We start from the raw sequence: 66,197 nt of genomic DNA, 5'->3' as shown, positions 1-66,197 counted from the left end.
CACGACGACTACCTCCTTACCGTCAGAGGCTGGCCCATCCATTAGCCAGGCGGGGGTCCCTTTCAGTGCGCCGGGTGTCGAGGAGCACGATGACACCCTGCTCCCTCCTACGGTGAACCAAGGGAAAGACTGGCTGATAGCTGACCCCTAGCCACCGTGGATTTCGAAGCCACACTGATGGACATGTATCACTAAGTAGGTGAGTACACACAGGTAGGCTTTACTTCTGTCTTTAAATTGGTACTTGTTACTGAACACGAGTACTTGCTCTTTTGTTGTAGACATTGATCTAGCGCTCCCGCGAGAAGTCAAAAATTGTCGAAGAACTTGGAGACACCATCCAGCAGGCCAAGGCGCTGGAGCACAATCTAACCAAGGAGAGACAGTACTCCTCCCGGCTTCTTATGAAGTATGATAGCCAGGCTGTCGAGTACCAGAACCTTTTGCAGAAAGCTAATGAAGAAAAGGATCGGCTCTGGAAACTCAACAGAAGTATGAAGGTAAGCTATTATCCTCTGTTGTCTCCGAGTACTTGTTTGTCCTTGGCGGTCCTGACTTGTTCTTTGCTTTTGTTCTGGCAGAGCTCACCAAGGAAAATAACGATCTCCAGGGTCGCGCTACGGACTGGCACAACGCGTACTACCGGGTCACCGACGAGTACGACAAGGTGACCAAGAAGTACGAAACCCTGGAGCACAAGTTTGATAAAGAGAAGCAGCTGCGCAAGGACGGGGAGGTCCAGCTTGTAGATCTGATGGAGAAACTACGAGCAAAGTAGGCTGAGCTGGAGGCGAAGAATCTCACTCTCAAGGAGCTAACAGAAGCCGCCCAGCCAAATGTTGACATGGTGGAGCCCTTGGAGGAAGACGTGGAGCCTCGTTCATTGGTACAGAAACTCAGGGATGTACCCGAGAAGTTCACCGGCTACGTGAAGAAGACTGCAGAATCCGTCTCCAAGCAGCTACTGGCAATGATGAAGTCGTTCTACCCACGAGCTAACTTGGCTCTTGTGGCAGAAGACATTGCCGAGGACTGCTCTGATGAGCAGTTCCAACAATATTTGGAGGAGATGGCTCCCATTGCTCAAGAAGTGGCCGGTCCGATAAACCTTGAGTGATCTGCAAAAACAATTGTCTGTAATACAAACAAGTTATGTTAATGCAAATTATTTGAAGTCTTGTCGCAATTCTTGTTTGCTTGTCAACTTGTCTGAATCTTTTTTGTTTAGTGCATCTCGCGGAATACCTTAAAGTTTGCTCGTATGATAGTCATGAGTGTCTGCGCACAAGGCTGCTCCTGAGAGCCTCTTCAAATACACTATGTATAATACCTTTAGGATGTGACTCCTTTTTGCAGAGCTCCAGTGCTCGTGTATCTGGGTAGTCAAACTTTTCAGGCGAGTAGACTCTTCAGGACCTCATGATTTGGAGCCTACCTTGCAACCTCTTTCTATTGTTCGGGTGCTGTGCTTCGAAGACCTGGAATTTGCAAACTTGTTATTACAAGCCGTGGCTAGACAGACTTGTCTAGATATGGACTCGGGTATGTAGATAACTCCCAAGTTTGTTTGACGAATTCTGTTTGCGAAGACCGTCGATGGACAGATTTTCCCGAGGAGCTGATTAGCTCGAGATTTTGTGTACGCATGCTTGCTTCTGCGTAAGTTGCTGCTATCCAACAAGTTATATAACCTAGAGGATATGTGTGTAGTTGTGAATACAAGTTGCGAGTGGGCAGAGACTAGAGTTTTACGATAAAAAATAACTCTGCTTTAATAAATTGTAACTATACAACTGTGCCGATGGTTAGTTTACATGAGTATGTAGACAATGGGTAGAATCGACACAAGTGTTCAATGTTCCATGAGTTATCGACTTCTCCGCCAGGGAGTGTTTGGAGCCTATATGACCCAGATCCGGTGACCTTGGAGACGATGTAAGGATCCTCTCAAGGCGAGTTTAGCTTGTGCAGCCCCTTGGTGTCTTGAATACGCTTGAGGACCATGTCGTCTATGTTGAATGAACGCTCCTTAACATTGCGATCATGATAGCGGCGGATTCCTTCAAGGTACCTTACTGATTGGACGAGTGGTGCACAGCGAGCTTCTTCGAGGCTGTCTAAGTCTAGATGCCTTGTTTGTTTAGCCACGCCTTCCTTGTATTGCTCGATTACTGGGGATTTCCACATGATTTCGGCGAGGAGGATGGCTTCTGATCCGTAGACCCGGAAGTAGGGTGAGTACCCTGTAGACTTGCACAGCTGTGTGCGAAGCCCCCAGATGACATTGGGTAGCTCGTTGAGCCACTTGCCTCCTTTGGTGTTGCCAATGTCGTGTAGTCTCTTCTTGAGAGCTTCCAGTACCATCCCGTTAGCACGCTCAACCCGACCGTTGGCCCGTGGATGAGTGATGGAGACGTATCGGACGTCGATCCTGATGTTCTCACAGTACTCCCAGAACTCGTGATTGTTGAAATTCGAGCCTAGGTCTGTGATGATGTGATTGGGGAAGCCGTAGCGATGGACGATCTCATCGAGCAAGTCAAGTACTCTATCTGCCTTCAGGCAGGTAACTGGCTTCACCTCGATCCACTTGATGAACTTATCTATTGCCACGAGTACTCGGTTGAAGCCCTCGGGTGCCGTAGGTAGAGGGACAATCATGTCTAGCCCCCAACATGCTAAGGGCCAAGAGGACGGTATGGTGATCAGCTTGTAGGCAGGGACGTGCTGTTGCTTGGTGAAGAATTGACATCCTTGGCACTGGCGGACTAGTTCTTCAGCGTCCTTGAGGGCTGTAGTCCAATAGAAGCCTGCTCTGAAAGACTTGCCCATGATCATTCTGGATGATGCATGGTTACCGCAGATACCCTTATGAATCTCCTCCTGCCATCTTCACGTGAGACGCACTTCATGAGTACTCCTGATGATGCGCCTCGTTTGTAGAGCTTGTCCCCGACTAGAATATAGTTCTTGCCGCGCTGCGCGACATGCTCTACTTCTGTCTTGTCGGGAGGCAACTTGTGCTCCTTGATGTAGTCAATGAAGGGGGTTTCTCCAATCTACATCGATCATCATAATCTCCCGGTCTGGTGCATCATTACCGCGATCGGTGGTTTTAGGTGGTGCCGGCTCCTGTATGGATAGCTTGTGTAGTTCATGGACGAAGACCCTAGCTGGGACTTGGGCACGAGTAGACCCAAGCTTGGACAAGACGTTTGCAGCTACGTTGTTGTCATGAGTCACGTGATGGAACTCCAACCCAGAGAACTTGTTCTCCAGCTTGCGCACTTCAAGGCAGTACGCATCCATGTTATCCTTGTGGCGATACCACTCGTCGTTGACTTGGTTGATGACTACCAATGAGTCATCGTAGACAAACAACCGCTTGATTCCCAGCGTAACTGCCAGGCGGAGCCCGTGCAGAACCACTTCATACTCAGCTTCATTGTTGGATACCTCCCAGAAGATTTGCAGAACATACTTGAGTTGTTCACCTTTGGGAGAGATTAAGAGTACTCCAGCGCCGTACTTGAGCGATCCATGGAAGTGTATGACCCAATGCTCTGGGCGGTCTGCCGGTGCGGGTACTCAATTTTCCCACCACTCTGCCATGAAGTCGACTAGTGCTTGCGACTTGAAGGCAGTTCTTGGTTTGAAATCCAAGGACAAGCCTCCGAGTTCTACTACCCACTTGGAGATTCTTCCTATTGCATCTTTGTTGTGGAGTAAGTCTCCCACGGGGAAGTCTGTGACGACGGAGATGTTGTGTTACTGGAAGTAGTGTTGTAGCTTTTGCGAGGTGAGTAGTATTGCGTATAGCAGCTTCTGTACTAGTGGGTACCTGGTTTTGGAGTCTAACAACATTCCACTGACAAAGTAGACAGGTCTCTGTACTTTGTATACATGGCATGGTTCTGGTCTTTTGACCACGATGGTGATGACGTTAGTGGTCACGATGACGTAGAGCAGCAAGTCCTCATTGGAAGTAGGCGCCGTGAGGACTGGTGGCTTTAATAGGAAGTTCTTCAACTATTGAAGAGCTTGTTCCGCCTCCTCAGTCCGCTGTAATTTGTCTTGCCATTTGAGTAGTTTAAAGAAGAGTAGTTCCCGTTCTCCAAGCCTTGAGATAAATCTGTCGAGGGTCGCCATGCACCCAGTCAGCTTCTGGACATCCTTGATGCACGATGGGGCATGCAAATTGGTGATGGCAACGATCTTCTCAGGATTAACCTCGATTCCACGATGACTAATGATGTGAGTAGTTTTCCAAAGGGGACACCGAACACGCACTTTGTTGGGTTTAGTTTCCATCGGTATGCTCGCAGGCTTATGAAGGTTTTTCTTCGAGATCTGTAATGAAGTCGTCAGGATTTCTAGTCTTTAGGACCACGTGATCCACATACGCTTTGACGTTGCTGTGTAGCTGGTTAGTGAAGCACTCCTGGATGGCTCGTTGATATGTGGCGCTTGCATTCTTCAACCCGAAGGACATTGTAGTGTAGCAGAAAGCTCCGTATGGGGTGGTGAAAGCGGTCTTGATCTGATCTTTTTCCTTGAGTGCTATCTGGTGATACCCTGAGTAGCACTGGAGGAAACAGAGTAGAGCACACCCAGCCGTCGAGTCGATGACTTGATCAATCCTAGGAAGCGCGAAGGGATCCTTTGGACAATGCTTGTTGAGGTCTGTGTAGTCAACACACATCCTTCATTCATTGTTATTTCTGTTCCGCACCAAGACGGGGTTAGCCAACTGTAGGATCTAGGATACCGACTAGAGGAGGGGTGAATAGGCGGTTTTAAGCTAAAACACAATACTTAATAAACTTTAATTAGAAACCCACAAGATAGGCAACAACTAGTAAATCTACTACTAGGTATGTCAAGATGAGTTAGGATGGCAAGTAATAAAACAAGATAGATGAAAGCATTCATTGAAATAAGTACTACTACAAAGGTAGAGAGCAAGAAGACAACCGAGAGAGACCGATGTTTTCCCGTAGTGTCGATGACTTGCCGGTCACCCCTAATCCACGTTGAGGTGGATTCAATTATTCAATCGCTTCTCTATCAAGACACCGCTTGATGTTTAAGCCGAATTAAATCAAAGAACCTTGCCAAGCCTCGATTCCACTAGAGTTGCCCTTCACCACTGTTGGGGGGAAATATTAACGACATCCCAATGCCGCTCAAAGCGACAGTCATGAAGGCCCACGCCCACCTGCGGTAATTACGATTACATCCGGCCCAGTGAAGGCAGAGAACACCCCACTCCATCTCGCCCGACCCAGGGCCCCGGGGTCGGACAATCCCGACCCCTCGATGGAGGGACTCCGCCTCGCCCGACCGCGGTCCCAGGGTCGGGGGCGCCCGACCCCTCGCCGCAAGGTTCCGCCTCGTCCGACCTAGGGAACCGGGGTCGGGAGCGCCCGACCCCCACAAACACCTCCACCTCGCCCGACCCTGGACGCGGGGGTCGGACTCACTCGGGTCCACTAGACAGATATTCCCTTCGGGCGCGGACTGGAGGATTAGGATAACGATCTCGTGGGTCCCCCTATCGACCTCGCCATAAATGCGCCGCGGCCCTGTCAAGCCAAAAGGGAGCGACGTCCCCAACGTAACCGGTCACGAATACCGGTGCACGGCCGTGCGGCGCGGGCTGCAGTGGTCGCAGCTCCTTCTGATTCGTCACAAAGTACTCATGAACTGCGCCGAACGACACAGGAGAGCGCACCGCTTGCTCTCGCGCCCCGTGCTTCCAACAGCAGTGTCAGGGACGTGATGTCCGGGTCTTACGGTAATCGGCGGGGCAACAGAATCGGGCCTCCTCCCCGGCGAGCACGGATGCCAAGGCTGAGGCTGATCATCACACTCGACGGCGATGGCGACCTGGGAGATCATCGACAAGATCAGGAGGGAATCGCCCTCCCTCGTCGGGCGCGTTGACAGGGACCGGGGGCCGGAGCGAGAGCGGCGGCCTCGGGGCCCTCCCTTGTATTATTTTCCTTTTTGGCTTATCCTTTCTGCTTCTTCTCCTAAGGTCCGTCTCAACTGTAATCTCGGGCTCCTTCTTGCACTATAAAAGGAGGACCGGGGGTCACGAGACGGGGACGGAGACTCTTTCCCTCAAGCCAACAGCACACTCTCGCACTCCCTTAGAGCACAAGCACACTCAAGAGAGCTGGGATCAGTTCCCTCTCTCGCCCATCTGTAACCCCTACTACAGAACCCCGCATGGGTAACACGAGCTGCCTTGATACTGGACGTAGGGCTTCCGTTGCCTGAACCAGTCTAACCCCGTGTCTCCCACGCCACCATCCGAAGCCTTACGCGTATAAAAGAAATTTACTAGTCTTACCCTCGGACTGGGCCTTCAGCTGGCGCTCCCGATCGAGCCCCTGGGCCACGGAGGCCTGAAGCTCCTGCGCTTGCGCTTGAAGCTGACCGACCTCCGCCCCAAGGTCGGCCGCCGCCTTCTCGGCCTCCTCCTTCCGGACCTTCTCGGCATCCCGGTCCTGCCAAGCCTTTTGCCGCTCGCGCCGGATGCGCTCGATGGTCTTCTGGAGGGCTTCATGCTCCCCCTTCAGCCGTGCGAGCTCCTCGGCGTCGTGGCGGGCCTTTTCGGCAGCGGCCTGGAACTCCTCGCGGTCGAGGCAGGCCTTATCGACGACGGCTTGGAATTTGGCTTCCGACCGCCGCGCGTCCTCCTGCGCCGCCTGCTCGCACCTCAGCAGGTCTTTAATGGCCCCCTGGGCGGCGGCAACCTGCATGGTTAGGTCCCTGGTTCGCTCCCTCTCCAAGTTGAAGCGCTCCCAGAGCCCCCGCTCCAGCCGGGGAAATCGGATTTCCCCTGACTGCACTCCATGAGAGCCTACAAAGCAATACACCATCAGGGGCGAGGCAACGGGAAAGGGACAATCACCGACATGAGGGACAACGTACCTGGCTACCAGGGAGGATGCCGTTGTCCAACTCCCCCAACACCGAGGACAGAGCCGCGCGGGCGTTGGCGAGGCTGCCCTGCACCGCCTGCCACTTGCGCCACTCCGCGGCGTCATCCAGGGTGAAGAGGTGCCTCGGTGGGTCCTCACGGGACGTCCAACGCAGGACAGACCCCCTCCACGCCCTGGGGACGGAGGTGGCCAAAGCCGAAGCGGGAGCCGACCCGGAAGCCTCCGGGTTCGCCGACGGTCCCGGCGCCTGCGCACCTATCGCTGTCGGGGCCGCCGCGGACCCGCTCGACGGCACCACCGCCTCCGACGCGGGCGGCGGAACAAATATCCCTGCGGCCACCTCGCTTTCCGCCGCAACCGAGGCGGGCTCCTCCGCCCCTGCCGGAGCCCCTCGAGCGGGAACCTCCGCCTCCGCCGCCGGTGGCACCTCCGCCGGGACCCCCGGGGCGGAGGTCCCCGCCGCCGTCCCCACTGCCTCCTCCGCCACGGCCGCGGAGGCAGGCACTCCCTCCTCTGTCGCCGCCGCTGTTCCCGTCGCGGCTGCAGGGACACTCGTCCCTGCTCCCGTCACCGCCGTCCCCTCCGCCTCGTCGGCGTCGAGGTCGATCACCTCCTCGGTCTGAGGGCTCTGGGGAACGATGCTCTGCACCGAAGGGTCGACCGGGGAAGCGGAAGGCGGAACGGGGTCCACGCCCTCTCCCGCGCCTGATGGCGCCGCCACTCCGCCGGTCGCCGTCACGGGGACCGCTTCCGCGACGGGATCCGCGACCTCACCAGGGACCCCGCCGCTCGCCGCGGGCGGGACCGCGGTCCGCCCCACAGAGGCGGACGACACCCGCAGCGCCTTCTTGGGCGCCAGCTGCAGGACGAGACCACGGGAGGCGGCGCTGCGAAACAACAATTAAATGTTAGCAGAAACGAACGCAAGGTGGGGAAAGGAGCGAGGTTCACGAAGAAATCCAACTTACGTTCCTCCAGAGCAAGGACGGCGCGCGCGCTTCGCCTCGGAGCCGGACGCCGACCCCGGGGCATCCGGCAGCGGCCGCTTGTCGCCACTCCGCTGCTCTTGAGTCTCAGGCGCAACGGCGGGGGCAGGCTCCGTGGACCTCCGGGGAGCGCTCCGCGCTGACTCTTTGGGGGCGCCCCGTGCCGGCTCCTGGACGACGGCGGGGGCGGGCTCCATGGATCTCCAGGGAGCGCTCCGCGCCGGCTCCTGGGAGGCGCCCCGCGCCGACCCCTGGGGCATGGCCCCGGAGACTTGCGGAACCGAGCTCCGGGTAGACGATCCTTCCGCCCCATCCCTCACGGCCGTTTGCGGGGCGCCTCCCGGATTACGAGCGCACCCGACCGAGGGGATAAGACCAGCTCTTCCTCCTCCTCCTCATCCTCCTCATCTTCCTCCTCGTCATCGTCATCATCATCGTCGTCGTCGTCCGACACGTCCTGCCCTCTCCGCCGTCGTTGGAACTCCTTGGCAGCCTTCTTCCTCTTTTTCGCCGTCTCCTTGTCCTTACGACGCTTCTGCTCTTCGGCAAGGAGACGGTTTTGCGTCCGCCGATCGGCATCCTCGAGCACCGGCGGGTGCGAGTCCACGACCCGGGTCAGCATGCCCTGCAAACACAAAATGGCCCCGTATCAGAGCGACGACCAAGAGACACGAAAAAATAAGGTCGGCACCCCAATCCCTTACCAGGTCGACGAAGCCCTCGTCCGGGCGTATCGGCGGGTGCCCGGGCACCGGGTAGTCGGTGTCCTTGTCCTCCAATGCCTCCCAAATCCGCTGTCGGATCTCGGAGGCGGCGAGCGCACCCGCCGCCAGGATGGTACCTTCGGTCGGCGCGCCCGGAGTCATGGCGGCGAGCGAACGAACCCGGAGCATCAGCGGTGCCACCCGCCGGGCATGGTACGCCCCGATGACCCCACCACAGAAACTCCGCCTCGCCCGACCCTGGATGCGGGGGTCGGACTCACTCGGGTCCACTAGGCAAATATTCCCTTCGGGCGCGGACTGGAGGATTAGGATAACGATCTCGTGGGTCCCCCTATCGACCTCGCCATAACTGCGTCGCGGCCCTATCAAGCCAAAAGGGAGCGGCGTCCCCAACGTAACCGGTCACGAATACCGGTGCACGGCCGTGCGGCGCGGGCTGCAGTGGCCGCAGCTTCTTCTGATTCGTCACAAAGTACTCATGAACTGCGCCGAATGACGCAGGAGGGCGCACCGCTTGCTCTCGTGCCCCGTGCTCCCAACGGCAGTGTCAGGGACGCGACGTCCGGGTCTTACGGTAATCAGCGGGGCAACAGAATCGGGCCTCCTCCCCGGCGGGCATGGATGCCGAGGCTGAGGCTCATCATCACACTCGACGGTGATGGCGACCAGGGAGATCATCGAAAAGATCAGGAGGGAATCGCCCTCCCTCGTCGGGCGCGTTGACAGGGACCGGGGGCCGGAGCGAGAGCGGCGGCCTCGGGGCCCTCCCTTGTATTATTTTCCTTTTTAGCTTATCCTTTCTGCTTCTTCTCCTAAGGTCCGTCTCAACTGTAATCTTGGGCTCCTTCTTGCACTATAAAAGGAGGACCGGGGGTCACGAGACGGGGACAGAGACTCTTTCCCTCAAGCCAACAGCACACTCTCGCACTCCCTTAGAGCACAAGCACACTCAAGAGAGCTGGGATCAGTTCCCTCTCTCGTCCATCTGTAACCCCTACTACAGAACCCCGCATGGGTAACACGAGCTGCCTTGATACTGGACGTAGGGCTTCCGTTGCCTGAACCAGTCTAACCCCGTGTCTCCCACGCCACCATCCGAAGCCTTACGCGTATAAAAGAAATTTACTAGTCTAGAGTCTTGATCTACAAATCTTGACAACGACAACCACTCCGATGAGGTGAGCACAAAACCTCTCACAAGAATAGCTGGAGCAACTTCACAATCTCCTTGAAGTGCTCAACGGCTCCACAAGCTCCAAGCCGTCTAGGAGGCGGCAACCTCCAAGAGTAATAAGATAATTGACGCTTGCTTGAAGACTCCCTAGTGCCCTAAATCTCAAGAAATCAATGCAATGCACTAGAAGCCTCTCAAACTCACTAGAAAGCAATCTCAATTCAATGCAAGTGAGTGAGAGGTGGAGAGAGACTCAAAAGATCATAAATGTAGTCCAAAGAACCAAGAGAGAGCTCCAACAACCGGTGGGGGGTATTTATAACCCCCAACACCAAAACTAGCCGTTACAGTAAAATTTCGCGCAAAACTGGGAAACCGCAGACCGTCCGCAGTACAAGACGCGGACTGTCCGCAGTATAAAGCCCAACGGCTCTATTGGCATTTAATGCGTGTTAGAGAAAAACCATTACGGGGTTGCGGATCGTCCGTGGTACAAGTCGCGGACCGTCTGCGCCTAGCGGACCGTCCACCAAATGAACTGCGGACCGTCTGTAGTTCAAACACCCGGCAGGAATGGTTTCTGGAGGCCCTTAGTGGACTGTCCGCTAAATGAACTGCGGACCATCTGTAGTTCAAACACCCGGCAGGAATAGTTTCTGGAGGCCCTTAGCGGACTGTCCGCTAAATGAATTGCGGACCGTCCACCATTAGCGCATAACCTCTTTCAAAAGAGATCTTTTCAATATGAAAGAAACCATATGCTCATCTTATATCAAAACTTTGATATGCAATGCATTCTTTTGAGCAAAGAGGCACTATAAAACCCTCAAGCAATAGGAGAATTGACCCCTCTTAATAGTATGACCATCTATCCTATTAAATCCGGTCATATTGTTCATCCACTAAGCGCCTGTTTGACCGGCAAAAAGGAAAAATCCTATTTTATACCTTTACCTTGAGCCTTCCATCATCAAATCAAATTTGAATGTCATCATACTAACAATCATGGCCACAACTCATCCACGGGACTAACCTACACTCAATATTACTCATTGAAAAATATTAGTCCTCAAGGGGTTGTCATTTATTACCAAAACTCAAATTATGGGCCTAGATGCTTTCACCAACCACTCTGGATGAATGACTTCTTTTATGAAGCCAGTCGTGACTATTTTGGCCAATTCTTTTTTTTGATGGTTTCTCTTCTGTCTTGGGCGAATTGGCGTAGTCGAGGTCAATGGCTTCGAGATCAACCAGCTTGACCATGGTTGCCCCCGACTTCTTCTCTAGGATTTCGAGTTCTGTCATGGATAATTTCTTGGAGGCGGTGAAGACTTGCATCGTGGAGTTTGGCACCTGAGTAGTCACTGCTAGTTCTACAGCTTCTGTGCCACAGTCATTTGATCTCTTCTAGTCTTCGCGTAAGGAAAGTACTCCCTTGGGTCCTGGCATCTTGATTACTAGGTACATGTAATGCGGGATGGCCATGAACTTGGCTAATGCTGGTCTTCCAAGGATGGCATGATACGAAGTCTCGAAGTCAGCTACATCGAACCGGATGTACTCGGTCCGGTAATGATCCTTGGTCCTGAAAGTAATTGGCAAACCCACCTGACTAAGGGGTACAATAACGTTACCCAGAACGATCCCGTAGAATAGAGAGTTCGTCAAGGTGAGCATATTTGTTATATCGAGACCCATCTTCCTCAAAGTTTTGGCGAAGAGTACGTTGAGGCTGCTGCTGCCGTCGATGAGTATATTTATGAGGTGAGAGCCTGCGACAACTGGGTCCAGGACGAGAGGATAGCATCCTGGGTCGGAGAAACTAGTCCACTAATCTTTTTCTTGAAAAGGTGATTGGCACCTTAGACCACTTAAGGAACATAGGCATTGCTCGCTCAATGGACATGATTTTCCGGAGGGTTAATTTCTAGGACCCCTTGGTAGTAGTACCCAGAGTGGCACCGAATATGATGTTGACGGTGTTGGATTGGTTCTGGAATTTCCCATTGTCGTCCTCGTTTCCGTCTTCTTTGGCCTTGTCCTTGTCTTTTGCTCCAGAATATTTTGGCATATCTTTCATGACTCTACGAAGGCTTATGCAATCCATCGCAGAGTGTTTAGAGTGTGGGTGCTACGGGCACTGCTTCTTCAGGAGCTCTTTGAACGGAGTCCTCTCTTGATTTCCACGACTCTTCTTGGAGGACTAGGACATTGCCGTGACAGTATTGTCTGGCTTCCTGTTGCAGTTTTGACCACCTGAGTAGTTGCCTCGGTTCTACGGGATTGTCCCAGGCAACGTGGCTATAGTACCCCTTGGTCAGGTGGTTTTGTTAGTTACCTTCGGGATCAAGGAACACTACTGGGCATAGTACATCTGATTTGAGGTAGCTGATTTTGAAACTTCGTCTCACGCTATCCTCGGCAGACCTGCACTAGCCAAATTCATGGGCCATCCCGCATTACGTGTACTTAGTACCCAAAATACCGAGAGCCAAGGGAGTACTCTACTGCGCAGAGACTTGAAAAGATCCTACGATTACGACACAGAAGCCGTGGAGTTGACAGCGACTACTCAAGTGTCAGATTCGATGATGCAAGTCTTCGCCACCTCCAAAAAATTGTCCCCGACAGAACTCGAGATTCCAGGGAAGAAGTTGGTAGCAACCAAGGTCAAGCCGGCAAGTGAAGTCGATATTAAAGCTATTGACCTTAAGATTGGCGATAGCTTCAAGATCGCTCTGATTGGCTCAGGGCTTGACCTTAAATAGGAAGACGTGCTCATCAGTTTCCTCCGGGCCAATCGGGATATCTTTGCATGGAAGCCATCTGATATGCCAAGGGTGCCCAGGGAGTTGATCGAGTATGCACTAAATGTAGATCCAAAAGCTACACCAAAGCGACAACAACTACGTCGATTCACCCAAGATAGAAGAGATGCAATAAAAAAAGAGTTGGCCAAACTACTCGCGACTGGCTTCATAAAAGAAGTTTATCATCTAGAGTAGCAGGCTAATCCCATCTTGGTACGGAAAAAGAACAACAACAAGTAGAGGATGTGTATCAACTACACAGACCTCAACAAGCACTGTCCAAAGGACCCTTTTGGGCTCCCTTGGATTGATCAAGTCATCGACTCGATGGCTGGATGCACTCTACCTTATTTTCTTGATTGCTACTCCGAGTATCACCAGATAGCTCTCAAGGAAGAAGACCAGATCAAGACCGCGTTCATTACCCCGCATGGAGCATTCTGTTACACTACAATATCCTTCGGGTTGAAAAACGCAGGCGCCACATATCAATGAGCCATGCAGGAGTGCTTCAAGAAACAGCTACACCGCAACGTAGCGGCTTATGTGGATGGCGTGGTTGTAAAGGCCAGAAATCTTGAGGACTTGATTGCGAATCTTGAAGAAATCATTGCAAGCTTGCGAAGCTTCCGGTGGAAACTAAACCCAACAAAATTTGTGTGTTCGGTGTACCCTCCGAAAAATTCCTTAGGTTCATCATCAGTCATCGAGGAATCGAAGCTAATCCCGAGAAGATCGTCGCCATCACAAATTTGCATGCCCCATCGTGCATCAAAAACATCCAGAAGCTGACTGGATGCATGGGGACCCTCAATAGATTCATCTCAAGGCTTGGAGAAAGGGGACTACCCTTCTTCAAACTATTCAAGCAGTAAGATAATTTCCAGTGGACCAAGGATGCAGATCAAACCCTTCAATAGTTGAAGGACTTCTTATCAAAGCCACCGATCCTCACGGCGCTTACTCCCAATGAAGACTTGCTGCTCTACATCACCGCGACTACTAATGTTGTCAGCATGGCAATCATGGTCAAAAGACCAGAACCAGGCCATGTATACAAAGTATAGAGGTCCTTTTACTTCGTCAGCGAGGTGTTGTCAGATTAAAAAACTAGGTACCCACCAGTTCAAAAGTTGCTATACGCAATATTAACTCACCCCACGGAAGCTTTGACATTACTTCCAGGAATGCAACATCTCCATCGTCATAGACTTCCCCTTGGGAGAAATCCTCCAGAATTGAGATGCAACAGGAAGAATCTCTGAGTGGGCAGTAGAACTCGGAGCCTTGTCCCTGGAATTTAAGTCAAGGACTGCCATCAAGTCACAAGCTCTAGTCGATTTCATAGCAAAGTGGCGGAAAAACGAAGTACAAACACCGGCAGAACGCCCAGAGCATTGGGTCATGTACTTCGATGGGTCACTTAAGTTTGAGGGCGTCGGTGTAAGAGTACTCTTAATCTCTCCCAAATGCGAACAACTCAAATATGTATTGCAAATCTTCTGTGAGGTGTCCAACAATGAAGTTGAAAACGAAGCACTTCTGCACGAGCTATGCATGGTAGTTTTGCTGGGAATCAAATGGTTGTTGGTTTACGACGACTCACTAGTACTCATCAATCAAGTCAACGACGAGTGGGATCGCCACAAGGACAACATGGATGCGTACTGCCTAGAAGTACGCAAACTAGAGAACAAGTTCTCTAGTCTAGAGTTCCATCACGTGGCTTGGGGCAACAACGTAGTCGTAGACATCTTCTCCAAGTTCGGATCTACTGGTGCTCAAGTTCCAGCTGGGGTCTTCGTCCACGAACTACACAAGCCGTCCATAGTAGAGCCAGCACCTTCAAAAACCACCGATCGAGGCCACGATATGCTAGACCTAGAAGTTATGGTGATCAATGTAGACTGGAGAATCCCCTTCATTGACTACATTAAGGAGCACAAGTTCCCTCCCGACAAGACAGAAGCAGAGCAAGTCTCGCAGCGCAGCAAAAACTATATTCTAGTTGGGGACAAGCTCTACAGACGAGGCACATCATCAGGAGTACTCATGAAGTGCATCTCACGACAAGATGACAAAGACATACTGATGGAAATCCACAAGGGCATCTGCGGCAACCATGCATCTTCAAGAATGATTATGGGCAAGGCTTTCAGAGCAGGATTCTCCTGGCCTACAGCTCTTGCCGACGCCGAAGAACTAGTCCGCCGATGCCAAGGGTGCCAATTCTTCGCCAAGGAACATAACGTCCCTCCCTACATGTTAATCACTATACAACCCTTGTGGCCCTTCGCATGCAGGGGGCTAGACATGATTGGCCCTCTGCCTATGGCGCCCGGGGGCTTCAACCGAGTACTCGTGGCAATCGATAAGTTCACCAGGTGGATCGAAGTGAAGTTAGTGGATTCAACAACCACGAGTTCTGGGAGTACTGTGAGAACAGCGGGATCAACTTCCGATACATCTCTATCGCTCATTCGCGCGCCAATGGCTAGGTTGAACGCGCCAATGGGATGTTACTAGAAGCTCTAAAGAAAAAGACTACACGACATTGACAACACCAAAGGGGACGAGTGGCTCACGAAGCTACCCAATGTCCTCTAGGGGCTTCGCACACAGCCATGCAAGCTTACAAGGTACTCACCCTACTTCCTGGTCTACGGATCAGAAGTCGTCCTCCCTGCAACCGTCATGTGGAAATCTCCAGTAGTTGAGTAGTACGAGAAAGGTGTGGCTAAGGAAACAAGGCATCTAGACTTAGACAGCCTCGAAGAAGCTCGTTGTGCAGCACTCGTTCAGTCACCAAGATACCTTGAAGGAATTCGCCGCTATCACGATCGCAACATCAAAGAACGTTCGTTCAACACAGGCGACATGGTCCTCAAACGTATCCATGACACCAAGGGGCTACACAAGATAAATTCGCCATGGGAGGGTCCTTTCATCATCTCCAAGGTCACTAGACCTGGATCGTATAGGCTCCAATCTCCCACTGGTGAAGAAGCTGGCAACTCGTGGAACATCAAGAACTTGTGTCGATTCTATCCATAAGTTTACATACTTATGTAAATTGGGCATCGGCCTCAGTTGTATAGTTACAATTCAATAAAGCAAAGTTATGTTTTATCGCAAAACGACTAGTCTCTGCCTAATTGCGACTTGCAAAAGTAAGATCGATGAATTATTCAGCTCCCATGGGTACTATCACCCAATTTGTGGCTTGTATTCACAAGTATGCACATATATTTTTCGAGTTATTCAACTTGTTTGGACAAAAATCGTCTACATGCGGCTTGTAATAAAAGTCTGCATACATATCTTTTGGATTATTTAACTCGTTGGACAAAGCAGCAACTTGCAAAAGGAAGCCTGCATTCACAAAAAATGAGCTAGTCAGCTCTTGGGACAAGTCTATCCATTGACGATCTTTGCAAAAAAAAACTCGTCAGTAATATGGGAGTTATCTATACTACCCGAGTTCTTATCTAGACAAATCTATCTAGCCGCAGCTTGTAATAACGAGGCTACAGTTCCAGGTCTTCGCAGCACAACACCCGAACAACCCAGAGAGGTTGCAAAGATAGGTGCCAGTCCACGAAGTTCTGAAGAGTCTATTAGTCTGACTACCCAGATACCCGAGTACTTGCACTTTGCAGAAAGGGGCTGCATCCTAAGTGTACTCTACATCGTGTATTTGAAGAGGCTCACAAAAGTAGCCTTGTGCGCAGACACTCACAGCTACCACACGACAACTTATCAGGGTAGTTCGGGAGATGCACTAAACCAAAGAATTCAAACAAGTCGACAATCAATAGAAATTGCGACAAGACTTCAAATAATTTACATTTCATTTCATGACATGTTTATATTACAATGACATATTGTTTTTATATACAATTACTCAAGATTTATCTCATCGACTACCTCCTTAGCAATAGGAGCCAGCTCTTCCAGGTACTGTTGGAATTGCTCCTTAGAGCAATCTTTTGCAGTTCCCTCCGCCACAGGAGCCAATTCAGCTTGTGGGTAAAAGGACTTTACCATGGCCAACAACTGCTTTGAGACGGGCTCGGCCATCTTCTGGATATAACCAGTGATCTTCCCGGGTACATCCTTGAGTATCTCCGCCAAGGGGCGGGGTTCCACGCCTTCCGCGCTAGGGGTTCCACCATATTGGCAATAGGTTGAGCAGCCTCTGTTAGCTCCTTCAGAGCAAGCTTGGTTGCTACCAACTCAACCTCTTGCGCTTGGAGGCTCGTCATAATATCTACCGGTTGGACTTCTCTATCGACGTGCAACTTCTTCTCCTTCTCCAACTTGTGCTCCAGAGTCTCATACATAGAGGACAACTTATTGTGTTGATCTGTCACTCAGTAATACGAGTTCTGCCAGTTTGAGACGCGACCCTAGAGATCCTCTTTCTCTTTGGTGAGCGCTACAAGAACAAAGCAAAGAGCAAGTCAGGATCATCAAATGCAAAATGGTATTCGAAGACCAGTAGGAAGTGACATCTTACTTTCCAATCGGTTCTTCAACCCCTTGTTGCGATTCCGAAGGAGGTCTTTCTCCTCCATAGTTTTTTGCACAAGGTTCCGGTACTTGACAACTTGGCCGTTGTACTTCATGAGTAGCCGGGAAGAGTACTACCGCTCCTTGGCTAGCTCTTGTTCTAGAGCTTGAGCCCGTATGATGGTGTCTCCATAACCTTGGATCATTTCCGACTTCCGACGGGAGCACTCGATCAGTTTCTGCAAAACAGAGTAGGTACTCGTGTAAGTAACGAGTACCGATTTTAAGTTGAAGACTAAGGTAGAATCAAAACTTACCTCTATGAACTCACCTACAAGGCGATGCATCTCCATGAATGTGGCCTCCATCTGAATGGTGGTCAGAGGGTCAGCTAGGAGCTGGATCTTCTCTAGCTCCACCCCGGGAGCAATCCAAGTTTCTTCATGCTCCTCGTGCTCTTTGGCATTCGACGCACCAAGAGGGACCAGCACCTGGCTAGTAGATGGACTAGTTTCCAAAGACATGAGGGGGGCCACATTACGACTAGTTGACGGTCCCACCTCAGCAGGCAGGATGGCGGCCAACACTTGCTGAGCCCCGGCAGCTTCGACTTCATCTTCTGGCTCCGGGGCTACAAATGTAGCCTTGACTCCAATAGTAGTGGCCATCGCTATCTCGGTCTCTGCCTCCAGCTCGGGGGCTACAAGTGTAGCTACCACAGCAGACGTAGTCACCCCGACGGGTTCGGCCACCGACAGCTCAGGGGTTGGCACTACAGCGACATTAAGTGATGCTATAACGTCATGCATAAGGGCTGCGACAAGGGATACAACACCTGGTCCTACTTCTGGTGCCAGCTGCTCCTCTGGCGGTGGAATTGAGGGCGCTGGGACAAGATCTTCGGCTGAGCGACTAACGCCATCACCCGCGAACTTCGGGCTCAGGCCTCCAATATCCACGTCGGTGGATTTCCTTAAATAAGACGAGTGTCAAAACATGCTACACGGTGACATCAAGTTACAATCAGTACTCGGGTACTAACTTGGTGGACCTCTTTATCTTTATGGAGGGGTCCCCCGCCAAGTGCGCATACTTGATAGTGGGCAACAACTTCTTCAGCGCAGCCTGCTGGATTGCAGATTGATCCTCACTAGCCTTGGCTTCCGTTTCCACTGCTTGAGTAGCCTGTGCGCCGAAGGGATTGGCCCTAGAGATGGGAGGCTCTTTTTCATCCTCCAGCTTGATGATCTTCTTTGTCGCCAGCAGCTCCTGCTGCACGACTTTCGTAGTCGTCTTCTCCGCCTCTGTCTCCTCCTCGACTACCGGCAAGTCATCCATGTCAGAATTTAGACACGACGGTAAAGCAAAAAACTTATGAGTCCTCGATCCTCAGCATCTCGTCCTTCTTCGAATGTGATTACCAGAGGTGGGACTTCATCGGCTATTGATGACTTCTTCGCCACCCGCCCAACAGCGACAGTGCGCTTTCTTTTCGGGGGTAGAGCCAATCTGGTTTTCATGACATCTTCAGCTTCACGCTTGGATGTCCCGGAAGAAGACCCCACCTTGTCTGAAAGATGAAGCTTGACAACAAATTTTTCAGCATCCTCTGAATCAGAGCTGTTGAAGGAGGACCAACCCTCTGACTCCTCTTCGTCCTCCTCCTCCTCAATCGCCTTCTGTACAGCCGCAAGGGTCTGTACACATGGAGCGGTGTCTAAGCCATATGATCCAGGTGGAGGAGGGATGGAGCAATACAAGTGAAGTTCTTCCTGCAAACACATGACAAGTCAGTACATTAACATACACAAAAATTAGTACTCGGAGGCTGTAGGCCACGAGTACTTACTTAGTTTGCTGGATTGGCGGTGCAGTGTTATCGCACGAACGTTGGGATGCCCCTGGTGTGCTTGAAGAAGCGCTTCAGCCGTGCCATCATTTCATCCACGGATAAGTCCTCAGACGTCATCTGGAATGGGTCGTTGGGACTTGAGTAGTCGTACCCCCATGTGCAGCGCAGCTGTAGGGGTTGAACTTGCCTTCTCATGAAGCTGAAGGCCACACCGATGCCGGTCAGACCCACCCTCTTGAGCACAACGATCTTCTCTAGGAGCTCTGATAGCTGAAAGCTATCTGCGGTACTCAGCTTGTCCAACCACTGATTATTCCAGACTGGTCGGTGGCCGGTCACCTTGGGAAGCCAGGGTTCGTGATTTCCAATATAGAACCACCATTGCTTCCAACCCGAGTGGAAGTCTATCAATTCATAATCCAAATACAGGTCTTTTACTTGCTCCCGCAGTTGGATTCATGCCCCCCACTCCCCGACTATTTCGGTGTGGTCCATTCTGGCCTGGGGCTTGACTCTAAAAGATTTCCTAAAGAGTTGGAAATGCGGCTGGATTTCTAGGAAAGCCTCGTACAAGTGCACAAAAATGGCGATGTGCAAGATTGAATTGGGGTTGAGGTGCACTAGTTCTAGATTGTAATACCTCAGCAACCCACGGAAGAAGTCGGATGTGGGAAGAGCCAAACCTCGCTCAATGAAGTACGCGAAAATGACCATCTCATGGGTGTAGCTCTCCATGGGCCATGGGTTGCCGCAGGCCTCCCTCTAGGTGATGAAGTCCTGCTCCTGGAAAAGATCAGCATCCACCAGTGTCTGGATGTTCGCCTCCTTCATGATGGTTTTGTTCCAGGCACAGGCTTGATTCGGCGGCGTCGTTTGATCGGTCTTGCCATACTTCGACACCGGCAACTGGATCTCCTTCTTCTTCGCCGCCTTCCGCTTTTTGCTCTCCGCCACCTTGCTAGAGGTTGCTTTTTTCCCTATTCGTGCTGACACGAGAGTCTTCTTACGTATATGCTTGGGGGCTAAGTTGGGGGAGACGGTGGCACTCGAGCTCAAGAATGGCAAGTGGTGGTGCTAGGGCTACAGTGTGCAAAACGAATAGGCAGGATGGCTCGGGTGAAACGGAAGGGATGAATTCCTCCATTATTTATAACCGAGGCACAATTAAAAATAGTGACGAGATTAACATGAATATTTCATTTTTAAAACGCCCGCAATTATCGCTAGACGGTTTCCAATTTTTTTGGAAGAGATAAGGTTACTGTTGGCTAACAATCACGTTGACCAGTGATTGACCCTTATATCCAAACTAGTCGTGTAACAGCTCGGAGGCTGCGTGCCACATGCCCATTGGCTAAAAAGTTTTTTCTTTGAGTTTTATGGCAAAAGAGATGTGAAATTTGAAGATTGACCCTCAACCTGATTGACCGATTTAACCTAAGGCTCAGGGACTACTCTATATGAAAGTGCGATGAAATCGCACTTCCGTATAAAATTCCAGGTTGAGATTCAAGACCAAGTTAACTGAGGCTTGAGTACATTCTAGCCGCGTGGCAGTACTTGAGTGCGTATTAAGACTGAGATCCAATGGAGTTCTTGAAGAGCTTCACAATTAGTTGGAGAAGCCTACAAAACTAATCGGGACTGCTACATTTGACTAAAAAGTACTCGGGGGCTTGTCATCCATATATCTATAGGCCCACCAGAAGGTTTGGACAGTTCTAGATACGGGGCTGTACACCAAGACATGTTAGACATGGAGACTACGGTGCAGGACGGCGTGGTCTGTGTGGAGGACAAGAACTAATCGAGAATTAGGAAACTAGTCGTAGCAATTAGAGTAGGACTCTCTAGTCAAGTCCGACTATTATTCCTGTAAATAACCGATCTGTAACCTTACCCCCAGCAATATAAGGCGAGGCAGGGATCCCCTTCAAAAACAAGTTCAATCAATACAATACAATCCAACCAACACACACGACGTAGGGTATTATGCGACATAAGCGGCCCGAACCTATCTAAATCGTGTGTTCGAGTTCACTTTCGAGTTCCTGATCTCGGTGAGCCCCATGCATAAAACACTACCTTGGGTACCCCTCGATAGGTTGCCGTGTCTAAACACCGACACAACTTGCAATGGTAGTAACTAGTAATGTGAGGGGTTGATTGTCAACGAAAATTCAAGGTTCTTGGTAGGGGTGGGTATTCAAGTAATTCAAGAAAACCGAGTCAAGTAATTTGGGTGATAAGAATTGGTATTGATCTACTCCCGATAAAAGGAGAACCCTATCGGGATACACACAAGGAAGGAAGAAGACGAACTCCTACTAGGATTCCCTTGTAATCCTATTAGGACTCATACCATATAATCCTACTAGGACTCTTACCTTGTAACCGACTAGTAATTCCACCCCCTGGAGTATATAAAGGAGGGCAGGGGTCCCTAGATCGGTAGGTAAAGACCTCATAGAACCACAATAGAGGATGAAATCCTCAATACCAAACAACACCCAAGCGCAGGGTGCAATATACAACACCCCAAACAGGACGTAGGGCATTACGCTACTCTGGCAGCCCGAACATGTATAAATTCGTGTCTTGTGTCCTTGCTTTTATCTTCCAGTTCCAGATTCTACGATTCCCCACCAACCAATCTACTACCTCGGGGTATCCATCAGCACTGACAAACCTGAAATTACGGTTTCAGCTTCGGCTTTTTCCCAAATTACCCGTTGAAATGCTCTCTCTCATTTCTCGCAAATACATAACAACTCAAGCAAATACATAACAACTCAATGATGTGGGGATCAAATAATAACTCACATCAACAGACCATAGATAAAACAAAAAGTTGAATCGGTGGATCAAATGAACAAGCAATCCAATTTACTAGCTTTCTTTTGACGTAGAGGTGGAGATCAATGCAACTGCACTTGCTTCGGGTAATTCAGAAGTTCGAATACAGGGCTCAATACCCGATTTTTCTAATTAAATTCGGGTTTCTCGACTTCGTATCCGATATAGTGATGGAGTATATTGGGTTTGGAAAATTCTGCCCACCCCTAGTACTTGTTGAGTGCGTTAGATACACTCGTTGGTTCAGGAATAAAGATAGGAGCACCCTACTTATGAAATGAGAACCAACAACCAAGCTACACGTTGGGGCGCATCTTGCAGGGGGCAGCTTTAACGTGTGTTCGAGGGAGATGCTAGGAGGAGAGAGAATGTCATCCTACCCATACCAAACATTGGAGGAGAGGTGCTAGCGTAAGAGCTGGTTTGTTAGGGTTACGGTTGTGGTCGAAGCGGGTTAGCCTATGGCTTCTCCGATGGAGCGGTGTTTTTTACTCTAGCTTGTTCAATTGGAAAAATATTCGGCAAAACGGCTTCTCCTGTTTATTTAAAATGTGCAAAAATATGAAATGTCCATACTACCCTTAGCTTTTTTTCTTTATTTTTCCTCTTTTCTTCCTATATTTCTTTTCCTTCTTTTTTCCCTTTCCTTCCTCTTTTATTTTTCTTCCCACTGTTCTTTATCCATTCACTTCGTCTCCACGCCAACGCTGCTGCCGTCCTCCACGCCAGCGCCGTCGTCCGCTCCAGGCAACCTCCCTCGCGCCGCCGGTGCCGTCCAGCCCCACCGCGCCCGTGCCCATGCCCTCCGGCACCCACACCGATCTCCCCGCTGCCGGCGCCCTCAGGCCTCGTTTCCTCCCCACGCCGGTGGCGCCCCACGCGCATCTGCTCCCCCGTTGCTGCCGAGGCCTTCCGCTAGCCGTCACCCCAACCTCCTCTGCCTCTGCCTCCGCCGCCCACTGCCGACTACCTCTGCCCTCACCTCTTGCTGCTGGCCCTCTCACTTCTGCAGGCCCCACCAAGGATAAGAGTGGCAAAAGATCAGGAGGAGTCAATTTTTTTACTCTCCCTACCTCAAATGGCTCTATATTTTAAGGAGCTTCAACAGTGAAGCTATTTTCAAGTGAGGTGTTTGGCACGGCTTCTTAAGAAGCTAATGGAGAAGTTTATGGAGAAGCCGTGGCAAAGGAGGCTAAAATTCTATCACACCTGTGGCTCAAGTTAGCTCCCGGAGCTAACATTTAAACAATATTTCCCTGCAGGACAGCAGCACATGATGTATAAAAGCTGGGTGAGGAATAATTTATTCCATGTGTGGACCCGCAGCAAGGTGCTGCACTTTGCTAAACGTTAGAGCACAATGGAATATGACATGTCATATGATAGCTCCTCTCCTCGTGCTATACGTTAAAGTTGCCCTAAGGGGACTAGCCCCTTCTACTCACATAATCAGATGCATGCAGTGCATGGAGATGGAATCAAGGAGGGAGAAGAGAGGGAAATTAAGGGGAAGATCTCACTACAAAACTTAACATTTTCCCCAACAGTAAGTGGCAAACGGTTATAGTTTTTTTAGTTCACTAGTTACAAGAAAACGTGGGTAATGAGTTTGTGGGGGATTACTTTGTTGGCAATTGCAAAAATTGTACCTAAAGATAGAAAACACTGTGGGCCATTTAGAAAAATATACTAATGGTACTAACACTGTAGGTCACTTGCTAAAAACTGTAGGTAAAGATATAAATTCTTGTAGTATCTCCTGCTTTGTGAGTCTGGCTACACCGTAGCTATCAAGTGCTGCAGATTAAGAAGAACGTACATTGTGAGACAGGGCTGACGTACGACTCGAAATAGCACGGGGGTTGCTATTGCTACCGTTAGACTTCGATGCCCGTCAAGGCTCCGTTTAGGGTTACCCGAAAAAAAAAAGTTGTACAGCTATAATTAGTGTTCGATTTTTTGAACGGTTAAGATTAATTGGATACTATTAGTAGTATCGGTAGTATGAAGGTATCATAGTAAAAGAACACAAATGACATCATTAAGATTTTATTTTTGACACTAACATAAAGTTATACTATATACTACTAAGTAGCAGTATTATGTACCGTAAAAGAGTAAAAAAATAATAAAAAGAAGGTCCGTTTAGGGTTGCCGGGTTCACCTATCGGTAGTATAAGGGTATCATGGTAAAAGAATACAAATGACATCACTAAGATTTTATTTTTGACACTAGCATAAAATTATACTATATACTACTAAGTAGCAGTATTGTGTACCGTAAAAGAGTAAAAAAATAATAAAAAAGAAGGTTCCGTTTAGGTTGCCGGGGTTCATCTCCCGAGCCCCGACCGCTATAGTAGTACGAGTAGAAGAAAAGGTCTTGGTTAGGCCTTGTTTAGTTGTCAAAATTGGGAGTGCCAAAATTACTGTGTCGGCACTGTAGCATACTGTAGCTTTTCGTTTGTATTTGTGAATTATTGTCCAAACATTGACTAATTAGGCTCAAAAGATTCGTCTCGCAAAGTACAACAAAACTGTGCAATTAGTTTTTAATTTCATCTATATTTAATACTCCATGCATGTACCGTAAGTTTGATGTGACGGGAAATCTTCTTTTTGAATAGTGACAAAATTGGAAGTTGGGGGTGAAGTAAACGAAGGCTTAGTCGGTTGTGGAAGGGCAGTCCAATGGACCGGGTGGCAGGGAGCCAGGAACTAGCGGTAGGAAGACCAGGGTGGGGGCAATGGGCAGTGCGCGGGCGCCGCCGGCCATCGATGTTGGAGAATGGAGGCAAAGATGAAGAAGGCAACATCGATTTGGGCCGCTGTTGGTCGTGACCAGCCTCGTCGGTTTGAAGCCATTAGTGTTCTCTCGCTTAGGTAAATGGTATTCAGGATTCAGGAGTGTTGTGTGCAGGTGCACGTGTACCCACGTCCTGAAAAGTGCTCCGCGCTCAAAGCATCAAACAAAACAGTCCGCAAGCTCACTGGTACTGCGAGCTATTGCTAAGCTCCGATCATCTGACAATCAAACATTGCAACGCACGAATACGTACAGAGGAGGTACGAGCACAAAGCCCAATCAATACGGCGCGTGCTCGTTCAAGGCAAAAAAGCAGGACAAAGCCACACACGCAGGCCCAAGCAGCCCCAGCAGGAGGCTGTCCTGGGAGGAACCCCTCGTCGTCATCAAGCTACCGGAGCTACTACGCGCCGACGACGGGATGTCACCGTCGCCGCCGCCGCGGCAGGCGCCAACGCCGACCCCTACCCCGACGCCCCGCACCTTGCTCCGGTCGTCCAGGCACAGCCCGGAGTTGCCGCTCAGGTCGAGGTTCCCGCCGAGACGCCTCAGGAACGCGCCGTCGAACGGCACGGCCCCGCCCAGCGCGTTGTTGCTCAGGTTGAGGTGGTACATCCTCCCCAGCCGGCTCAGCGCCGCCGGGATCGGTCCGGTCAGGTTGTTGTCCTGCAGCGAGAGCGTCGTCAGGCTCGACAGCTGGCCGAACGCCTCCGGTATCGGGCCCGAGTAGCCGGAGCCGGCTAGCCGGAGCTCCTGGAGACGGGGGAGGCCGCCGAGCTCGGAGGGCAGCGGCCCGCCCATCGGGTTGTTGTCCATGATCAGGTACTGGAGGTTCCGCAGCCCGGAGATGCCAGGAGGGAAACGGCCAGCCAGGCCATTGTTACTGAGCGCCAGGAAGGTGAGCGAGGTCAGGTTGGCGACGGTGTCCGGGACGCCGCCGGTGAGGTTGTTGGAGCTGAGGTCCAGCTTCTGCAGCTGCCGCAGCTCGCCGATCCGTCTCGGGATGGCGCCGGACAGCGAGTTGTAGCTCAGGTCCAGGCCGACCAAGCTCTTCAGCTGCCCAATCTGACTCGGCACCGGCCCGGAGAGGGAGTTGTAGCTGAGGTCAAGGCGCACGAGCGAGGTGAGGTCCCCGATGCCCGGCGGGATCCCGCCACGGACCAGGGCGTTCTGGGAGATGGTGAGCACCTGGAGGGACCGGAGGGTGGCCAGAGCCGGCGGCACCGTGCCGGACAGCGCCGGGTTCGCCCGGATGCTGAGCTGCTGCAGGCCGGAGGCCGAGAGGTTGGCGGGCGCCGGCAGGGCGAGCGCCGTGGTGGCGGCCGGGTTGGTGAAGCAGTCGACGAAGAAGAGGGACTGGAGGTGGGGCAGGGAGAACACCTCGGGAGGGAAGGCCGCCGTGTCCTTGCACGTCGGGTTGGGCTCCACGCCGAAGTCCAGCCGGGTGACGTGCATGCGCGCCGCGGCGCCCGCGTTGGCGTCGCCACCGCCCGCGCCGGCCGGCTTGCACTCAAGCCCCGGCCACGGAGCGCCGCACGGGTCGGGGCTCTCGACGCGCCAGTCCCGGTCGGAGGACACGGCCTCCATGACGCGGAACAGCGTCTCCCTCTCGGCTGTGTCCATGGCCGCCGCCGCCGCCGCCGGGGACACGGCCATTGGGAGCAGGGACAGCAGCAGGGCAACGGAGGCTGGCACCATGGTGCGCGCGCGTGCGGCTGTGGGGTTTGGGACTTCGGGGAGTCTCGCCATGAATCATGAAGGCCCTTGCGGTATAAAACGGGTAGCTCGTGACTAGGGAGGGCAACTCGATTGACGGGACGAGAGGGAGGGGCCAGGGCCTCGCGTCGCGTTCGGGTCGCGCGAACACAGCCGACGTTACACAGTCATGTTCATCAACATGAGCAACCGGAAGTCCGCCAGGCACCGGGCCGTCCGGGCGATCTTCCCGCTGGCCATGGGGAAATGGTATGTCTGTGCAGTAGGGGCAGCGGCTCACCGATGCACAGTGCAGATACTAATGCGCGCGTCATGATTTCCACGAGGAAACCGCACACATGACACCATGTCACCATCGGTCCTTGCTACAGTATAACGAGGCTAGTACGTAGTTTGACTGGTCCGGCAGGTGGTTACGTTTCCGCCCGTGGCAGGGATCGTTTTCGGACGGATCGGCTATTATGGCCTACACTGGAGATCAGATCAGCCGCATGCAAGTGCAAAAGAGAGGGGGCCCATTACCTGAAGCACCCCATTATTTCACAACCCAAGCGTGTAACCTGCATCGCCTGCATGGCAGCATTGTCATCTCTGCAAGATGTCATTCACAGCTTTGGAAAAGGTCGTTTTTCCGTAGCGGTAAGTGCGCGCTTGTCTCCAAGATGCTTTTCGCTCAGCAGCCGCTCTTAAACCCATCTCTGCATGAAGCAGGCTACAGAAGAAAAACATAAATAAAGTATCAGAAGTCAGTAACAGGTAAGTAGCGATCATACAAACAAGAACAACCACCATTTCCACCCAAAAATACAAGAGCTCCTGAAGTTCCTCACTGGTATCTAACCACAACTCCAGAAGCACCGGCAATGCACCGTCATGGGCAAAGATAACATGAATACACGTAAAGCAAAGGGAGTATAATGAATGGCGCACGAACCAGTCAGGATTCAGGAGGGAACAAATGCGAGCTCAGAGTCTCACGGCGTGGCAGTGGCACTGGCACGAACTCATAATCGTAGACGAATCATGCATCCCCGCAAGGCCCCCCAAGCGAAGTCCCCAACCCAGGTGTGGGTCGAGACTACACATCCCAGCCGATGTGACCAAAGCTGTCTGACTCAAATATTAGTGGATGCCGATGGCAAGGGAGCAGGCAAGCAGCAGGCTGAGATGACCGATCTAGGCCATGTTTAGTTACTCCCAACTCCCAACTTTGACACTATGCAAAAAGAAGATTCCCCATCACATCAAACTTGCGGTACATGCATGGAGTACTAAATGTAGATGAAATTAAAAACTAATTGCACAGTTTTGTTGTACTTTGCGAGACGAATCTTTTGAGCCTAATTAGTCAATATTTGGACAATAATTCACAAATACAAACGAAACGCTACAGTGTGCTACAGTGCTGTAACAGTAATTTGGCACCTCCCAAATTCCCTAACTAAACAAGGCCCTATACAAGATTCTCCATAAAAGCAAGAAGCACCATGTGATGCTTGGCAGGACGATGGAGCTGCCTGCAACTGCGTCACCTCGCGACGCACCATGTCCCATCATTAAATAGAATGTCTTCAAATAAAGAGAACCACTGTTTACTGTTTGGAGATTGTAGCGCTAGTAATCAACACATCTTAAGAGTACTCTCGGCAGCATTGGCAACACACCGACTGGGTGACAGGCTCTGAGTTCTCGCCTCCTCAGCAAACGATCGCCAGTGGGGCAAGTTTCACATCATAAACGATTCAAAGCTGACTTAAACACTAAGTTAACAGCTAACTTTTAGGGGGTGTTTGGAACACCCCTGTTAAAGTTTAACACCTGTCACATCGGATGTTTGGGTACTAATTAGGAGTATTAAATATAGGCTAATTACAAAACTAATTGCACAGATGGAGTATAATTCGCGAGACGAATCTATTAAGCCTAATTAGTCCATGATTTGATAATGTGGTGCTACAGTAACCATTTGCTAATGATGGATTAATTAGACTTAATAGATTCGTCTCGCGAATTAGAACAGGGTTCTGCAATTAGTTTTATAATTAGCTCATGTTTAGTCCTCCTAATTAGCATCCGAATATCCGATGTGACACTGTTAAAGTTTAGCACCTTATATCCAAACACCCCTTTAAACACCATGTTAGTGGCACAGGTAGAAAAACTCAGTGTACCTGAAGGAAAGACACTTTTGCATTTTCACAGTAGGCATAACTACTAACAAAGAATAGAACCTAGAGAAAGTTGGAATGGCCCAAATGTGAATCTACGGTTACATTTCAGATGGGCAAAATATAGTAGCTACTACTAAAGTATAAGTTACAAAAGCAGCGCACAGCTGAAGTCAAATGGAAAAAATCAAGAGCTCCAATTCACGACCAACTGCTGGATTAGAACAGCCAATATGGCACCAATGGAGATATTCATTACATTGACAATATCGTTATTCAGCTGCATAGAACAATATTCACCATTAGTTTCAAGAGAAAATTTTCCATGAACCATACAGAGCTAAGCATGATACATTGAGAATAAGAAACAGTGAGGTCAGGATAATGGTCTGTGGTTTTTGCAACACAAAATTTCATCCAAAAGAAAAACCCAAATGATGTCACGTGTTCTTGATCATTGTGAACAGAATCCTAGGTAGCTGCTAGGAGATATAATAGGAAAAACAATGTTAACAACTGCAAATTGTGCTCTGCCTATATATGATATATCCTATAATTAGTTTGCACGCCTAAAAACAGAGATCACGAAAGCCATGGGAGCTAATGTCTTCTTTGTCAATTAGGTGCAGGCATGCAGCACTTTTACTAAACATCCGAAAGTTGTACAAATACCAGCAGAGGAAATTATATAATGGCCTTTGCATTATGCCACATCAATATTGGATTATACAAAAGATCTAGGATTATATAATAGGTTGCATTAAGCCACATGCTGAGAATGCCCTTAACTCATTTATGCTGAAATTGACCTAGGATTAAAGAATGAAGAAGAAAATAAGATGGTTGTCCAGAGGGTAGCAGATGCAATTATGGCATGCTTAAATGATTTCCCTCTTTTGATTTTTTTAATAGATCAGCAACAGGTCATCGATGATGCAAACAGCATACAGTTAGCGCTGCGAAAAAAAACAGGAAACATGCAAAATGAAGAAATGGATTAACTGGAAAATTTAAACAAGCTTTGTAGATAAAGAATAAGTATTTTGTCAGGTAAAAGCGCAAACTCACCCATTCAAAACCTTCCTTATCTTGTAATGTCGCCCCAATATAACTCTCACCATAATTTGCAATCTGGGACGCAAGAAGGCATACTGCAACTTGTGATATATTCACCTGCAACATAATGCAGGATGCTATCTTCAGCAATAACACCTCACTCCTTTTCTTTTTAGAGCGTACAAAAATTGGGAAAAGTCAAACTTCATAAATTTTGAGCAACAATTAGTCAAATTCAATGCACATTTTGATGCCAAATCTTGTATTATAGATACTTTTAAAATCCTAATACATCCTATAAAAATGAATTGACGGAGTATCAATTGTTACAGTCCAGTGTAAGAAGTATAAAATTCACAAATAACTGTAGCTTCCGTGTAGAAATTGAAATTTTTGAATGCGATGTGCAAGGTACGGCTCAGGAAAAAAAAACTTGATTATGTGATTTCGTAGTCTTTGACCCAGATTGACTATTGAACTACAGAAATATTGGCATACTAAAGAAAAGAAATATGAGAGCGAGCTCGATCCTTGTTAAACAATTGAGGATGCTTCTGATGATACCGAAATTCAAACAAAAAACATGTACCTGCCCAAGAAGATAACCAACACTTGCAAGAAACACAGATCCTAGAATTCCAGCAAGTGTACCCTCAATACTGATTGCACCTTCTGTACCTCTAGGAACAACCTTAAATGTTGTCACCAGGTATCTATTCTACAAAAGAACCAAGATTGAGCACTCAGTACTGGGCATCTACTGTGACTCCATTTTGACTTACATTCTACAAAAGAATGTAAAGTCTACAGGAGGAAATCTTGAAAACTAAACTTACGTCGTTCTTCCAAAAGCCTTCCCTATTTCACTGGAAACTGTATCACTTAGTTTAGTACAGAAACTGGCAACAAAGCCAAGTCTCCAGAGCTCAGAGAATGTTGCACCACCTACATGATATATTGAAAGTAGAGCACAAACACAACCGGCAGCGCTAGAACCAATAACACTTCCAGGCCCTCTCCTTCCTCCTCTTTTCTCAGCCACTCCTTGAGCTTCCTTCTGTTTTATCTTCAGCTTAGTTACTGCTGTACCCTGCTTATCAAATGAAAAATTAACATTGACAGGTAGCCTAGAAGGATTGAAACAATGGATAAAGCATCAGAAAAGGCAAATTAGCTGGCTTTGTCAGCTAGGCAAGCAATCTAAGTCATGCAAAATGATAGCATGGTGTCAAAAACCATAGACTGCACACATAATCGAATTAAGATGAGGTGCTAAATATGTACAAACTACATCCCTATCCATACAAAACTTGCCAATTTTAATTCAATGTTGAAAACCAGGAGGAAAAGCCTCCACTCATCCAGTCTTTAATGTTGGTAAATCATGGCTTCTATACCTTAAGCATTGCAAAATTAAAATCTACAGTTTAAGTGCCACTGAGGTACATGAACTTGATTTTCAAACTGTATAAACTAAGTTACAGAGGTTTTTCTTCAATAGTTCTAGGGAGCAAAATGTACCCCAGTCCATTTGCATTGCAGCAGGACATAAGGTTTTAGTACAGCACTATTCAAGTCCAACACATTAAGCTGCATCAGTATACAGCTATACGCTTGAAACAGCCACGTCGAGTCCTATCAAGGATAAGAAGTACCAAGCTACAGAGGGTTTTGCCCAAAAGAATCTAGAAAACAGGCACAGATTACACAATTATCTGCGCATGGGGACTAAGTAACAGAGTTTTCCTGTTGCCTTGATTTCTTAATTGGTGACTGTCCTTTATTAACAAAAGCAGGAGCAGCTTACAGATAGGGCCAATAATAGTATTCATTTTCCCTATTATCTTCCAAGCAACGTTAAATTATTATGGCTACTAGAAAGCACTCACCTCTAATACCCACTCACATAGGTAGAGAGGTTAAGGACATAAAGTTGCCATAATTATGGATTCATGTCAATTCAGTTAGAATTTATGGATGTGGAAACTTGAAAGTAGTTGTACTTGGTGGAACATCCCTGCACAAAGATGGTTCAATTCAGTGATTCACTCTTAATATTCATGTCAGATCCTGGGAAGATCAGACAAGCGAAACAGCCTGACAATTCATTACTAATCGTAGCAGCAGTCGATACCGAGTCCATCAATCCAAAAACAGTGAGTCGTAGCTAGGTACAATCTAGCCCCTTCAGACTGCAAACATGATCTGCAGCAACTACTCAGCAGCCACGGAATGACAACATCACCGACATCAGGGGAATGTATCATACCACACAGCAACCAATCCAATTCACAGTAAACTAGTCCATTCCGGCCAATGCAGAACGGGTCGGATCGACTCACCACGACAAAGTAGGCGACGACGAGGAGGAACCCCGGGGGACCAAACGCGCGCCACGTCAGGGTGCCGAGGAGGTATGAGGCAGCGACGCCCGAGGCGGAGAGGCCGGAGAGGAGCACCGGCGATCCGGCGACGAATACGGCGAGGTTGCTGGCCGCGGCGGACCGCCACGTCGGCGGCGACGCCAGGAAGGCGTCCGCGAGCGCGTCCCGAATTCCCGACGCAGCCCCCGCGGCAATGTCCGGGAGCGCTCGCGGCGGGGGCGGGGGACGGTTGCGCGGAACCCTAGGCCCGCGGGGGCACAGAGGGAGGGCTCTGGACGCGGGGCGGGAGGCGAGGAGACCAGGCGAAGAGGAGAGGGGGGCGTGGAGCGGGAGGAGCGAGCACGCCATTGGACTATTGGAGTGGCCGAGAGGCGAGCGTGATGCTGTGGAGTTGTCGAAGTCTGAAGTCGGGAAGCAGCCAAGCAGGACTGCGAGAGGCGTAGAAGTCAGAACTGTGAACTCACATCTGGGGCATGGGCCTTTCCTTTTTCTGTTTGGATGGATCGCCTTTGTGTTGCCACTTTGAGCCCATCTTTGGTAGCCCAATTTAGCCCATGAGAAAGCACACGCGCGCACGTGTTAAGCCGTCCCCTAACCCTACCGCTGCGGCCTGCGGGCAGCAGGCGGCACAACCGTGAGCCGCCGCCTCCAGCCATGGCGGCTCCTTTCTCCTCTCTAGTCTTCGGAGGTGCCGTGATTCATCTTTTCCCCTTAATCCTACGTATTTTTGTTTCTCCAGAAGGGGTACTTATTGCTTCTTGCTGCCAAGTGATGTTGGGAATATTGCGCAAGGGCTTTGAGCAATTCGTGGCTTGTGTTTGCCTGATGCGATGAGATCACAACGTATGTACTCTCCCTTCTGATGGCAGCAGCTGTTCTTCAGCCCTGGATCTGCATCCCTTTTTCCCTCTGCTTTTCTTTTCAGAAATGGTGGGGGTTTTTTCTTGCCCTGTGGTTTTGTGTGTGGTCATATGCAAGAATGCAAAGTACTTTGCGCCGTTCAGTTCTGTTTGGGTTTTTTGCCCCCTTGGGAATAGGGAGTAAAAGGTTTCTGTACATACATAATTTCCCTAATTCATTTGCCAAGTGATGTGGGATTATTGCGCAAGGGCTATGAGCAGTTCATGGGCACTTGTGGCCCAACGCGGTGATATGAACTACATGACATCCCTTCTGATGGCAATTTGGGTCGGAAACCAATTTGGTACATAATCGCTGTCCTATGTTGGGTTTGTAAGTTACTTGATTTATGCTAGAGATCAGATCAGCAGATGCACCAATAGCCGTTTGAATGACAGATTGGAATGTGCAATGCAAGTGAGCTGAATGCCTGAATCCAACAAGCTCCTAAAGCTTTAGGCTATTCTTTTCCTGGCCATAATAATATGACTTCGAGAAATTCAGAAACGTCTAGACAATCTTGATAAACACAGTTAACATTCCTTACTGGAATCAGTCGTGGACAGATGTACCTGTAACATGATCGTCCATTTCATTCATGGTCGGTGGATTCTGATTCAAAATTTCTGAAAGCTTTACCAACTCAAGCCTTCCTGGTTCCTTGGACCTACTGCCTGACGTCGTAGAATATCATGTTAACTGCGATGGCCTTTGCAGTGCGTGCAACCAATGAAATGCGCGCCGTTTTGCATGCAGAATTATCAGTAGTGACAGAAAGCTTTAGAAAGTTTACAATGAGAGCTGTATACGTAATGCACGTTTGGATTAGAAAAATTGCAAGATTGAATTGCTCTAGCACTTACCATTGAGTGAAGAAACGAGATCAGAAAAAACTGTAGGAAGGACTACTTGGATGGAGCGCAGAGAAAACACAGGAACTTTTCTACGAGGTTAGACCTAACCTCATAAAATCTTCTAAGATTCATATGGAGCAAAGCAATTTCATAAAAGCTTCATAGGAATCTGATAAGTCGATTTCCTCTGTTTCAAAGTAGTACTCTTTTAGGAACATTATTATCTGAGGAAGATACTCCTAAATTTCCACTGATAATCTACATTTTCAAAGTGTTACAGAACTAATGGATGATCTCATCCATCCTCACGATGGCGGTTACCACAACCGGTGTCAGCACGGGAGGACACGACGGTTTACATCGCGTCCATCCGAGGCACCTCCACATCTTGTATAAATGGATACTATCAGTTTGAATAAAGTTTGATTGTTCCCTCTCAATTGTCTCTCGTTTACATTCACGCTCAAACACGTTAGCAGCACTGCTCCGAGAGAAAAAAGAAAGAAAAAGTTAAAGATCGACAGGAAGAACGAGAAGGCCTTGGCCTCCGACGATTGAAGATAACAATGCCTACCATTGATGCTATTGTCGCCTCTGTCATGCATCTTCCTCGCTATCTTCACGCTCGCCGCCAGCAGTTCCTCCTCCGCCGCTTGGTGCGCCGTTCCCTAGCCTTCAACCAGGGTACAATGCCCGTTAGAGCGCGTCGTGGTCTCCTCGCCTGGAACGCCATGGCCGCTGCTTCGGCTGGCCCCCTCGTCGCCCGCCGCTGCCGCTGTCGTGGTGCGTGCATGAATGTTGGTGGCTGTCGCCCCTTCAACTACCGCGCAGATGGAGCGAGGCTGAACGTCAGCGCTGGACCAAGTGCGCCACAACTGACCGTCGACCCACCACGTCGCATCCAGGTGCAGAACGTGCACTTCTGCGTCGTCCATGGATGGACCACAATTGTGCCTTTGCACCCGGCGGAGTGCTTCGCGCCCCTGGACTTGGACTCGCCACCGGCTCCAATGCGGGTCGCCATCGCCAACACGTCGCCGGAGGAAGAGCCCATGAGATCGAGATGGAGCCACCTCCATGGGCTCCTTCCCCCGTTGCAGGACGCCGGTGCCGCCGCTTACCTACCCTGACGCCGCCGGGACCTAGCTCCGCGAGCACCATCGCGGCACGCCGCTTGCAATCGGCCGCCTCCTTCCCCAGCCCGAGCGCCACCCGCCTCCACGCCTCCGCTGCAGCTGCTCGCTGGCCGGGACTCATCCCCACCAGCCACCGCCACCTCCCCAACGGCATGGGTGGCCGCGCCGCTTCCTCCTCTAACGAGGGGGGCTGAGAAGCTCCTGGATCTGCAGCGGGCGGCCAGATGGTGGTGGGGTGGCGGCAGTTGCGGCGGCGCTGCCGGTCACCGTGGTTGGGCGCTGGAGCGGTTAGGGTTCCCTAACCGCTCATCCCTTTATACTGCGACGGCGGCGGTGGTTTTGGATCGGACCGGGCCAAGCCGTTTCGGCGGCCCAGCCTTGTCTGCCCCACCAGCCCGCTTGCCAGCCACTCCTCCCGGATGGGCCTCTGCAGGCTGCAAGTTGGTGTGGGCCGATTCCGAAGTTGCTTCGGCCCGTACCAATAGTTATCATTATCTTTTATTTTCAGCAGAATTTTATATTCTAGTCCCTATGTTAGTTAGTAATTCTATTTCAACAGTTCATCAGTGTTATGTGCCTATGTACTTTACTATTTAGACCCCTGATGTTGTAGGTAATTGTACATACGTGTCTGTCCTTTATGCAATTCAGACTATGTTTTATGAATTACCGTCCATGTTTTAGTATTTATGCCTTCACATTTTTCTAAGACATACTCTACTTACTTGCTTTGTTTTAAATTGCAATTTTCTTTCAAATATTGCATTTTAACTTAGCACATCCTTTAATTAAGTTGCACTTAATTATATTGGATCTCAGGCAAAACAAATTACATACTTTTCTTGGGATTGGAGCATAGGGTGATGGAGACCTAGGCACCGGCTACGCTAAGTTCTTTTATAGAATTTAGTTGCCCACAGACAGGCAGCAAGTTTCTTGCCCATCGCTAAGAGATCTACATCTTTCAGATAATTGCCTATACATGCTCTCCCAAATAAACATAGGAGGCTATTTGAGTTTGATTTTGATAATTAGTCAGGTATAGGGTAGTGGAGACCTAGGCATTGGCTGCGGTATGTTTCTTTTTGAACGTATTAGCCCAGAGACCATGCTTTTAGGCAGCAAGCTACTTGCCCACTACTAGGAGATCTACTCTATTAATTTGGAGAGTATCTATAATGTGCTTACTAATTCTCAAAATATTAACTCTAATGTAAGGTCTTCTATCTATATTTCCTCATATCATATGTGATTTCTTATTTTGCATTTGAGCTTACAACATCGCCATTGTGATTCTTAATTTACCTCCATAAATTAATTTATAACTGCAGGGACATGGCAAATAAAGAGTTCGATGAACTCGCCCTTGATGGGCACAACTACCCAACTTGGGCTTCGGATATCGAAATTAACTTTGCTTCTCGTGGGATTGTTGAGGCTATACAAGAGCCTGTAGATGGGGCTCCCCCAATTACAGATAAGAAGAAATTTTTTGCTCTTTTTCTTCTTAAGCTCTACATCCATAAAGATCTCAAACAAGAGTATCTAATGGAAAGATGGCCACTTGCTTTATGGAAGGCTCTTAAAGAGCGTTATGAATAGGAGAAGGAACTCATTTGGCCTTCAGCCAATCATGAGTGGAATCACCTTCATCTGCAAGACTTCAAAACTGTTGCAGACTACAATCATGTCGTTCATAGCATTTGCTCCAAGTTGAAGTTTTGCGAGAAAGAGTCAACGAATGCAGAAAAGATAGAGAAAACTCTATCTACTATGCTTCAGGAGGACAGGATATTGCACCAGCAATACCGCTCAAGCAACTTCTAGCAATATTCTCAGCTTATTCATACATTGTCTCAGGCAGAAAAATATCATGAGCTTCTTTTAAAGAATGCTCATCAGCGCCCTCAAGGTTCTGCTCCTTTGCTTGAGGTGCACTACAATGTTAATAATAATGCTGATAATAAGAAGGAATTCAAGGGGAATAACTTCTCCAGGAATTCGGCTGGTAAACGCAAATTCAACAATAGGTGCAAATTCCATAAGAGAGGAAAAGGAAAGGGAAAGGCACCACCACCTCGAGGCAATAGCCGCAAGCTTTGCAACAGATGTGGTAGCAACAATCATGTTGCTAAAGAGTGTCATTGCCCACCACATCTAGTTCTTCTATATCAAAAATCCCTCAAGAAACCAAAGTCTGACAAGCCAAGATATGAAGCTCACTTCAATCTTTCTGAGGCTACACCGAAGGTTGGAAGTTCTCGGCAAGCTCCTACTGAACCGCATAAAAACCTTACTCTTCCTCAAGAGAACCCCGTTGCAAATGTTGGCATGCTCACTCTTCCAGAAGAAGATCCTATGGATGGCATGCTCATCGAGTACTTCTTGAAGGATACACTTGGAGATTTAGAGTAATCCCAGTGTTCTGATCCACTTGAAGGATTGATCTACTATCAATCATATTATCTCAAGTCAGTTGTTGATGTTCTATATTTGTCATGTGTCAATGTTGTAATAAGTAGAGATGTACAAACTCATTGTATGAGTTGTACAAAACTCCTCAATAATCCCAGTTGTAATAATTGGTAGCTAGTTGAGATTTACGAACTCATGTACTTTGAGTCATACAAACTCTTATGTATTGTAATGTTATACTATGTATGTGATATTCAATAATTGTATGTATATCTATATGTTGAATAAAGAATTCTTAATTAGAATTTTTTGTTTCACTATAGATGTCTCATGATGTCAACTCAACTGAGGAGGAATTATGCCTTGTGGATAGTTGTACCACAAACTCTATACTTAGGGAGCTCAAATATTTTTAGACTCTCAAGAAGAGAGATGGAAAAGTTTTGACCATTGCTGGATGCGATGCAGTAATTGTTGGGTCTGGACGAGCCACTATTACACTCCCCATGTGTACACAAATTATAATTCAGGATGCACTCATGTATCCTGATTCAACTCGTACCCTACTAAGTTTTAGAGATATCCATTACAATGGATGTCGGATTTAGTAGCCCGACAGTCCACGAGGAGGTTACCCAAGTGGTTGATTTGTAGGTGGAGAGGATTGCGAAACCAAGAACTCGAAGGTGATCATGAGAACAAAAAGGACACGAGGACTTTAGACAAGTTCAGGCCTCTGGAGAGTAATACCCTACGTCCTGTATGCTGGTGGCTTGTATTGCTTTGCGCTGGTGCATGGTTTACAGATTGGATTGGATTGTTGAGTTGCCCTCGGGAGGCTCCGTTAGCCACCTTATATAGGCTGACGACCTAGGATTACAAGTTGATTTGAATCTAATCTACTTGGTAGTTACAAGGAAGGTAATCTGAGTCGGACTACAATACATGTCTCGCAATATCTAAACTGATTTGAATCGCCTAGCCTCCTTGATGTGTACTTCAAGTATCTTCATATCCTTGGCCCGCACGCCCTGGTCGGGCAGGCCCACTTGTCAGGACCGGCCAGTATCCTAGTCAGTGGGGACCTATGGGGTACCCATATCCCTCAAGCCCCTAAGCGATGTGTAGGTGAACAGGAACTTGAGGTCATCACAGCGAAGCTTGAAATGTAGTCGGCTGAAGCTGCAATGGTATCATGGTGACGAAGAGGCTGCACAGTGCTCAAAAAAGAAGAAAATCTGAGTGAACGCAGAGTCATACGTGCAAAGCGAAGTCGAGTGCCGAGTTGATGGATGTCGGGCATCTAGAAGCTCGAAGCGAAGGACATGGAGGGCATCGCAAGACGCACTCCATAGGAGCAGCCCCCGAGCATTGAAGCGATTAGTATAATCGATCCTATGGTCAAAGAAGAAAAAATAGATCTCAAAAGGAAATCCTAGTGCCTGAACATAAGGATAGGTGAAGCCACGGAGGCACGCAACCCTGAAATATGCAGTCAGCCCCTGAGGACGAGGACTGGCGGAGCACGGAGGCACGCCGACCTGAAACAAGACTGGCGAAGCCACGGAGTCACGCCGACATGAAACAGGCACCCAGCCCTTGAGGATAAGGACTCGTGGAGCCGCAGAGGCACGCCATTGAAAACATAACGAAAAACCCGCGGACTCCATCCGGTGCGCGCACCGTGACAACGGAAAACCCGCAGGTTCCGTTGCTAGGGTTACGTCCTTCAAAAACCCAAGGGGCATAGATCCGTTTTCACTTCCATCTGTTACACTCGCGTCGCAGCCACCACAGTCCACAGAGCACATCACCGCCGCGCCCACGAACCCTAGGCAGCACCACTGCGATTCCCAATCACCGCCGTATGCGCATCAAGACTCTTGCGAGTATTAGATCCAAATCGCAAGGCCCAGAAATCAAAGAAATGGCGCAAGCGAACATTCCAAATCCATGCTTGGTCTGGATGAAGTCTGTGATAACAGAGGAGCGTATCTAGGCGCTCGTCGACCAGGGCCTCCTTTAGCCCAAGGCGCTGCTGGACTGGAAGCCGGCCGCCGGGCAAGACTTCCCCACGGAGGACAAGACGGAGACAGTCGTCTTCGCATCGTTCTTTGAACACAGATTCCGGATCTTGTGTGGAGACTTCTTCTGGGGTCTTCTTCACTACTACAAGATTGAACTGGTACATCTAAATCCAAACTCAATCTTGGATATTGCGGTTTTCATTCACCTGTGTGAGGCATATTTGGGAATCCCCCATACTTCGATCTCTGGAAGTATCTGTACCAATTGAAAATCATGTCTACCAAGGAGAAACAACAGCGAGTGATTGGGGGTTGTGGTTTTTCTCTACGGCCGAAAAAAGTCCAGGAGTACTTCGACATACAGTTAAAGGAATCCAACAAGGGTTGGCACAAGGAGTGGTTCACAGTCGCCAATCAGCAGCCCGAGCTCTCGTCGCGTACTAGATACAGGCTAGTGACCATTCCCGAGTGGTCGAACCAGCCAACCTCAGAGGAGCAGGTGAAGGTGAAGCAGTTGCTGGAGAAGGTCGCCGACTTGAAGGCGCAGGTGAAGCATCATTTCTATCAGAGACTGACTCAGCCGATCAAGAACCGAGTTCATCCATCATTTGAGTACACAAGGCCACAGGACCTGACCCGGGAAGTCCAGCGAAAGGTGCCCAAGAAGGAAATTGTCAACCAGGTGTCTGAGTTTTTTGGGGGTGTTATCACAAACAAGAGCTGCCCCAAGACTTATTCTTTGAAGAGGTGGCCGACCAACCCAGTATGATCTTCAACGGCATTGATTTGGCATACTTTTTGTGATGTTGTGTTGGTGCTGACTATGCTTGTGGATAGACCAGGATGATAAATTTGAATTCTTTTGCCTGGCACCACTTCCTAGAGGGGTCGAGCAGCCGCATCCCAAGGTTCACCCAACTGACGAGCCCGACCAGCCGCCTGCCGGCCTTGAGTGGGAGTCTGACTCCTCCATCGAGTCGGACGAGAGCATGCCAGAAGAAGTCGGCCAGGCTCAGATGCTGCACCGGTTGGACGTCGAACACAACAGGCCGTGTCGAAGCAGCCCGCCTCCAAGTCGCAAAAGCCAAGCTTTAAGAGGAAGAAGAAGGGGAACGAGAAGGAGAAAGCTACCCCGAGCGCAACCTCCGCGGCCAAGTCGGCTAGCGAGGCAGATGAGGAGTCCGACACGTTGAGCCCACCCGTGAAGAAGAAAAAGTCCGAGCTTCTTGAGACGACCGCGGCCGACGTGGAGCGTGTCAAGGAGGTGTTGAAGGAAAAGATCCACGGGGGTTCTAGTGGACATACGTCGGCACCACCACTGCCATTGCACCCCAAGTTCTGAGTAAAGAAGAAGAGCACCATGTAAGTGCGGTCTGCTTATACTGTATATCTTGTGGTTGTTGTTGCTACCTCTCTTACTTATATTGCTTGTCGCACTGACAATGCAGGACTGCCGTGCTGGATGAGAAGTCCGGTGCGCAACTGACTGGTTGCTCAACCTAGAGCGAGGGGGCAAGCGACGGGACCGTCGATTATTCGCCGCCTCCGGAGGCTGGGGCAGATGAGGATGCTCGTGCCGGCAAAGCTGTACCAACTCCGATGTTGCAATAAGGCGTAGCCGGCTCTGAGGCTATGGAAGCTGCTACGGGTGACTCCGGGATCGAGCAAGTGTCCGGTAGGAAGCCGGAGTCGAGCCTCAGCTGGAGGAGTTGCCCAGGGATGATCTGTTGCCAGGATGTTGTCCAGGGACCGAGGAAATGATGCTGATACCGAGGATTTCTCCGGGCCTGATCTTGCTGGGGACGCGGCGCAGGACAAGAAGGATCTTGCCACGCTGCTGCAGTCATCCTCAGAGATTTCTAAGTTGCTATTTGTAAGTGTGCCGACCAACCTGAAGAACTTATATCTAAAATCCAGTTGCTTTGTAGAGATCTGAATGTTGGAATGTAAGTAGAATTTGGCCAAGCGCTATCGCTTGGAGGCAGAGCAACTCAAGGCCGACCTCAAGAAGGCCAAATAGGACGTCGTGCGGAAAGACCTAGATCATTCCCTGAAGGAAGAATTTCTTACTTCGCACTTGAGAGGTATGTTGTGCCGACCTGTTGACTCGGTCTGTCCTTGAAATTTGGTGCTGATATATACTTTGTCTCAATGAGCAGGCGCCGAGGTCAGGGAGCAAAGGCTCAAGCGGCACCTCAAAGAGTGAAAGGATTCGAATGTGCGCCTTCAGCAAGAGATGATGTGGCGGTTCATCATGAGTATGTTGTATCGCAGAAGCTGACTTATGAAGCCAACGCGCGCAAAGATGCTGGGCGCTGCTTAGATGCTTCAATGCGTAGTCTTCAGCATGACCAACTGGTAATTGCAGGGTAGGAGGTGGAGCTGGAGGATCTTCGTAAGGCGACGGCTATGTGATGGACATGGACCAGCAAGAGACCAATCTGACCGCACCAACGCTGCTGCTCGATCGCCTCAAGGCCTCACCTGGTCGACTGAAGGAGCTATTGAAGGATACCTCGGTGGAGTGCGTCAAGAACGTCTTGACGGTGTTGGTGACACACTTCCCGAGGATCCCCTTGGAGCATGCTAGAACAGGAGTCGCGATAGACTTCAATACGGATGTGCTTATAGAACTGGCTGACCAGTATCATGATGTAGCGGAGAACATTGTCAACGATCTGGACCTGTAAGACAAAACTCTGTGGTGTATCAATCTGTATGATAAAACATGTGGTATAACCGACTTGACGTATGTGAGGAAAAAAGAGCTCCATCCTCCCTTGGTGCATACGACAGGATAATGTGTAGCTGAGGCCTATAGCCGCTAAGTGCCTAGCCTTGCCCAACCAGCGTCCTGCTAAGATTGGATCTCGAGCTTGTAGGAGGGGTGAACGTAACGTTGTCTAGGTTTCGCGAGCTAGAACGCCGACCACACGAGTTATTCGTATTGCCTTGGGAGGGGGAGGAGAAGGATGAGAGACCCAGAGGTCGGCGCCTGGGGGAAACCCCCAAGCTTGAAAGCGAGTGGTCTGTTGAACAGGTCGGACAACCCCCGAGCATCAGGAACAGCTCGGGCAAAGGAACAGTAAGGCAGTAGGTACGTAAAGAATCTCAGAGGTTTTATTTATTCAATAAAAAAGGGAAAATAGAGTACATAGCTTTTGAATCCTAAGGGTAGAAGCATCGTAGGTGCTCGATGTTCCATGGATTGGGGACGCCTGAGCCGTCCTCCCATTGGAGTCGATTGGTGCCTGGCTGGATAATTTCTTTAACGATGAAGGGGCCCTCCCAGGGGGGCGGCCAGCTTGTGCATGTCCATGGTGGACTGGATTCGGCGAAGCACCAAATCGTCGACGTTGAAGGAGCGTTCTCTGACATTCCAATGGTGGTACCACCGTATCTGCTGCTCATGGCGTGCATCTGGATGAGAGCCGCCACTCGATGCTCCTCGAGGCTGTCAATGTCAACCCGACGACTTGTTTCTGCCTTGCCTTCCTCGTAGTACCGGATGCGTGGGGTGCCAAAAGCCACGTCGGATGGCACGACAGCCTCTGAGCCATATACCATGAAGAAAGGGGTGTAGCCGGTAGCCCGGCTCTTCTGGGTTCGTAGGCCCCAAATGACATAGGGTAGCTCACGTAGCCACTTGGTGGCGTACTTGGATGCGTCGTCGAAGATGTGAAACTTGAGGGACTGGAGGACCATCCCATTCGCATGTTCGACCTGTCCGTTGCAATGCAGGTGCGCTACCGAGGAGTAGTACACATCGATGAGATTATCCTGGCAAAAGTTCCAGAACTCGGAGCCTGTGAACTGCTTGCCAAGGTCAGTGATGATCCTATTTCGTACTCCAAAGCGATGTGTGATTTTCTCCATGAACTGAGCGGCTTTAGCCGACTCGATGCTGGTGACAGCCTTGACCTCAATCCACTTGATAAATTTGTCAACTGCCACAAAGATGTGGGTGTAGTCATCTGAAGCGGTCTTGAAGGGTCCGATCATGTCCAACTCACAACATGAGAAGGACCAGGATCGAGGGATGGTGTGCAGGGCTTGGGCCGGTAGATGTTGCTACTTGGAGAAGAACTAACACCCTTTGCACCTTTGGATGAGCTCCTTTGCATCGGTTGCCGCTGTTGGCCAGTAGAAACCAGAGCAAAACACCTTATCGACCAAAGTGCCCGAGGCAGCGTGGTTCCCGTATTTGCCCGAGTGGATCTCGTGAAGAAGGTCGATACCCTCGCTGCGCAGAATGCACTTGATCAGGATGCCTGTGGATGCAACCTTTCTATAGAGCTCCTTCCCGATGATGATGTAGTTTGCACTACGCCAAGCTAATTTTTCGTGTTCTATCTTATCCTCTAGCACCATCTGGTCAGTGATCAAGGCTATGAACAGGACGTGCCAGTCTTCTTTTGCCTCAATCATCATGATGTCAGTAGGAGCTGGGTTGGCCAGAGCCTCAACACTGGCATTGACTTGATCTGGGTCCAGCATCTTAATGGATGGTTTCCGGAGATCTTGAATGAACACGTCAGCCGGGACTTGTGCATGCTTGCTGCCGAGCTTGGGCAGGACATCGGTGGCGATGTTGTGGTCCCTGGGGACATGGTGGAACTCAAGACCATCGAAGTGGGCATCAAGTTTGTGGATTTTCGCGCAGTAAGCATCCATGGACTCCTTGGTGCAGTCCCAGTTCTTGTTAACTTGCTCGATGACGACCTTGAAGTCGCTGTACGCAAGGATGCACTTGATCCTGGGGGGAAACGGTGATGCGGAGGCCGTGGATGAGAGCTTAGTACTCGACGCCGTTGTTGAAGGCCTTGTAGTGGATCTGGAGCAAGTACTTGAGCTACTCACCTTTGCGGGATATGAAGGGGACCCCTGCGCCGGTTCCTTCGAGGTTGAGGGCGCCGTCAAAGTACATAGTCTAGTGTTTTGGCGTCTCCAGGGAGGACGGCTTCTGGATCTCCATCCACTCAACCATGAAGTCAGTCAGGATCTACAACTTGATCGCATGACGCGGGAAGAAATTGAGGTCGAACTCGTCGAGCTCTATGGACCACTTGACAACTCGGCCGTTGACACCCTTGCTGTGAAGAATTTCATCGATGGGGTACGAGGATACCACCTAGATCTTGTGCGCCTGGAAGTAGTGGTGCAGCTTTCTAGAGGAGATCAGAACTGCGTAGAGCAACTTCTGAACCTGTGTGTAGTGAATCTTGGAGTCATTGAGAACCTCACTAATGTAGTACACTGGTGGTTGCACCATGTGTGCATGGCCGGGCTCTTCACGTTCCACAACTAGCACGGTGCTGACAACGTGTGTCGTTGCAGAGATGTAGAGGTATAGTATTTCTTGCTCAGCTGGGGCCGCCATGATGGGGGAAGTGGTGAGGAAATCTTGGAGCTCTTCGAGTGCCTTGCTGGCCTTGTCATCCCACTTGAACTTGTCCGTCTTTTTGAGCAGCTTGAAGAAGGGCATACCCTTTTCGCCAAGTTTGTTGATGAAGCGGCTAAGGGCAACCATCATGTCAGCGAGCTTCATGACATCTTTCTTGTTAGCAGGTTTCACCATGTTTGTGATTGCATTGACCTTGATGGGATTGGCTTTGATGCCACGCTGGCTGACCATGAAGCCCAAGAGCTTTCTAGACGGGACACCGAGGACATATTTGCACGGGTTAAGTTTCTAGTGGTAGGCTCGGAGGCTATTGAAGGTTTCTGCGAGGTCAGCTATGAAGCTATCCTCGTCCTTTGTCTTGACAACCACATCATCAACGTAGGCCTCAATGTTCTTGTGTAGTTGCATCACAAGGCAACCCTGGATTACCTTCTGGTAGGTGGCACTGGTATTTTTCAACCCGAAGGTCATGATGTTCTAGCGGTAGATGCTGAAGGGCGTTATGAACACCGTCTTATCTTGGTCGATAGGATTAAGGGTGATCTAGTGATAGCCCGAGTAGTAGTCGAGGAAGTAGAGCAGGATGCTCCCAGTCGTAGAGTCTACGACTTGGTCAATGCGCGAAATAGGGAAGGGGTCCTTAGGGTAGTGCTTGTTGAGGTCGGTGTAATCGATACATATTCTCTATTCATCGGTTTTCTTTTTTACAAGAACTGGATTTGCTAACTAGTCGGGATGTTTACATTCATGGATGAATCCGGCAGCTAGGAGCTTATTAAGTTCTACCCTAATGGCCTCCTTGCGATCTTGGGACAAGCGACGAAGCTTTTGCTTGACCGCTCTTACTGTTTTGCTCAAGTCCAAGGAGTGCTCAACCAACTCCCGCGGGACACCGAGCATATCGGATGGCTTCCACGCGAACATGTCCGAGTTTTCCTGGAGGAAATTCGTGAGCGCGAGTTCCTATTTGGCGGAGAGGTCGGACCCTATGAGGGTCGTTTTGGTCGGGTCTTCCAGGTGTGGCGTCCCACCCCCCCGGGGCCGGGCCCGCTTACACCTGGCAGCTCTCTAGAATATCAAGAATTCCCTCACAGACCAACACAAGTCTTTTCTGCGCACTTTATCCTCACTCGTGCGCACCCGGGAAGAACTTTCCGGTCGGTCACCCATCCCGAAATTGCTCCGAGCCAAGCACGCTTAACCCTGGAGTTCTTTAAGGATGAGCTTCCGGAAAATAAGTTGCAACTTGTTGGTATGAATATTCTATCAATCCTATTAAGCCTTGGGCCAGGATGTCACATACTCACCCACTTAGAAGACCGACGCCCTAGTCGGTCAACCCCAAGCCAGGAACGTCCCCTCTTGGCCACGTCCGTGTGTCCAGTACCAGCGCATGTGCCATGCTGTGTGACCACTCTGGGCCCACACCAGCCATGCACACCATGCCTGCGCAACTGCGACCGCACGCGCCCGTGAAACCGCGAGAGTCGACTCTGATACCAACTGTGGCGTCCCACCCCCCCGGGCCCGGGCCCGCTTACACCTGGCAGCTCTCTAGAATATCAAGAATTCCCTCACAGACCAACACAAGTCTTTTCTGCGCACTTTGTCCTCACTCGTGCGCACCCGGGAAGAACTTCCCGGTCGGTCACCCATCCCGAAATTGCTCCGGGCCAAGCACGCTTAACCCCGGAGTTATTTAAGGATGAGCTACCGGAAAAGAAGTTGCAACTTGTTGGTATGAATATTCTATCAATCCTATTAAGCCTTGGGCTAGGATGTCACATAAAAAGATTAGCCACAACAAGGCTGAGCAACTAGTACTCAGCAAGACTGACCCGTCGGAAGGACACGACCGAGACTTAGACATGCAAGGCTTTCTAGCTCTGGGGTTTTCTTGCCAAAAGCGCCTAAAGTCAGTCCTTACTTTCAACATTTTAGCTCATGTTCTATGTTCTTTATCCATTCTATATGAGCAACTTATACTAAACAAACATGGTTTCCAAGCAATTCCTTAACAAACATCAAGATTAAAATCATCATCATGTTTCATCTTTACTCAGTGTAGAATAGCGATCAAGTAGTCCCAATCTGTGAGAGGCAGACGAATCGATTCGAATTTATTAACCATGCATGGCAAACCTAATCTCACGACATCCGCGCACCACGAAGGGTCGCTTCATTTGTCAACCGTCCCCATCGATCCCTTAGGCACGTGTCAGGGCCAACTTCCTTTGGCATGCAATGCTCCACAGTCCCGGCCTATTGCTGCACTGTGACCACACTTGCACCCACATGATGCACCATGGGAACGACATTCCAAGGACAGCCGGAAGGTATGCCACGCCCAGTTCAATCAGGTACTATGCTTTCCCATCCCATACTAGGTATGAGATTAGTACTTTTAATCACTTGATCACGAACGCCGACACGTTTCGACCTTAGTTCATTTTCATTTAGACAGACGGGGCAATCCACCAAGCATCGAACACTAGCCTGACCCCGTCCGTCGTCCTTATAGTTGCGACAACTCTGAAACATTCAACTCCTATAACTCGCGAGTGACAGGAAATCACTCGACTTTTACCGAAACCTATTAAGCAATGCAACTACTCGGCCTTAGCAACTAGTATTCAACAACAAGGTACTAAGTTATGCATCTGAGGTTTCATTACAACTCCTCGAAACGTAAATGCGCAATCAAGCAATCAATAAGTGGCATGAAAGTAAAACAGGGAGTTCATGCACCGGGGCTTGCCTTCAGAAAAAGCTTGCGGGTCCTCGGGGTCTTGCGCTGGTTTAGGCTCTCCTTCGAAGGGGTGCAGTTCCTCGGCGGGGTCTTCTTCCGGGGCTGGATGAAGCTCGTACGTCCCGTCGGCGAGATTCAACTCTACACGGAAATGCAATGCAGGGGTTAAACATTTTAGACGGTTATTTCAACACACTCATGTTTTAACACGGACACTTGTAGCAAAGCTACGGAGAAGGTGGGGGAGTTCAACTTCTGTTGGTGGAGAGCAGGATGAGAGGGTCGGATTGGGGAAAACTTAGGGTCTGACCCTCAGGTTTAAGGAAAACCTTACCGAGGTCCTCAGACTCAACACAGAGGAATCCCCAAAAAATATTTCACCGATACCCTCGGGTCAAAGAAAAAGAATTACAACCGAGCCCTCGGGCGAGGCGGAGAAAGGGTCGGCGAGCTTGGCAGGGTCGGGCGAGGCGAACTAAAAAGGTCGGGCGAACCGAAACAAGGGTCGGGCGAACCGAAAAAAGACAGGGGTCGGGCGAGACGGAAAGACAGGGGTCGGGCGAGACGGAAAGACAGGGGTCGGGCGAGATGGAAAGACAGGGGTCGGGCGAAACGAAAAGGACAGGAGTCGGGCGAGACGGAAAGATAGGGGTCGGGCGAGACGGAAAGACAGGGGTCGGGCGAGATGGAAAGACAGGGGTCGGGCGAGACGGAAAGACAGGGGTCGGGCGAGACGAAAAGGACAGGGGTCGGGCGAGACGGAAAGACAGGGGTCGGGCGAGATGGAAAGACAGGGGTCGGGCGAGACGGAAACACAGGGGTCGGGTGAGACGGAAAGACAGGGGTCGGGCGACACGAAAAGGACAGGGGTCGGGCGAGACGGAAAGACAGGGAGGTTAAGTAGCTTACCTCCAGGTCTACCGGCGAAGCCTTGGGGCCGAGCAGGAGCAGGCTGGGGCGGAAAGGTTGTACGCACGAAGGCTTGGGCGGCGGCGAGACTTCGACGGTGGTCCGGCGGCGGCGGTGCTTCTGGTGTACACCAGCAAGCTCTAGCACCGCGCGGAGGAGCGGGCAGCTGGTGTGTTGGAAGAAGCGGCTTGAAGGTGGCGGCGAAGTCGCTGGAGCGTGGGGGTGGCGCAAGGGGGTGAGCTCCACGGAAGCTCAGTGGCGGCGCGGGAAGAAAGCGGTGGCTCAGAGAAGAAGGCAGGGCGCAGAGGAGAAAGCGGCGGCGCAGGTGCGGGCGGTGGCAAGGGGTGGCATTGCCGGTGAGGGGGTTCCCTTTTATAGGGCCGGGGTGGCGCGAAGGGTCGAGGCGGGGCTCTGGTGGGGAAAGGATAAGGCCGGGAGCGGTGAGTGCTCGGGCGAGGCGGCCATTGGCCGACGACGCCATTGAGCAGAGGAGGCGGAGCTCCGGGTGGTCTTCGGCGGCGATTGGCCTTGGGCGGCGCGCGTCTGGGGCTTCCGGTCTGGCGGGCGGGCGAGGCGGAAAGGCTACCGTGGGGGTTGGGCGAGCGGGCGGAGACACGGGACGTTGGGGGCATCTCAGCTTTCTCGGCAAACGGGCGGAACAGGGTTGGCGGAGCAGAGCCGTGGCAGGCGGAAGGCGACCTGAGCGCGGCCGGCGATTGGCTAGCCCTGCGCTCGCTCCGTCCTGTCGCGGGCGCGGGTTGGGCGCCGTGGCTCTCGTCCGGTCGCTGTCGCGCTGGTGATAGGGCGCCGGCGAGCTGCCGGTGGCCAGCGGCCACGCGGCGCACGGCGCGCGAGCAAACATGCTCGGGCGCGCGGGCGTCGAGGCTCCCTTCGGGCTGCAAGCCAGACCAGCTTTGGAGCGATCCTTCTCTGAATCTTTCAACACAACACCCGAAACTCCCTTAAACAAACTTGTTCAACTCTGGTAGTTCTTCAAACTTTGTTTCAGGTGTCGGTTTTGATTGTGAAAGGATTCAAAGATATTTTACGCCAAAGTTAGCCAAAAATCTGGAATTCCAGACTTAGGATTTTCAAGCAACCGGGGTGAGTTGACTGGTTTACCTCACTTTGACCGGGATTTTGAACAAGTTCGGGCCCGATTTGGATCTGGGTCAGTGTAACAAAGTTGGAACACTCTTGAGGTACTACAACTTCTATTAAGGCTCTGACTCGAGTTTAGATAGGAAAATGGGAGATGAAAGCTTGCAAAGATGGAGAAAAACTCGAATTCCAGGACTTAAGAGATTTTCAGGGTCCTTTTAGGAAAACCGGCTTTGGTTGCTGTTTTTGACTCCCTTCCACTCCGAAATGGTCAAAGTGCCTTTAACAAAAGTTGTTGGAATTAAAAAGTTTTACAACTCTTATTTGGGCAGAAACTTAAGTTTGTATAAAGAATTTCCTGCTTTAAAACAAACTCCAAAAGAGAGCTTCTTAGTTTATAAAGGTCATTTCACTTCTTAACTTAGGGATTTGATTTGTCACTGGTTTAGAGTTAAAAGCACTTAATTTAGGTAGAGTTGTTACACCAGGCCGCGGCAGATCTTCTTGACCTTGGGGTCGGGCTGCAGCGCTGTGGGGGTCAGCTCCATCTCTGGGATAGTGAGCTGGTCCTTGTCCACCTTCTAGGCCTCAGCGAGAATGGCGGTGGCCTTGGACGAGTACTCCAGGGCTTCAGCGAGCTGCACTACCTCCATGTCGCACTTGTACGAAGTCTTGACGTCACCATAGACAGAGAGGACACCGTTTGGAGCTGGCATCTTGAGGATGAGGTAGGTGTGATGCGGGATCGCCATAAACCTCACCAGCATGAGCTTGCCAAAGATGACATGGTAGGAAGTCTTGAAGTTGGCCACCTCAAAGGTGAGTTGCTCCGTACGGTAGTAGTTGGGCGTGCCAAAGGTGATGGGCAGAACAACTCGGCCAATAGGATAGGATCATTTGCCAGGTATGATGCCGTAGAAGGATTCTTCATAGGGCTGGAGTCGTTCGAAGTTGAAGTCTATGCGCTTCAAGATTTTCGTGAAGATGATATTGAGCCTGCTGCCGCCATCAATCAGCACCTTGGGGAGTAGGGTTTGGTCTATGGTCGGGTAGACCACCAATGGGTAGGACCCAGGATCTGGAATGTGGACCCAATGATCTTTCCTGGAGAAGGTTATGGGCCTCTCTGACCAGCGCAGATACTGGACTGGCCGTATGGAGATGAAGTGCACCTCTCGTTGGTGTAGCTTGTTCTTGCAGTTGCTGCAAAATGCCTTGGGGCTACCCACGATGATGTTGACCTCACGGTTCAGTCATTGGAACTCCCCGCTCTGGTCGGTGCTTGGGTTTGGCTTGTCGCGGCGCTCCTCCCTGTGCTGATAGTCGCGGTCGTCGCATCAGCGGTGGTCATAGTCGTCGTGGTAGTGGTCGTCATGGCGACGGTCGCCACGGTCCCTGTGGTCACCGCGGTCATCACGGTGGCGGTAGTTGCTCATGTTGTTGTCCCTACGGTAGTCCTTGCGGTGGGGTCGCTTGTACTCCACCGAGGCATTGAACTCTTTCTTAAGGACTGTGCAGTCCCGATGATTATGATGTGTGTCCTTATGGAATGGGCACGGAGCATTGATCGGCCTGGCGGGGTCGCCTGGAATGGGCACGGAGCATTGATCGGCCTGGCGGGGTCGCCTTCAGCAGTGAGGACCTCGGGGGCCCATTTTCGAAGTTAGGAGGACCCCGGTCGCGCTTGGTGTTCATCATGGGTCAGCTGGTCGTGGTCGTGGTCGTCGTTCTGGTGATTCTTGCCACTCTAGAACTTTACTTGCGCCACCCCCTTTATGTCGGCTTGGGTGTTGGCAACCTGCATCATCTGCCCGACCGTCTTGGGGGCAGCCTCGAACAGTTTGCAGAACATATTGCGGTTCATGAGCTTGGAGTGGAAGTACATGATGATGTCGTGGTCCTCGACGTCGGCCAGTCTGTTGTGGTTCTCGAAGAAGCGGTTGGTGTAGTCTCGGAGGGATTCGTTCTTTTGTCTAGCGGACTTGGCAAAGGTTCTCCGTGTTACCAGGTTGGCTGTAGGTAGCCTGGTAATTCTTGCTGAAAGCTCTAGCGAGCTGACCCTAGCTATCGATGTTGTTCGGTGGGAGGTTTTCCAGCCACAGGAGCGGGACGGGACCCATCACCACCGAAAAGTAGGCGACCATTTGGTCGTAGGTGCCATGGGCGACTTTCACCGCGGTGTTGTACGTCTTGAGCCAGATGGTGGGGTCCGAGTGACCATCATACTTTTCATTGATGGCTGGCTACTCAACAGCCCTGAGGTGATGAGTGAAAGCGGCAAAGCTTTCGATCGCCATGTCATCATTGTCCTTGAGGTTGTACACAACGGGTGGAGCCCTGGGGTGTCTACCGTCGTGCCTAGGTGGTGCGTAGGCGTCTTCAGGGGCTCCGTACATGCGGTCATAGTTGGCACGGTGACGCATCTTATCTTCTTGTCGTCAGTGGTTCTCGCATTTCGGTTCGCGGCCGTATCCCAGAGCATCATAATCACGATCATACTCGGCGCGCGGCAGAGCTTGGCCTCATCGCGCTCTTGGTGGTGGTTGTTGAGGTCAACGTGGAGGTCGCAGCGGTCGCACAACTCTTCATGAAGATCTCATTGCCGACCTTGCCTGCCACGATCCTCGCCATCGCCTCTCCTGCCGCGACGTCAGTTGTCATGATTATCATTGTTATCGTTGTTAGCGGGTGGGTTGGTGGGTTGCTCCACCTCTTCTTCACGGTCGGGCTCCAGCCGACCTCCCACGCGGTTGTCGTGGTCGCCACGGTGGTGGGCAGATCTGCTATGCCCGGATCGGCTCCGAGAGTGCCAGGTAGCTGTGGACCGGGAATATGCGGACCGACTATTGGCCCGCTCTTCTATCTAGGTGTTGTTGATGTGGATACGCGCCTGGATCTGCTGTAGTTGCTCCGAGACTAGAAGGTTTTCCAGGTCGGCGAAAATAGCTCCCAGGTTGGCCTGGGGTGTAGTGAAGACGTTGTGGCCGGCCTGCTCGAGGTTGGCTTGTTGGGTCTGGACGAGCCACTATTACACTCCCCATGTGTACACAAATTATAATTGAGGATGCATAGTGTATCCTGATTCAACTCGTATCTACTAAGTTTTAGAGATATCCATCGCAATGGGTGTCAGATTTAGTAGCCCGACAGTCCAGCAGGGGGTTACCCAAGTGATTGATTTGTAGGTGGAGGGGACTATGAAACTAAGAACTCGACGTTGATCGCGAGAACTCGAGGGACACGGGGGCTTTAGACAGGTTCGGGCCTCCGGAGAATAATACCCTACATCCTGTATGCTTGTGGCTTGTATTGCTTTGCGCTGGTGCATGGTTTACAAATTGGATTGGATTGTTGGATTGCCCTCGAGAGGCTCCGTTAGCCACTTTATATAGCCCGATAACCTAGGGTTACAAGTCGGTTTGAATCTAATTTACTTGGTAGTTGCATGGAAGTTAATCTGAGTCAGACTACAATACGTGTCCCGCAATATCCGGGCTGATTTGAATCACCCGGCCTCCTTGACGTGTACTCCAAGTATCTTCATGTCCTTAGCCCGCATGCCCTGGTCGAGTGGGCCCACTTGTCAGGACCGGCCAGTATCCTGGTCGGTGGGGATCCATGGGGTACCCATATCCCTCAATGGGATTCATGTTGAAACCCATGAGGACAATCAAGGAGAATTTCTTCTCTTCACTAAATAAAATGAATATGGCAAATGCACATGCGAAAGAATTCCATCACTCTCGTGTAGGTTGTACTATACATACATTAAGCCTATTGCACATGTTGCATATAAGGTAATTTTTCATAATGTCGATCCATTCCACACCTAGCATGCACGACTTGGGAACCCTGGAATAGGGATGTTGACAAAAATTATCGGCAATTATATTGGTCATAATTTACTCACTGCAAAGTTTCCCAAATCCTCCGATTTTGTGTGCAATGCATGTGCCACTGGGAAATTGATTTTGAGACCATCTCCTCTCAAAATCAAGGCTGAACCACTTAAAATCCTTGAAAGAATTCAAGGAGATATTTGTGGTCCGATTGAGCCAACTTTTGGACCGTTCAAGTATTTCATGGTATTGATTGATGCATATACTTGATGGTCATACGTGTGTCTACTTTTGACACGCAACCATGCATTTGCCAAAATAATGTCTCAACTCATAAGGTTGAAGGCAAATTTCCCTGAACATAGTATTCAATCAATCCGTAGACAATGCTGCTGAATTCACCTCTCATGCTTTCAATGATTATTATATGGCATTGGGAATCCAAGTTCAGCACTCTCTTCCATATGTCCATACCCAGAATGGTTTGGTTGAATAGTTGATCAAAAGGATCAAGCTCATTGCAAGACCTTTGTTAATGAATTGCAAATTGCCTACGTCGTGTTGGGGTCATGCAGTACTGCACACTGCCGACCTTGTCCAACTACAACCAACTGCATATCATGATACTTCCCCAATGCAGTTAGTACGTGGAAATCCTCCAAGTATTTCCCATTTGCGTAAGTTCGGACGTGCTGTCTACATCCCGATCTCACCACCTCAACGTACTGCTATGGGCCCACACAAGAAAGTGGGGATCTTCGTGGGATTTCAATCTTCGTCGATCATTAAGTATTTAGAACCCCTAATGGGAGATCTATTTACTGCCCGGTATGTTGATTCTATCTTTGATGAGGAACATTTTCCGGCATTAGGGGGAGACTTCAAGTACCAGAAAGAATGCTAGGAAATTGATTGGAATGCTCAAAATATTCTAGCCTCTGATTCACGTACTACAGAAACTGAACTACAGGTTCAGAAAATCATACATTTGCGAAAACTTGCAAATGAACTGTCAGATGCATTCACCAATTACAAAGGTGTCACTAAATCTTTCATTCCCACTCAGAATACGCCAGAAAGAGTGGAGGTACCAATAAAAACCACTCAACTCCCACTCAACAATAAGAGAAAGAAGTATGGCTACCAAGCGAAATTCTAATGCTAGCAAGCAAAGAAAGATGGTGAATGCAAGTCAACCTTCAGTTGACGAACACCAAATAGATACTTCCTATCAAGTGGATTGTGATGATCTGCGGCCTAGCTCGGTGGTGCACATCGCTAAGACTGGGACATCAAAAAACCCTAGAGATATCGTTTCAGGAAGTCACCATGAGTCTATAAGGGTAGACGAAATTGCTACCAACTATGTTGAGACTGGGAAGACTTTTGATAGAAAAGCTACAATTGCCGACTCATATTGAGACTGGGGAGACTTTTGATAGAAAATCTACAATTGTCGACTAATACTTCTCCGAGAAAATTATTGAATGCCTTCAACCTGATCTAGATCCTAAATCCATGGTAGAGTGCCAAAAGCACTCAGACTAGAACAAATGGAAGGATGCAATTGCAGCGGTGTTAGTCTCGCTTTACAAAAGAGAAGTATTCTCGGTTGTAATGCCTACCCCTCATGGTATCTTTCCTGTGAGATACAAGTGGGTTTTCGTCCGGAAACGGAATGAAAATAATGAGGTGGTGTGATATAAAGCAAGGCTTGTAGCACAGGGTTTTACGCAAAGACCCGGCGTTGATTTTAACAAGACCTACTCTCCAGTCATGAGTGCAATAACTTTCCAATATTTAATATCATTGGCAGTACAAAATCGTCTATCTATGCAGTTGATCGACGTAGTGACCGCATACCTCTATGGGTCACTGGATTCTAATATATACATGAAGGTTCCAGACGGAATCGATGTACCAAATCCTAAGACAAATCGCAACATGTATTGCCTCAAGTTGCAGAAGTCACTTTATGGCTTAAAACAATCGGGCAGGATGTGGTACAATCGATTGAGTGAATTCCTCCTGCAGAAGGGATACACTAAAAATGAGGATTTCCCATGCGTCTTCATTAAAAACTCCCCCACATATTGCATTATCTCGGTCTATGTTGATGATCTTAATATCATGGCAATGAACTGGATATTGATGAAGCACATCATCATTTAAAGACGGAGTTTGAAATGAAAGATTTAGGTCAAACCAAATTTTGCTTAGGTCTACAACTTCAGCATTTACCTTCAGGAATCCTTGTACACCAAAGTGCATATACCCAAAAGATATTGGAGAAATTCAATATGGATAAGTCATATCTATCTAAAACTTCCATGGTGGTCAGATCTCTAGACATAGAGAAAGACCCATTCAGATCAAGGGAAGATGGAGAAGAGATATTGGGACCTGAATTCCCCTATCTTAGTGTTGTTGGTGCGCTTATGTATCTTGCTAACAGTACCTGGTCGGATATTGCTTTTGCAGTAAAACTGCTAGCAAGATATAGCAATACTCTTACCAAACGCCATTGGACTGGAGTTAAGAATGTCTTTCAATATCTCAATGGCACAAAAGATCTTGGCCTCTTCTTCAAGGGGAATAATGATCAGACTTTGATTGGGTATACCGATGTTGGCTACATATCCGATCCCCACAATGCCACATCGCAAACAGGGTTCGTTTTCTTAGAAGGTGGAACTGCTATTTCATGGAAGTCTTCCAAACAGATTTTGGTAGCTACATCCACCAACCATTCTGAAATAATGTATGGCTTCGCAGAATGGTAAACCACATACTTACGTCTTGAGGTATTGGTTCACTCGAATCACCAACCATTATCTACGAAGATAATGCTGCTTGTATTGTTCAGATGGAAATAGGTTATATTAAGAGCAATATTACCAAACATATTACTCCTAAATTGTTTTATCCTCATGAGCTTCAGCAAAATGGGGACATAAACATCTTGCAGACAAAGTCTTGTGATAATCTTGCTGATTTATTCACAAAGTCTTTACCATACTCTTCATTCCATAAATGTGTTGAGAGAATTGGTATCAAACAACTCAAAGACTTACAAGAATCGGGGGGAGTATCTCTCTGATAAATAACTTGTTATGCCATCATATTACACTCTTTTCTTTGTATGAGTTTTTCCCCTTCGAGTTTCTCATCCAAAGTTTTTAATGAGATAATATCAATTTAAGCTATATGCTTCATCATTTATTCTTCCCCACTGGGGTTTTTAACAGTGATGATTATAAGCATATAATTCTTTGGACTCCACTATAAACTTCACTCACAAGGATCAAAGAAACATTTATATATCATGATTATTCTCCTTATTTTTCCATAGGATTTTGAGAAGTTTTACTTGAAATATCTATCTACATATATTTCTTAAATTTTTTAACAGATATATTGAAGGAATAATTATTCAAATTGGAGGAGGATCAAAATTAGATTCAATCAAGGCGAGTGTTACAAAACTAATGGATGATCTCATCCATCCGTACGATGGCAGTTACCACACCCGGCATCGGCACGGGAGGACGCGACAGTTTTCATCGCGTCCGTCCGAGGCACCCCACATCATTACTATCAGTTTGAATAAAGTTTGATCGTTCGGTCCCTATTGTGTCTCGTTTCCATTCACGCTCAAACACAAAGGATCCTTAAGTCGGTATAGAATGCTCTCTTGTTTCCCAAGTTCTTCTCGAGGAGAGCAGTAGTGAATTCTGACCGACTGATGCCTACTGTACCTTCCACTCCACAGATGCAAACTTCTCGCGTCTTCTCATGTGTGCTGTCATGCTTTGTCAATCAACAAAGCGGTGCTTGGGCCGTCTGGAAGGTTTTGCTGCATGCGAGGTGCCACGTTCTTCACCCGTGCGCGGCACGCGTCGGACGCCTGGCTCCATGAGCCGCGATGATAAAACCACACGTCCACGCGTTGTCGGTCACGCTCACGCACCGTCTCGTTCAGCCAGTCGTGCGACCTGAAGTTGCTTAGCGATGTCCTCTAGCGATCAGAGCCCAGGCGCCATGCCCGCGTCGGGCACCGCCGAGCCGTCGCCGCCGGGCAGGCTGACGGCGGTGTCCTCGCAGGTCCTCGACATGGGCGCGCAGATGGTGCAGGACCTGAAGCCGATGCGGCAGATGAAGCTGCACTCGTGCAGCTTCGCGCTCTATGCCCACGCCCTGCACCGCCAGATGGAGATCCACCACTTCCTCTCCCGGCTCAACCAGGACGTCCTCCAGTGCGCCGTCTACGACTCCGACAAGCCCTCCGCTCGCCTCATCGGTGCGCGCCGCCGCCTCTCCGCACCTGCACGGCTGCACGCCGCACCGTTAGTTACAAAACTGCCGTTGCGAATTGTGATAGCGTTGACTCCCTCTCTCTCCCCGTTCCGTTGTGTGTCCAGGCGTGGAGTACATCGTGTCGGACGCCATCTTCGAGGGCCTGCCGCCGGAGGAGCAGCGGCTGTGGCACTCGCACGCGTACGAGGTGAAGGCCGGGCTGTGGACGGCCGTGGGCGTGCCGGAGGCGCTGCAGAGCTCGGAGATGGCGAGCCTCGCCAAGACGTACGGCAAGTTCTGGTGCACCTGGCAGGTGGACCGCGGCGACGCGCTGCCCCTCGGCGCGCCGGCGCTCATGATGTCGCCGCAGGCCGAGGACCCGGGCCGCGCGCGCGCCGACCTGGTGCGCGGCCGCGACGAGAGGTACGGGGTCGACACCTCCGCGGGAGGGCTCAAGGCGGCCAGGGTGGAGATGGACGAGCCGGAGTGGATCAACCCCAACGCCGACTACTGGCGGCAGCACGGCAAGGGATTCGCTGTGGACGTCGTCCCGGCCGAGATGAAGCGCCACGCGCCCTTCCCGTGAGCCAACAACGATTTCTTCCCTTGTGACGGTGACGCGTGCTTGTAAGATCGATGTTGTAGCATGTACCAAACTGATCGATGCCCTTCCGTGTCGGAGGAATATGTCCAGCTCCTGTTGTGTGCTTTTCAAGCGCCCAAGTCCTGTCCTTTCTGCAGACTGAAACCTGATGAACCCGTCGTCCTGTATTTCCTCGTATCTGAAACGTGATGGGACCGAACCCAGCGCGAGTGTACAATCAGAGGCCGTCAGAGGCTCAGCGCATGGAGCGCGAGTGGGCACTTCTGTGGGAACATATGATCACATTAACCCTTCATTTCTCTTAAGGGCCTGTTTGGCTCACTAGTGTTAAAGTTTAACACCCGTCACATCGGATGTTTAAATGCTAATTAGGAGTATTAAACATAGGCTAATTATAAAACTAATTGCACAGATGGAGTGTAATTCGCGAGACGAATCTATTAAGCCTAATTAGTACATGATTTGATAATGTGGTGCTACAGTAACCATTTGCTAATGATGGATTAATTAGGCTTAATAGATTCGTCTCGCGAATTAGCATAGGGTTCTGCAATTAGTTTTATAATTAGCTCATATTTAGTTCTCCTAATTAGCATCCGAACATTCGATGTGATACTGTTAAAGTTTAACACCTCGTATCCAAACACCCCCTAAGATATCCATCTAACCTCTCTTACTGTATCCATCTAAACCGTTGAATTTTTTTACTGTATCCATCTGACCGTTGATTTTTTTTAATTTTTAGATTCTCTCACCTACTCATAATTCTAACCGTTGAATTTTTAACCTATTTAAGATTTTCTCACCTACTCATAATTCATATTTAAGATTTTCTCACTACTCATAATTCATGTCATCGTTGATCTCAAAATGAATCCAGATAGGTGAAAAATCCGTGTACTCCTCGGAGTGCAAGGCGCCTCTATCCGTAGGGCTCCGGTTTAGTACGGTTTTAGGTGCTCAATTTTGACCGTCCTCAACAGTTGCATTTTGGATTGACCGATATAATTTATTAAATTTTATTTTGAGTTAAATTCCTGTTATGACAACCAACACCATTAATCTGAAGAATAATTCATTAACTTTTGTTTTGAATTAAATTTCGTCCTCACACTTGCTATGCCATGCCAATATTGGTCTGGTGCATGATCAGAAAAAAAGAAAGGATTGTACATGGAGCGTCGTATCATTAGGATAAGTTTGCTAAAAAACGAAATTATTGACCTTAAAACGAAAGAAGAGTGACTATATTAGCCTATCTACATTTGAGAGATGAATAGGTCTTCTCGGAGTTAAGTTCAAAGGGGGCAGGTTTCATGTTATCGGAAATGTGAAATATGAATCATGTTATCAGAAATGTGAAATATTAATGAAGAACGTAGATGGGAAGTTGGGAACTTTTAAACTTCAATACTAGACTCGTACCAACTAATTAACAATATCAAGTCACCTTTTATCTCTCCATACATCTACTATTTTGTTTTTAAGAAATACATCTACTTATATTACCGTGCAAACTCTTTTTGCTTACGTCGTGTACACACGCTGTAAAATCGAAAAAGAAATACCTCCACTTGGGACTACGTTTTCGTCAACAACTCTATATTCTAAGGGCACGTTTGGTTCTATGCCAACATCAGCCTCGCCCATACTTGGCGTGCCCAGCCAACCGGGGCGCTTGTTTGGTTTAACGCCGTTAATTTGGCTCGTCCATACTCCCATGCTCAAAACACGTCAACGCCAGTTCATTTTTGCGCCCGCGTGTGGGCGAGACTGGGGCAGCAAAATCTCTCGCCAATTCATTGGCGGACCGTGCGTTGGCAGGGCGTGGCAGGGTCAGAACCAAATATGCCTTAAGTACCACAACTCGTCTACTTGAGTAGTCTCTACAAAGAATATCGGTAGTGTACCTCTTCTCACAACATTTGCAATTCTCTTGCCGAACTCAAGCAAATTTAATATTTATTTGTTTGAGCTGCGGCTTTTGAGTTTTTCTGAAAAGCTGCTGCTGGCTTTTGGTTCTGAAAAGTCAACACTAGTTTTTAAAAAATGTAATTAGCTTTTTGATCTCAGAAAACTATAAAAGATTATAAACTTTCCTATAAATTTAGCTTTTGTGGTCTGCCTACTTTCCGAAGGCACATGGAGCAACTGAATTTTTAAGCGCTAACCGACATGTCAAGCAGGCGAGCTAAGCCAAATCTTCAGGTAGCCGCCTTAGGGGGAGTTTAGGAGGAGGGGATTAAATTTTAGTCCCCGTCACATCAAATGTTTGGACACTAATTATGAGTATTAAACCTAGACTAATTACAAAACTAATTACACAACCCCTAGGCTAAATCACGAGACGAATCTATTAAGCCTAATTAGTCCATAATTTAACAATATGGTGCTACAGTAACCATTCGCTAATGATGAATTAATTAGGCTCAATAGATTCGTCTCGTGATTTAGCCTAGGAGTTCTGTATTAGTTTTATAATTAATTTATATTTAATCCTTCTAATTAGCATCCGAACATCCGATATGATAGAGGTAAAAGTTTAGCCCTACTCCTGCTCCGCGTGCCGAGCAGGTTGACAGAAGGACGAGCTCCCGGCCGCTCGGCAAGCCCTGAGGCCGCCGCCTGCGCGCCGTGTCGGGTCCCCTCGGTTGCCCGGCCCACCACCGCCGCGGGCAGTGGGGGGCGAGGGTACACGACGCGGCCAGCCCCACCAAAGAAGAACACGCGCGGTTCACGAGGCGGGGGAGGAGTAATTGGGAGCAGGGCGACCCGGTGAACCCCGACGTCAAATCCGCCGCGCGCCGGGCCCCACCCCCCGGCCCTCACTGGCTGCCCCACCCCACGCCCCGCTCTCCCTCTGCTGCGACTGCACTCGCTTTTTGTAAAAAAAAAATTCCGCCTCCTCGTCTGGTGGTCTCCCTCTCTTCCCCTCTCTCTTACTCAGCCCGAGCTGTGTGCTCCCCGCCCCCCGGACCCCAGCCCGCATCTCTCGCCGGCGGAGCGCGCCTGCGCCCCGGGGGAGAGGACGCCAGGATGGCCAAGGCCAGCGCCGCCGAGCCATTCTCGATACGGTAAGCACGCGCGCCCTTCTCCGTCTCGCGCGGCTCGAGAGAGAGCTTCTGTTCCTCCCTGTTTGGCAGCTTGGCCGGGTTTTGACGCGAGCTGGGGGGTGTTCTCGTTCCCGAGCGTGCGCGGCTGACCCGTTCGACTGAATGGCGCAGGGGGTTCGCCACGAGGATGCGGGCCGTGGACGCGGCCGCGTGCTACCCGTTCGGCGGCGATGGAGCCTGCTGGGTGGAGGGGGAGCCGCCGCTGCCGTTTCCGCCGATGGACCCGACGCCGCGGTCCCGTTGGTGGAAGCACGAGCTCGCGGCGGTGCGGGCCCGGCTCTCGGCAGGCTCCAATGGCGGAGAGGCTGCGACAGCCGGCGGCGAGGGTGGCGGTCTGCGGAGGGGGACCAAGAGGAAGGAATCCCGCTCGGGTTCCGCGGCCGAGAGGGCCAAGAAACGGCGGCGCATGCTCCAATTTAGGTCCTTTCTGAAGAACAAGGTATGCATTTGCTTCATGGGTGCATGTGCGCTTGGTGGGCTTGTATGTCTTAGGGTGAGCCACGAGCACATTGTAGTTGTAGGTCCTAGGGTCTAGGCGCAAGCACATCGGCAAGCAAGAGCCACTAGCTTGTTCAAATGCGCAAGTATTTTGGTGCTTGTAGGCATGAAAAGTGTATGCAATGTACTGAGCAATGCCCAGATAATGCAGTGGGGGTGCGTAACACTGTTGCGAATGTGCTGCTTTCAGTCTTTTGAAGCTCGGAACATGGGGATGTAGTAGTTTGTTTCTGATCTATTAATACATGTGGAAGGGGCAGTATCATTTTAAAACTGAGCTTATTGATAAGAAAATTTGCTGAATCATGATTTGGAACTGATGTTCAGTTAAATTTAAAAAAAATCAAGTTACCTTAATGAAATCAATCTCCATCAATCAACGTCTGCGGTGCTGCTGGCAAACAAGCTTTAATTCTTTTCTGATAGAAAGAGTGTAGCAAAAAGTATTTCAATTTCAAGATGGCTGCCTTGCAGAATTCTCTTGAATGCTTTCTTGAACAACATACAACCAAAATGCATAATACTCATTTTGCCACTCATTTACATCGAAAAAGTATTTTCAGCTCACAGTTAGTAACATGTGTTCATTAACAGGAGAAAACTTCTAAGCCTCAGTCAACATCTCGTTTACATCAACACATGCTGCATATGGCATTGTTGAGAAAACATAGAAGTTCTACTGTTTGTACAAGGACAGAACATGAATCAAGGAAGAAACTGGATGAGGCATGGGATTGTATACTACTTCATGAAAGCAGTGTGAATAATCAAAGCAGAGAAAGAATGGACCCTTGTAATGAAATGCATAGTAACCTTTTCTGGAGAAAGGAACTAAATTCCTCAGTAAATAAGCAAGGCATAGAAGTCAGTGAGTCAACTAATTGTCCAGCAAATACTGGCTGTGAAGTAGTGGTGAAACATGCTACAGGGCCCAAAGATGATATTTTTGGAGATCTCCCGCTCCTGGAATTGGAAAGCTCCAAGACTATGTTTCGAACAGGTGTTGATGAACTTCCGACTGTTATAGAAGAATCGTTCATAACAAGTCAAAGTGAAGCAGATTCTATACCAGAAGCTGTACCCTTGAGACTGATAGATGCATCTGACATCACTGTTCAGACGCCATCTCCTCTTGTTGATTTGGTGAAAAGTGAAGTAAATCCGCACAACGAGCCAGCATTCATCTCTCACAGTGATGTTGCAGGAAGTCGCCCTTCCACTGTCCGGATGGATGGTCTGCCACATCATAAGAACATCAGCGTAATGGAACCAGATCCTGGTAATATGCAGTTGAAATTTAACGGGTCTGCCTTAAGTACTAATTCTGACCTGAGGTCAAAATGTGGTTCTAGAAACCCTCTGCAGGGTTGTTCTGATGCGAATAAAAATTGCTCGAAGGAAATAAAGAAACATAGTACAAGTTCTACCAGTTCACCCGCCATGAGAACCAGAACTGAAGCTACTAAATGTAAAGATGCATTGGTTAAGGGCAAGAAGAGTACTGATATCGCTGCAGTGGTTGCACTACCTGCACCCATGAACCATCTTTCCTCTCAAGTCAGCGTGTTGCCCTCTGCAGTATCACAAGGGGTTTTCAGCACAAGAACTAATGCAGATGACATGTCTTCATTCAGAAGTATGCCTGCCAAGGAATGCATCCCGTCTACTAGACCTTTTGGTATGCCTGCCAATGAATGCGTCCCATCTACCAGACCTTCTGGTATGCCTGCCAAGGAATGCATCCCATCTGCCAGACCTTCTGGTATTCCTGCCAAGGAGTGCATCCCATGTACCAGACCTTCTGGTAACTTCAGAAGTAATGTTGATCCATGTGTGCCACTGTCAACAAATAACCAGGGGAGCTGGTCCTCAAAACCTCACCTGATTTGCAGTCCTGCTAACATTGGAATGGCTTTTATGAAGCTGCCTGGCCTTGAAAGAATGGAGATCTCAAACTGCAATGTAGAGATAGGTGAAAAAAAATATAGGAACGCACAATCAATGAACACAGTAAGATTCCAGAAACAACAGTTGGTTAGTGGCATGACTAATGCGATGCAAGGTCAGAAAAAGATCGGTCTAAGCAACTCTCAAGCTGGGAAAACAGTTCTGGATGGTTGTCTGGGGCAAGGTGATCATCATCTGCAGCAACCCACGGTGCGTTTGATGGGTAAGACTGTCTCAGTTTGTAACCGTAGCAAGGATCATAATGTACCAACTATGGGGAAAGTGAGTCCAGACAATATCCCCATCGAATCAAATTACCTCTCCACAGCCTTCCGTCAGTTGCCCCAGAAGAGATCGTTCCCTTGTCAGGATTCTGTTATACCAAGAGTGCATATAAATGATTCTTCAGATTTTTTGGCAAGGATTCCTAACAATAATGTGTCAGGGCAAAATACTAGTTTCAGTGGTCTCCATAACCAAAAGCTGCAACCAAAAAATACTGCTTCTCCAACCACAAAAGATTGCACTTGGAATTTTGGTAGTCAGTTTCCTCATCAAGCTGAACTCAATAATGCAACTATGGTCAGCGCCAACTCCAAGACCAGGCATCTAGAGCTACGTCAACCACCTCATTTGACAAGCATTCCTCAGAATCAACAGTCTCAAATGTGGACTCCTGCATCACACATGAGTAGGAAAGATCACAGTTTTGTGGGCTCAGCAGCAAACCAATGTTCTCCTGCTCCACAGTTGTTGATAAAGGCAAGCATGAAGGAAAAATATCAGAAATCCACTTTGTTGTCTTACGACGATCCTAGTTCCGTGCCTATTCGCCAACCCTACCAGATACCTGGGGAAAAGTTATCTTCTGCATCCGCCATATCCTTTCTTGACTATGGTGTGGATAATTCTTTGTCCAGAAGCTCTTCTCCTGGACTGAGTCTTTCTCTTACAACAGGTTTTGCAAATAAGTCTGTTTCAATAGGCAGACCAACTTGTATGGTCAATCTTACAAACACAGATGGTAGGAATGATGCTGGCTTTGCTGATCCAATAAGCAATGGACCAGCTTATACAGAGAATGTTTCACAGCAACCTGCAAAGAGACAACTTGTTACAGATAGACAGGATTTTATGTCTATGGATCTAAACATTGCGAGCCATTCACCTGGCTGGTCACTTAGTGATGCAGTTGGTCCTCGTGTACTTGATTTTAGTAAAAGAACAGCAAGGGATGTCGTGCAAACAGTAAGAAATGAAAGCAACAATTCAAGGGCCAGTTCAGGTCCAGTTCCGCCTATGGAAACAAGGTTAAGGGCTGCGGTGGTTGCAGGAGTCAATACCATGTTGAGGCCAGGTCAAAACCTGAATGATCATTCCAAACTGCTATATTCCACAAAATTTTCAGTCAATAGTGGTGTTAATTCAGTTGTATTATAGTGGAAAGCAAGAAAGAAATAACCAGTTGTCCTCATTCAAGTTATAGTTCTGGAGTTTTTCAGCATTCAGGCACAGGGAAGTTGTAGGAGTTCCACATTTGCGAACATGTAGTTAGCAATCGATGGATTGCTTAATTCTTGTAACTTTTCCTATCAAATGTGCAAGATTATTTGATTGTTTGATTACTTATCATGCCATATCTGACACAAGCTTGAGGGCACTTGAACTGTACAGATTGTAACTACTTGAGTATTTTGTGGGCATTCTATTTCTAACAGTATTTGCTATAACCGCACTTGATGCACAGCAGTTCAACTGTTGTAGACCGTGTGTTATATTATTTAAGATTGAAACGAAGCAGAAATCTGCTGCACTTTACTTTCAATCACTTTTGTAGACCATCATCAAGCTTTCAAATACTAGCACACTTGATTGATTAGCAATTATCTGTTATTGCTGTTACAAAGCTGTCCGTTTCACCTTTTTGCCTCCCTTTTGTTCAGCACCACAGTACTATTCACTTTAATTGTACCCATTTCCATCATTAGTGCATCGCCTGAATCTTACATTCCAAAGATGGTCAAAGTGAGCGTGATCCTTTTGCAGATTCATCATTGTTAGCTTTATGAGCTAAACAGTTGTGCGGCACAGCGGTAGAATCTGAATCCTTGATTCCCACTACAAATTTCTGCAGCTTCACGTTGGTAGCCCTCTGATCCTGCAACCCTGGAAAATGGTTACTGGCGATGCGCGCAGTTGCTTCAGACCTTTCCAACTGCATTGTTCTTACTTTCCTTGGACCAAGAGTAAAGAAGACTTTGCATGGTATCAGCACGGATGCCTTTCTTCCTCTCCTCCTTTAATCCCATAATATTAAACATCCCCTAAAGAAGTATAAATGCATCTGCGCATCCCTTGTCATCTACAACACCGTCGCAAAACGGGTAAGGAGATCAAGAACATC

The 66,197-nt window shown here is 49.3% G+C and overlaps 7 protein-coding genes across 7 annotated transcripts in view; 3 read left to right on the top strand and 4 right to left on the bottom strand.

Annotated features, from left to right (window-relative positions):
- Positions 1-6,097: 6,097 nt before the first annotated feature.
- Positions 6,098-8,805, bottom strand: LOC101760445 (skin secretory protein xP2-like). The gene is made up of 5 exons (XM_012846033.1): positions 8,644-8,805; positions 8,509-8,564; positions 7,209-7,840; positions 6,594-6,871; positions 6,098-6,154 (listed from the first exon to the last, which is right to left on the bottom strand). Exons 1-5 carry the CDS (start codon positions 8,803-8,805, stop codon positions 6,098-6,100), a joined length of 1,185 nt encoding a protein of 394 aa, XP_012701487.1.
- Positions 8,806-24,881: 16,076 nt separating this feature from the next.
- LOC101756782 (piriformospora indica-insensitive protein 2) lies at positions 24,882-26,537 on the bottom strand. Its single transcript, XM_004969770.2, has one exon. The coding sequence runs from the start codon at positions 26,424-26,426 to the stop codon at positions 24,957-24,959; it is 1,470 nt and encodes a 489-aa protein (XP_004969827.2). The 5' UTR covers positions 26,427-26,537; the 3' UTR covers positions 24,882-24,956.
- A 2,024-nt stretch (positions 26,538-28,561) lies between these two features.
- On the bottom strand, positions 28,562-32,420 carry LOC101756371 (protein VTE6, chloroplastic). Its single transcript, XM_004969769.2, has 5 exons — positions 31,960-32,420; positions 30,454-30,707; positions 30,207-30,330; positions 29,630-29,734; positions 28,562-28,841 (listed from the first exon to the last, which is right to left on the bottom strand). The coding sequence occupies exons 1-5, from the start codon at positions 32,347-32,349 to the stop codon at positions 28,749-28,751; spliced, it is 966 nt and encodes a 321-aa protein (XP_004969826.1). The 5' UTR covers positions 32,350-32,420; the 3' UTR covers positions 28,562-28,748.
- Positions 32,421-43,419: 10,999 nt separating this feature from the next.
- LOC105914422 lies at positions 43,420-44,007 on the bottom strand. The gene has a single exon (XM_012846032.1). The coding sequence runs from the start codon at positions 44,005-44,007 to the stop codon at positions 43,420-43,422; it is 588 nt and encodes a 195-aa protein (XP_012701486.1).
- A 13,301-nt stretch (positions 44,008-57,308) lies between these two features.
- LOC101755972 (oil body-associated protein 2B) lies at positions 57,309-58,472 on the top strand. The gene is made up of 2 exons (XM_004969768.4): positions 57,309-57,635; positions 57,757-58,472. The coding sequence occupies exons 1-2, from the start codon at positions 57,347-57,349 to the stop codon at positions 58,215-58,217; spliced, it is 750 nt and encodes a 249-aa protein (XP_004969825.1). The 5' UTR covers positions 57,309-57,346; the 3' UTR covers positions 58,218-58,472.
- Positions 58,473-61,160: 2,688 nt separating this feature from the next.
- LOC101755566 lies at positions 61,161-65,556 on the top strand. Its single transcript, XM_004969767.3, has 3 exons — positions 61,161-61,309; positions 61,460-61,787; positions 62,441-65,556. Exons 1-3 carry the CDS (start codon positions 61,272-61,274, stop codon positions 65,231-65,233), a joined length of 3,159 nt encoding a protein of 1,052 aa, XP_004969824.1. The 5' UTR covers positions 61,161-61,271; the 3' UTR covers positions 65,234-65,556.
- A 581-nt stretch (positions 65,557-66,137) lies between these two features.
- The window catches only part of LOC101754753 (HVA22-like protein f), a 1,363-nt gene continuing 1,303 nt past the window's right edge, over positions 66,138-66,197 (top strand). The window contains exon 1 of the mRNA XM_004969765.2: positions 66,138-66,197. This exon is cut by the window's right edge and continues 127 nt beyond it. The gene's annotated coding sequence lies outside the window, so the exon portion shown is untranslated.

Source organism: Setaria italica, chromosome V (assembly GCF_000263155.2).
Source record: "Setaria italica strain Yugu1 chromosome V, Setaria_italica_v2.0, whole genome shotgun sequence".
Taxonomy (NCBI): Eukaryota; Viridiplantae; Streptophyta; class Magnoliopsida; order Poales; family Poaceae; genus Setaria; species Setaria italica.
The sequence above is the reverse complement of the archived record's forward strand: the minus strand, read 5'-3'. Positions and strand labels throughout refer to the sequence as shown.

Excerpts from the sequence above, each read along its gene's own strand:
- LOC101760445 (XM_012846033.1), bottom strand. The coding sequence starts at position 8,805 with ATGACTCCGGGCGCGCCGACCGAAGGTACCATCCTGGCGGCGGGTGCG. Across the intron at positions 7,841-8,508 it reads GTGCTCGAGGATGCCGATCG|CGCCGCCTCCCGTGGTCTCG; the intron begins GCGGACGCAAAA and ends GTTGTTTCGCAG. Across the intron at positions 6,155-6,593 it reads GCCACGACGCCGAGGAGCTC|GGAGTGCGAGAGTGTGCTGT; the intron begins GCACGGCTGAAG and ends TTGTGCTCTAAG.
- LOC101756782 (XM_004969770.2), bottom strand. The coding sequence starts at position 26,426 with ATGGCGAGACTCCCCGAAGTCCCAAACCCCACAGCCGCACGCGCGCGC.
- LOC101756371 (XM_004969769.2), bottom strand. The coding sequence starts at position 32,349 with ATGGCGTGCTCGCTCCTCCCGCTCCACGCCCCCCTCTCCTCTTCGCCT. Across the intron at positions 30,708-31,959 it reads TCGTCGCCTACTTTGTCGTG|GGTACAGCAGTAACTAAGCT; the intron begins GTGAGTCGATCC and ends TTTGATAAGCAG. Across the intron at positions 28,842-29,629 it reads ATAAGGAAGGTTTTGAATGG|CTGAATAACGATATTGTCAA; the intron begins GTGAGTTTGCGC and ends TGTTCTATGCAG.
- LOC105914422 (XM_012846032.1), bottom strand. The coding sequence starts at position 44,007 with ATGGATGCTTACTGCGCGAAAATCCACAAACTTGATGCCCACTTCGAT.
- LOC101755972 (XM_004969768.4), top strand. The coding sequence starts at position 57,347 with ATGTCCTCTAGCGATCAGAGCCCAGGCGCCATGCCCGCGTCGGGCACC. Across the intron at positions 57,636-57,756 it reads GCCCTCCGCTCGCCTCATCG|GCGTGGAGTACATCGTGTCG; the intron begins GTGCGCGCCGCC and ends TTGTGTGTCCAG.
- LOC101755566 (XM_004969767.3), top strand. The coding sequence starts at position 61,272 with ATGGCCAAGGCCAGCGCCGCCGAGCCATTCTCGATACG. Across the intron at positions 61,310-61,459 it reads GCCGAGCCATTCTCGATACG|GGGGTTCGCCACGAGGATGC; the intron begins GTAAGCACGCGC and ends TGAATGGCGCAG. Across the intron at positions 61,788-62,440 it reads GGTCCTTTCTGAAGAACAAG|GAGAAAACTTCTAAGCCTCA; the intron begins GTATGCATTTGC and ends GTTCATTAACAG.